Source organism: Zingiber officinale, chromosome 3A, assembly GCF_018446385.1.
Source record: "Zingiber officinale cultivar Zhangliang chromosome 3A, Zo_v1.1, whole genome shotgun sequence".
In the NCBI taxonomy this organism is placed as follows: Eukaryota; Viridiplantae; Streptophyta; class Magnoliopsida; order Zingiberales; family Zingiberaceae; genus Zingiber; species Zingiber officinale.
Window position 1 is genome coordinate 106,152,959 of NC_055990.1, and position 72,089 is coordinate 106,225,047.

Genomic DNA, 72,089 nt, shown 5'->3' on the forward strand with positions numbered 1-72,089 from the left:
AAGTTTTGATGTTGTCAAAGGTTCAAGTTAAGTCTTGTTGTGATTTAACAAGTTGACTAAGTGTGCAGGCTGTTTACTCAATCGGGAAAGGCCTAGTTAGAGGCTAGGCAGGAAAAATCTTAGCAGATCGTGGAACCCAGGAGCAAGTCTAAGTGGGTCGAGGGGACCTGACGCTTGGCAGTGTGATCGAGAGGTCTGGAGGACCGAAGATCAAGGAAGAAGTCTTGGCAAGCCGATCAAAGCTAAGTAAAAAGTTCAAACTAGATCTGGAGGATCTAAGTTTGGCAGGTAGGTTGAGGTAAATAACTAGAGGAGCGACAGTGAGGTCGGGTTTCCGTAGGGAACAATCTTAGATCGCTGATCCAACTGAAAAAACCGAGAAGGTTTCCAAGTTGAGATCAAGACAGTTCTACTGTCCTACATTACTCATGCATTATTATATTGTTGTGCTAACATCTGTTTTGCAAGTTTATTGTCTAACACTATTTTGCAGGTTTGGCTGGATCAGTCGACCGAACCGGATAATCGGTCGACCGAACAAGAAGAGATCAAAGCAGTGTTCAGATCAGACCAGAACAGGCCGAGTCCGATCAAGCCATGATCGATCGACCGAACCAGTGGATCGGTCGACCAAACCATTATGACTCAGCACAGACAACAACGATCAGGAGCAGAAGGAAACTACACTGATCGATCGATCGAACCAGATGATCGATCGACCGATTTAATCAACATTAAATGCACAGTAAATGCGAATCTCGGTGAACAGGGAAGGAGCCTGTTCAGTCGACCAAAAAATGGGATCGGTCGATCGAACCATTTATGATTGATTAATGCCAGAGATCGAGCCAGCGTCAGAATCCAACCAGGAAGAAAGGGAGTTGGTTCGGTCGACCGAACAGAGGGATCGGTCGACCGAACAGAGGGATCGGTCGACCGAACCTCAAAGGTACTTATAAAAAGGGGCTCGAGGTCTGAGGCAAAAATATAGTTTTCTGATCATCTCAAAGTTAATTTCTGCAAGCTGACTATACTGCACGTCTTCTACATCTCTTCAAGCTACTTCATCCGAAAGAACCGACCGAGCTTCAACCTTTACTTACTACTATCAGTACATTTTGTTTGTATTGCATTTTCATATAAGATAGTAGGGTTGTTACTATCTTATATCTTTGTATCTGTACGATCTGCTTCTTTCCGAGGATCTTGGAAAGAAAGATTATAGTGATTTGCCCATCGATGCGATCAAGGATCGCGGGCCTTCGAGTAGGAGTCAACCGAGGCTCCGAATGAAGTAAATAAACTTGTCTCTCTCTTTACTTTCCGCTGTATAATTCTGTTTTCCAAAAAGAAAAAGAAAAAGTTTTTAAAGAGCGCGATATTCAGCCCCCCTCTATCGCACTTAATCGATCTATCAGGGTTAATATGGGTGGCCGCGGGTGGAGGTATGGTAGGTGATGGTACCGGAAATGGAGCAACCGGTACCGCTAGTGTGGGTGTTGGGTACACTGAAGGCACTAGGGGCGTGGGTGTCACTGGTACCAGGTTCACGAAGGTCCAGGTGGCGGTGGTGCCTGGTACGCCGTAGGCTTAACCGGAGCAGGTGTCGGGTATGTCGGTGGTACCCCTAGTGGTATCGTAAATACGGTAGGGGTGGGTACAGCGGGTGCAACCGAGGTAGGTACCTCTAAAGGAGCCATCGGGGTCTGAGAGCCCGATGCACCCGCAGTATCCTGAGTCTGTCCCTGACCGACAGGCACAACCCAGTAGGCATCTCTGGCAAGTCCAGAGATTCCAAAGTCCTCTTACGTGGTCGTCCAGCACTACGTCTCGCAATTACTCGTGTAGATCTCCTCATATCTGATAAGTTATAACTCAGATATTACTACAAGTATAAAAATTATAAAATTACCTTTATACTTATTTGCTGTCTGGAGATGTTCCATCGTTGTCTTGTCCCCCTCATAACCTTGGAATCCCGTATGAGAAAATCGACGGAAATCCGTACAAATCCAAAATGGAATTCCGAAACATGAACATAACGGTAATCCGTACAAATTTGAAAGTACCCAGTTTGACTCGCAAACCGGGCTCTGATACAAAAAAAAAATGGTATTAGATTAACACGGAAAACCAAAATATGAAAACCAAGTATCCGAAACTTGTCTCTAATACCAAATAAATTGTCACACCCCAAGTAGTCCCTGCCAGAAAAAATTTCGGCAACATCTCCCCTGTACGGGTGATAATCTGAAACTTCCTACAACCATCTAGATACCTCGGCCAACACGGTTGGAACTAATAGTAAAACTAAACTAATAAGCAAACACCCACGCAATTTAATAGTAAAACTAAACTAATGCAACGATAAGGAAACCATCTCAAAAATCCTACTCAACAACACTCATAAAGCTCAAAACTTATATCCTACTCAACTACACCCAAAAAACACAAATCACAATGACGCAAATAAAATCAACTCACCTCTTCTGCCGTCCAAGCAGGCATGTAGCAGAACATATCCAAATAAAACTCAACGGTAATTAAGGACCATACAAGATCCAAGTGCCAAAAATCCAGAACACGTCTAAAACACAGTTTAGATAGCAAAATAAGAAAAAATAAAAGACCAAATAAATATCTTCGCGATCTGCAGGGGGACTAGAGATTGAAACTCTTCGGACAGCCTCAACCTGAAAATAGTAATAACAATGGGGTGAGTCAACTCCTTAGCGGGTAACTACTGACATGCATAGTAAGAAAATAACCAATAGCAATAATTATGCATACAGTCTCTTGATATAGGAATGATAAATGCAAACTGAAATATATAGGAGAAAAACTGTACTAACCAGGACCTGGTGTATGGATAATAGACCGAGAGGTATAGAAATCTTGTATGCATGTCAAACATATGCATCCACCAAATATGCAGCATATAAGTGCAGCAAACACAAGCAATAAATGCATCAATGCGTATGATGTCAATGGCATGTCTTGGTCACCCCACTCTGTAAGTCAGCCGTCTCACACACGATAGTGAGACCGAGTGGGTAGGGTTGTGACAATCGTGCATTCTGCCATCACTGCTCCTGAGTGACCGAGTGGACGGGATGTTGTCGGAGTACACCTATCCTCCTATCCTAAATCATAAGTGGGGGAGCGCAATGCTCTCATCTCCCTGAGACAATGCAGAGGAGGGATCTCTGTCGCCTACCACGCTGCGTCACACTACCCATGAGCGGACCAACGGAGCCAAGCAGAGCAAAACTATCTGCTGGCTACCAGCTGCATCACCAGACCAGCGGAGCCTAACAGAACAGAACTGTCTGTTGGCTACCACGCTGAGTCACCAGACCAGCGGAGCCTAATAGCAGAACTGCCACATACCCTGCCTAACATACCACTAACCTATGAGTGGTGGTGTGTGTAGATCTATGTAACTGGCAATGCGCTCAACAATAACGGAGCCGACTATCACACAACATGCAATCATACGAGATAGTGCATGACACTAAGCATGGAAATATCCTGATCCTGTCCATCTCTATATAATGTGTATCATAGGGCAAATGGACCAAATCAATGGTCTAGGTACACAGGTCAGATAAGGTATAAAAAACCTAGGTCCTAAACATAATAAGGCATGGTTATGTCACTACCTCTATAAGCATATAAAATCAGGTGGGTACTAACATGGAATGCATAACAAGTAAGTAAAAACAAGCATGTACCAGGTATCTGGTAGTGACAAACTGATGCAGATAAGAAACATAATTATTATTACTTGTTAAAAACTACTATGCATATCAAAAGATATATCTAAAAAGATAAGTCAAAGTACCCGGCTCCAATAGAAAGGTCCAATCTAGTCCAAATCTAATGTCGAGATACTTGTCTCACGTCAAAGTCCTATGTCACCAATATATATACATTTTTATTTAGCTACAACTCAAATGAATAGCTAAATAAAATCCTTAAGCCTAAATTAGGATAAAACCCTAATCAATCTAATCATATAGTAATCCAATATATCCCTAATTCAATACATATACCTAGGTTAACATTAGTTACTAACCTAACTATCAATCATCGACAACAAGATCAAAACCCTATACCTTACCTCAATTCACAGCCGCTGCGGAAACAAGGTGTTGTTGGATGAAGGGTTGTTTGCTGCTGGAATTCAAGAACACCTACAGCAAATCCTCTTCACGATCATGATTCCAGCACCACAGAAACGTAACCTCTCTGTTGGATTCCAGTATACTGTTAGGATCAAGATTGGAATCAACTGGATCAAGTAGAGATCAAGCAGTGGAGATCACAGATCAAATAAACAACCTAACTCACCTTGTTGTCACCTTCCCGGAACACCACCACTGAGAAGAGGAGACGAAGCCCGAAGCTAGGGCATAGGTGACGACGACGCTGGGTCAGACCTGGTGGTCGCCGTCAGTGCTAGGGCACAACGGATGGGACTCAGTCGCTCCAGTGAGGGTCGACGCAGTCCTTGCAGCGGCGATGACAAATTCAAGGTAGGGCATAGAGGAGGCGGCCGTTTGCCGGTGCTAGGGTAGAGGGACCAAGGTGGAGGTCGGCAACGGCTTGTCTAGGGGAAGGGCGACTCCATCGGGTGGAGGAGGACGAAGGGATTGGGAGGGCGGCAGGAGTTGGCACCGATCTAAGTTGAGGAAGATGAAGAGGAATGGGGAAAGTGACGCTACGGCTTTGGCTTTCCTCTGGCTGGGGGTTATGAACGCGGGGGAGGTGAGCAACCATCGTGTGCAGTTAGGGCAAGGATCGGTGCGAGTTCGGCGTGAGGAGGCATCGGGGGACGGCTCGGACACGTGGGGGAAAGGGGAGAAGGAAACGGCGAAAAAGGAATAAAAGAAAAAGAAAAGAAAAAGGAAAGGAAAAGGAAAAAATCCAACTTTTCCTCGTTAAAACAGGGTAGCCTAAACAGGCTTGCCCGGGCCCAATATTTGATCCCCATAAACTCATCATACGAGCTCCAAAAAATTCTCGAAAAATTTTCAAAAATTTTGAAAAATTCCCTTATGGTGATTCGCCTATTTTCGATATTTTACACGTATCGTGTGTGAATCCTTGGATTAGTCACCTCTTCTTGAGGTGGATACCAAGTAAATCCTTGTATTAGCGTTGTATTTTTTGTTTCTTGTACATTCCGCTGCATATTATCACCATGAAGCAAGACAACGAACGCACGACAATCTATTCACCCCCCCCCCCACTCTAGCACATTTCGACCCTAACAAGTGGTATTAGAGCGAGGTCGCTTTTCACCGGAATCATCGCTGGAAGGGGCAACAAAGCTAGAGGGTGAAAAAGTTGAAGCAAATTCAAAAGTCGAAGACTTCATCAAAAGGCTCAACTTCAAGATGGAATTCCGAGATGGACTCAGATTCAACACGAGGGTGCCTCCACCATTCACTATGATGAGCTTCGATTCTTGGAAATCAATAATCGAAAATTTCTTCATGATAGAGATAGAGTAATGGTTTGCTCTAATGGAAGGCTTCGAAGCTCCAAGAAATTCAAAAGGCAAGATCCTTAAGAAGAGCAAATGGAGTCAAGAGTAAATTCCAAAGAGTGAAGCAAATGACAAAGCGACCAAGCTATTGGTAAATTTATTATCAAGCAATATTTTGGCTCAAATTGGAGAATTCGAGGATGCTAAGGAGCTTTGGAGCAAATTGGCGAAGATTCATGAGATCCCCTCCACTGTACAAAATCAAGAAGGATCCAAAGAGGGTGACTCAGTGGATCAATAACAAGAGAAAAAGGACTCTGAAGTTGAGAGATGCTCAACTTCCGAAGAAGAAGTCCAAGAAGCCTCATCTTCAAGGGAATGCAACCAAAAGAGCAAGGAAGGAGCATATTCCTTGTTCCATGTACAAGATAAAGATGAAGAAGCTTCCACCTCTAGGATTGAGGGGGAGAGACCTTTATTGATACTGGATCAAGAAGAAGGAGAAACTTCTACATCCGGGTCAAGTGGAGAAGAAGATGATGCATCCTCCAAAAATCAAGAGACATCAAATGGAGGATCAAGTGTCATCCCTACACATGAAGGTATAATTATGTTAATTAAAAATAAAAATCATATTATTTTCTTTGAGTGTAGGGAACATGGGCATTATAATAGTAAGTGCCCAAAATTAGCCAAGAAGAAAGGTCAAGTGGCACCAAAGGGCAAGGAGAAGCACAAAGAGATCATCCTCACAACAAAGAAGAGCAAGGAACACATTGTGTGTTTCTTGTGTCATCATAAAGGGCATTACCGAAGTCAATGTCCTAAGGGGAAGAAAGTGGTCAAGGCTAAAGGAGGAAGCACAACTCAAGGGGGAGCTTCCAAGGTAAAACCGAAGGTATCATTTATTGAGCCTACCCCTTTAAATAATGGTAAAAAAAGGCTAAAGGAGGAAGCACAACTCAAGGGGGAGCTTCCAAGGTAAAACCGAAGGTATCATTTATTGAGCCTACCCCTTTAAATAATGGTAAAAAAATATGTTGGCTCTAATTTATTTCATTTTAATGCTATTTACCATAAAAATAGAAAGCATGATAGCATTAAGGAAAAACATGTAGCTGTTCATGCTAAAACTACTACACCTAGGATTAGGAAGGTATATAAAAATCTAGGCAAGAAAACTAAGGATCATAGTTATAAGCCTAGAAATAAAAATACTCAAGGATTTAATGAAAGACCAAAATCTAGGGATTTATGGTAAGAAAATCAATTCTTGAGGTCAAGGCTTGATAAAATGGAAAAGACCCTAAAAAGGATGGAAAATATCCTAAAAGGGAAAAAAGAGCATAAAATAGGTCTAGGAGCACAGAAGACATCCAATGGCCATAGAGGTTTGGGATACAAACCTAAAATCCAAAAAGATGTATATTCTTACCATAGGGTTCCATATAGCTATGCAACCAACCCTAGGTCTAGCGGTCAAGTCAAGGATACAAGGGAAGTTATCCCTAGGAGTATCTTTGCAATAACAAATGTGACTAAGACTTCTAAGAGGTCTAAGAAAGTCACTAAGAATGTCACAAGGGAAGCAATCCCTAGAGTTGACCTTGAAAATGTGACAAGGCTTCTAAGAAGCCTAACATGGTCATTAGGAAGGTATATAGGGAAGTTATCCCTAGTGAGTACCTAGAGCATTCAAGGAGCACCAATAGGTTTTGGGTTCCTAGGAGCATTTTCTCTACCTCTTATATGGGTTAGAGAGTGTCAACTCTAATTGGAAGGGTAGTTAACCCTACTTTGATGAAGTTGACACTCAGAGAGCATTTTCAAGGTTATTATTAACCTTTGAAAATGAAGTGGATTTTTGTTTATTCTTTGGAAGAGTAAAATGTGCCAAAACTTGTGGATTTGAATTTTATTTTAAATTGGCACAAATTGGGAAAACATAAGAAATACCAAGTTGAAGTTTTGGTATTTTCTTAGGGATTTAAAAGCAAATCTAAGCCTTAATTTAAAGTTATTACTCTTTGAAAGAGTAAAGTGTGTCAAACATTGAGGAATATACTTAATTTTAATAGACAAAAATTTAATCATGGGTTAAAGAAATGCCAATTTAGATTTTGATATTTTCATGAGTAAATAAGGGGTAATCTAGATTATTTTTAGGTTTAGCTAAGGATTTAAGGACACTTAGATAGATAATCTAGGTACTTTATTTAAGCTAAACTACCATGCTTTGTTTGCTCATCACATGACATGACATCATTTTTGCATTCATGTTTTATTATGAAAAACACAAAAATACTATGTCATGACATACATACATCATGTAGTTCTAGCGAATTTTCTTTTGAAAATTATTTATTTTGATGTATGTCATAGCACATCGTGCATTATTTTTAATTCCTTGCAATTAAGGATAAATGACAGTTATTAACAAGTAACATCCTTGATGGATGTTCAAAATTCTTAAAATGCCTAGATAGAAATGCATGATTCCTAGTTTAGGGCAAAACCAAACTTTACATCTCACAAAGACTTATAAGGTGACTTATATGTGTTTTAGTGCACATTAGATACAAGTGAGATGTTAGGACGATGAACGAAACTCAAGATGTTGATTTAGTGCATCTAGTTGAGTTTTAGGTTCATCAAAATACATAGTTATGTGTTTTCCAATCATTGGGAAAGCTAATGTACAAGTCATGTGCATTGAGCCCAAAGAATATGGTTAGATATTGGTTTTGAAAATCATTTTCAAATACACTTTGGAAAACTTTGGTGAAAACTATCTTTTGATAGTAATCATCATTAAAAAGTTAGACACGAACTTGAAGAAAACACTAAAGTTTTTACAAGTTTTTAAGTTTGTGTCAATCTTTGAAAATAAGAAGTATTTTCATAGAAAACTATTTTTCCTTGATAGTGTATACCCTAAGTAATATCTACATGAATTTTCACGATTATTAGAATTCTGTAAAATTTTTTGGGAGTTTCTGAAATTCATTAAAATGAAATTTCAGAATTTCAGTGCTTCAATCGATCACCCGATTGATTGAAGTCCCTCAATCGATCGGGCAATCAATTGAGAGGGGTTTTCTCGTGAGCAAAAACTCACTGGATCGATTCACCAATCGATCCACACTGCTTCAATCGATCCATTGATGGATTGAAGTGCTGATTTTGGCTGGGACAACCTATTTTCAGTATTTTAGACCATGTTGAGTCTAGGTAACCATTCCTAACCCCTCAAAACACTTTTGTTTACATTTAGGTGGAGTTTTCATGATGAAAATTAGGATGGATTGATTAAGGAAGACTAAGTAGAAGTTTATGTTGAGGTTTGATTTCATTTTTGAATTTTTAAACCTCAACACTTCTAAATTTTGAGTTTCTTAAAGATTTGAGGATTCCAAGTCATTGTTAGTGCAATGACAAAAGTTTGAAGCATGTCTTTAAGGGGAGTTACTCTTTAAGGACATGGAATTTATTTTTCGACACCATTGAAGGTGGTTAAACCTTCATTTAGAAAAATAATGCTTAAGGTTGAGCATTGAAAAATAATGGAGAGTAGATATCTTCATTGTGGGGTTATGGATGCTCTAGGATAAGCATCATAACGTGGAATAATGCTCCAGGGTGAGCATGTAATATAGTGAAGGGTATGGAACCTTCATTGTTAGATTGGTTAACGCTCAAGGGTAAGCGTTGAAGATAATCAAGGATATGAGACCTTCATTATGGTGTTGTGAACAACGAGTGAAGTTGTGAACAATGGTGAGTAACTCTTGAGGAGGAGAGTTCTTTTTAATGTGTGTCAATAGGGGGAGAATGTAGGGTTTAAGCTAGGCCTTCATTACCTAAAGAGGGAGTTTACCATCTAGGAAAGGGGGAGAATGAAGGGAATCCTCATTCATGCCTTGACATGAAACGAAGTTTGAGACTATGAGATTAGCCTAACTGAAAGGTATTATCAAACATCAAAAAGGGGAAAATTGTTGGTGCAATATTCCCTAGGTCAAGGTTAACCTGGTTGACTAAGCTTGAGATGGCTCAAGCTTGAGTCTTGATGTTTAGGTTTCGATGTTTAACAATATATGGAGATTGTAGGTGCAATTATTCATTTGGGGAGATTATTAGTACAATTCTCCTCTGGTCAAGGTTGGCCAGCTAGATGTGAAGAAGAGTCAAGTAGGTTAAGACTGACTGGGTACTTGATTGAAAAGTCCTGGTGAGTGAAACCAGGCAGAAGGAAAATCCTGGTGAGTGTAGCCAGGTGAAAGACCTAGTGAGTGAAGCTAGGTAGAGGAGAAGTCCTGGTGAGTGAAGTCAGACAGTTGGAAAATCCTAGTGAGTGAAGCTAGGTGAAAGACCTAGTGAGTGAAGCTAGGCAGAGGAGAAGTCCTGGTGAGTGAAGCTAGACAGTTGGAAAATCCTAGTGAGTGAAGCCAGGTGAAAGACCTAGTGAGTGAAGCTAGGCAGTATGAAAACCCTAGTGAGTGAAGCTAGGTGAAAGTCTTGGTGAGTGAAGCCAGGCAAATGGGAAACCCTAGTGAGTGAAGCTAGGTGTAAGTCCTGGTGAGTGAAGTCAGGCAGATGGAAAGTCCTAGTGAGTGAAGCTAGGCAGAAGGGAAGACCTGGTGAGTGAAGCCAGACACGTGAAAATTCAGGTGGGTCAAGGTTGATCGGACACCTGGTATTGAGAAGTCCAAGTAAGCCAAAGGGTTGACTGGATACTTGGCACGAGGAGAAAAAGTCCAAGTGGGTCAAAGGGATTGACCGGACACTTGGTGAGGAAGTCCTAGCAGGTCGAGAGTGACCGGATGCTATGCATGATGTCCCAACAAGTCATGGTTGACCGGATGTTGGTTTTAGAGACTTTGTGTTGGGGTTGCAAGGTTGCAAATATAGTCCCATATTGAAAACACATGGGAAAGATCATTGGGTTTATAAGAGAAAAGATATCTCCATTGGCATGAGGCCTTTTGGGAAGAGCCCAAGAGCAAAGCCATGAGGGTCTAGGCCCAAAGTGGACAGTATCATGCTATTGTGGAGATATCTAAATTCTTTTCGATCCTATAATTAGTATCAAAGCCTGGACTGCCAGAAGGTTTAACCGCCGACTGTGCACAAGAGCTATGGTATGATTGAGCCATATGGGTACAATATTGACCTCGAACAAAGAAAGTGGGGGCTCCTATGTTCGGATCAAGAGGACCAGACACCAGGCAGGAAGTCCTAGTTGTGACTAGGCAATAAAGTCCTAGTAGGTCGGATGGACCGAGGGGCAGGAAGACCTGGTGGGTCGAGGATCGGACGTGGGAAGCCTATGGTCCTTTGTTTGAGGGGGGGTTTGTTGGGGTTGCAAGGTTGCAAACATAGTCCCATATTGAAAACACATGGAAAAAGATCATGAGTTTATAAGAGAAAAGATATCTCCATTGGCATGAGGCCTTTTGGGGAGAGCCCAAGAGCAAAGCCATGAGGGTCTAAGCCCAAAGTGGACAGTATCATGCTATTGTGGAGATATCTAAATTCTTTTCGATCCTACACTTTGGACGTGATTTGGCAAGTCACATGTGAGTCTAATCGATCAACCGATCAATTGACTCATGCCCAATCGATCGGTTGATCGATTGAGTGAGTCCCGCGACAAAGGCTTCTCCCAATCGATCTGCTGATCAATTGGGGAAGAATCGACGTCGCATAGAATGCCTCCCAATCGATCAACCGATCGATTGGGAGCCTCCAATCAATAGGTTGATCAATTAAAGCACAGGAAATCACGCGAGAATCCTGAATCGATCGGGCAATCAATTCAGGCGATTTCCAGAGAGCACAGAGGCACTCTGGATCGATCGACCAATCGATCCAAAGCCTCCCCAATCGATTAGGAGCAATGCAATCAATTGGGATCCGACAGTTGGCGTTAGATAAAGCCGTTGTGAGCATCTTCTTCAGCACTTCTTTCAAATTTCTCTCCCGATTCATCTCAGATCTTCACAGCAACTTCTCCGAGCTCTCACCGCTAGTTCTTGAAGGTTCTTGGAGGTAAGTACTTATGCACGCCCAAGTCAAGAGGTGATCTACGACAAGAAGAAGAAGCTATGGTTTGGGTTTCAAGTGTAAATCTTGTAAGATTTCAATTATATTTACTTCCCTTTCTTTCTTCTTGTACTGAGAGTGTTGTAGGGCTTCTCCGCCTTTGGTAGTTACCGTAAAGAAGTATTTTCATAGTGGAGAGTGTGTGTCGTGTGTGGATCCTTGGATTAGTCACCTGTTCTTGAGGTGGATACTAAGTAAATCCTTGTGTTAGCGTTGTTTTTTTGTTTCTTGTACATTCCACTGTATATCATCACCAAGAAGTAAGACAACGAGCGCACAACGAGCTATTCACACCCCCCTCTAGCACATTTCGACCCTAACACTATCCACACTACAATGGCTCGAAGAGGCGTCGTGAGCTTACCTAGGGTGGTGTTGGAGCAATCCCAATGGTCCGCGGGACCATATGTTTTGGTGTTTGGGCAAAGGGTTTAAGTTAGGTTCACCCTTGTATTTGATATGTGTATTTGAGTTGTGCAGGTTTGCAGGATACACATGTGACACAGGTTGATGGCTTCAGGTCCGGTGAAGGATGGAGCATCCGAGGGACCGTGGACAAGGCAGCGAGGACAAGGGCCGAGGGAAGCGACTTCGAGGCATAAGCGAAGGATGACATTGGGGACGAGCCGCGGGCTTGGATGCATCCGAGGGACGAGAGCCAAAGGAAGTAGGCTTGAAGGCAAGAGGTCAAAGCTGCAAATGAAGTGTCAAATGAGTCGTAAGGGTGAGGGTACGAGTGCATGAGAGATTGTACTCGGAGTAAAATCCTAGTTTTAGGGGTTTACTGTAGCAGTACTGCAGCGTTACTGTAGTAGTACTGTAGCAGCACTGTAGCAGTCGACTGCATGTTTTAGCAGTCGACTGGTGCAGTCGACTGGGGCAGTCGACTGGCAGCGAACAAAATGTCTCTGTTCGTTCGGTTTGTGTGGAATCGAGCCGTTGGGATGTAACGGTCGAATTTCCACAAAGGGCAGTCGACTGCATGTTTTAGCAGTCGACTGGTAGGCGGGGTTTTCCAACCCGTGGCCTATATAACCAAGCCTTGGGAGCTTGGTTGAGGTTGACGAAATAGAGGTGGTTAATCTCTATTAGTAGTCTACTTGTGCCCTAGCGTCAAAAGAGTTCTTGTGAGGGTTGTGGTGAAGTTTCTCCACTCACAAGGAGCTACGTGAGCTAGCCGGAGTTTGCCGGGGAGTAATCCACCGAAGGATCGGGATCATCCACCTTACGAACAGCCGTGGAGTAGGAGCCCTAATCTCCGAACCACGTTAAACGATCGTGTAGCTTGGTTTGCATTTCTTTCTTGCCTTTATCTTTAAGCTTGTTTGTTTTGTTTGTATTTCCGCTGTGCAAACTAACGTTGTAGAAAGAAGCGAGTATTTGGGGGTGCCATTTATCCAACCCCCCTTCAAACCGACCGACCGATCCCCCAACAAGTGATATCAGAGCGAGGACGCTCTCCGTTGGACTAACCTCCAAGGAAGCACAAGATGACCGGCTTGATAGAACCACCAAAGCTTGAAGGTATAGGCTTATGGGACATCACATATTGGATGATGAAGATGGAGGTGTTCTTCAACACGGATTGGGACACCATGATGGTGGTAAAGGAGTCATTCAAAGTCCCAAAGGACAAGAAAGAAAAGAAGCTCCGAACACGACATTGGACGGAGGAGCAAACCTCACAATCGGAGGCAAACTCAAAGGTAATAGCGATTTTAATTGATTTATTGCCTCCTAATGCGATAAGGGGTGTAGGTAAATATGAGAATGCCCATGAATTGTGGAGCAAAGTGAAGAAATTACCATGGGAGGAATTTTTGCCTACACAAGAAGAAGAAGAAAAATCCGAAGAAAGTGATGAAGTGGTCCAAGAGGAGAAGAAGGACCAATCGGATGTGGAGCCAAAGGAGATGGGCTTAGTAGCTCAAGAAGAGGAGGTGGAGCAAACGGAAGTTGAGTCACCCTCAACATCCGAGGAGGAGAAGGAAGATGAGGCATCATCATATCCTCAAGAATTGAAGAAGATTCCAAGACAAGTGAAGAAGAAAAAGTCTTAGAAGTCAACCTAGCAAGCACCTCCACCGAAGTGAAGTCAAAGAACAACATAATTTGTTTCGGTTGCAATGAAAAAGGACACTACAAGAGTAGATGTCCATTGGGTAAGAAGAAGGTAAATCCTAAACCCGTTCAAGTTAATTTAAACACTAACAAGGATTGTAGGAATAAAGAAACCCAAGGAAAAAGGATGTATATCATATGCTTCACGTGTGGGGAGAAAGGACATTACCACACAAAATGCCCCAAGAAGAGGGAGATCAAGAAGCTTGCGCAATTAAAGAAATGGGAGAAAGAGAAAAAGAAGAAAAGCTCAAGTCAAGGGGGAGTTTCAAGGGTAAGGGAGGTATACCCTAATTTGAAGTGTAATTCAAATTCAAATTCTTATGTTCCCATGCATATTAGGAAAAATAATGATTATCATCATGTAGCAATGAAAATTTTTGGATTTAGATATCATGATAGAAGTAGGGTAATTGTCGATCAAACCCCTAGGAAATCTATGCATGAAAAAACTAGAAACAATAGACCTAGGGAGACCCAAGGCATTAATCCCAAGAAGGGGAGACATATGCCTAGAAAAGTGGGTAGGTCTAGGAATGTCCATGGTGGACATGTTGATTCTAGGGTTAGGAACCTAGAAAGGGAAAATCAAGCTTTGAAGGCAAAGCTTGATAAGTTGGAGAAAACCCTAGAAAGATTCAATGTTGGATCTAAGGGTTTAGGTATGGTGTTGGGTAGCCAAAGACCCAACAATGATAGATCGGGTTTGGGATACCGATCTAGTGTCTCCAAGGCTAAGGGAAAGTCTTATGCTAGGGTTGCATATGACTATAGTAAGGAGAAGCCAATAAATGGCAAGGGAAATCCATTTAAAGGTAAGGAGAAACTAACCAAGGTTAAAAAGGTTAAATTTGTAGGCCAAGTGTCACCGGGGGTGCACCAATGTGGCCTAGCCATTGTAGATGAGTCACCTAGGGAGGTGACTAAGGTTAAGAGCTCTAGGGGGAGCTCAAAGAGTTAATTTGGGACCCATGGCCAATGGATCTCAAAGGGGTTTTATTTGGGAGTCTAGACAAGCCATGGAATGTGCCAAGTGGTTTGGAGACGTACTTGAGTCTCAAACCTAGGGTTTTGGTACAATTGGTTTATGTTTCATGCAAGAAATATGACAATTGGGGTCATATAGCATGAAAATTGGTTTTGGATGTATATATGCCATATAAACCAATGCTAGGGATGCATTGTGGGTTAGTATGAGCAAATACATCAAGAGGAAGCCAAAACTAGGACCTTAGGTCAAGGTTCAATTGAACTTTTTAGTTAGTTTTGTGTTTTGTGTCAATCTTGGGATTGGTGATAGATATATTTTTATATATATTTTTCCCAAGTAGATATTGATATAATAGACCTCTCTATAAAATTTGGAGATTTTTGGATGTCTGTGGAATTTCTGGCGCATTTCTGAAGTTGGCCAGAAAAGGTTGATTTTTTCATGAATAGTGTACCAGTCGACTGGTAACACTGTTCACGAGCACAGAATGTCTCTGTAAACTCGTTTTCATGGGGGCAGTCGACTGGTACTTCTTGCAGTCGACTGATACCAGTCTGGAAGTGTTTTCAGCACTAGATTTTGACCGGGTCAGCTCATATAGATGTATGAGATCCATGGGGGATACATACATGAGTTTAGGGTCATTTGGATGACAAGTTTTCAATAATTGAGATATTGTTGGAGAACTTTTTGGATGTTAGGCAAAGGGGGAGAAGTAAGGTTTAGTTGGGAAAACCTGAAAGTACCTTTGTATAGGGGGAGACTTGGGATAGGTTCTTAAAAAACCCGTTGTAAAAATCCTAGCTCATGGGTAGCATAGGAGTAGGGGGAGCCTTGGGATAGGTTCAAATGCATGATGCATTGTTTCGGCGGTTGCCAAGTGTGTAGCCTTGGCAACGTAAGTCCATTCGGCGTTGTAAGTCCAAGTGTGTAGCCTTGGTATCGTAAGTCCATTTGGCAGTGTAAGTCCAAATGTGTAGCTTTGGCAACGTAAGTCCATTCGGCGATGTAAGTCCAAGTGTATAGCCTTTGCAACATAAGTCCATTTGTTTTAGCATGTTTATTTGCTATATGTTTTCCCTAACTTAAACGTATTGTCAAACACCAAAAAGGGGGAGATTGTTGGAGCAATCCCAATGGTCCGCGGGACCATGTGTTTTGGTGTTTGGGCAAAGGGTTTAAGTTAGGTTCACCCTTGTATTTGATATGTGTATTTGAGTTGTGCAGGTTTGCAGGATACACATGTGACTCAGGTTGATGGCTTCAGGTCCCGTGAAGGATGGAGCATCCGAGGGACCGTGGACAAGGCAGCGAGGACAAGGGCCGAGGGAAGCGACTTCGAGGCATACGTGAAGGATGGCATTGGGGATGAGCCGCGGGCTTGAATGCATCCGAGGGACGAGAGCCAAAGGAAGTAGGCTTGAAGGCAAGAGGTCAAAGCTGCAAATGAAGTGTCAAATGAGTCGTAAGGGTGAGGGTACGAATGCATGAGAGATTGTACTCGGAGTAAAATCCTAGTTTTAGGGGTTTACTGCAGCATTACTGTAGCAGTACTACAGCGTTACTATAGCAGTAATGTAGCACCACTGTAGCAGTCGACTGCATGTTTTAGCAGTCGACTGGTGCAGTCGACTGGGGCAGTCGACTTGCAGCGAACAGAATGTCTCTGTTCGCTCGGTTAGTGTGGAATTGAGCCGTTGAGATGTACCGGTCGAATTTCCACAGAGGGCAGTCGACTGCATGTTTTAGCAGTCGACTGGTAGGCGGGGTTTTCCAACCCGTGGCCTATATAACCAAGCCTTGGGAGCTTGGTTGAGTTTGACGAAATAGAGGTGGTTAATCTCTATTAGTAGTCTACTTGTGCCCTAGCGTCAAAAGAGTTCTTGTGAGGGTTGTGGTGAGGTTTCCCCACCCACAAGGAGCTACGTGAGCTAGCCGGAGTTTGCCGGGGAGTAATCCACCGAAGGATCGGGATCGTCCACCTTACGGACAGCCGTGGAGTAGGAGCCCTAATCTCCGAACCACGTTAAACGATCGTGTAGCTTGGTTTGCATTTCTTTCTTGCCTTTATCTTTAAGCTTGTTTGTTTTGTTTGTATTTCCGCTGCGCAAACTAACATTGTAGAAAGAAGCGAGTATTTGGGGGTGCCGTCTATCCAACCCCCCTTCAAGCCGGCCGACCGATCCCCCAACAGGTGGTTCGAGTCACTGGACGGGTCCAGGTACTTGGAGTCCGTGCGCTTGGACTTTGACTAGGCATATGGACAAGTCAACTTCGCATTGACTTGTCCGACTTCTCTAGTCATTTGAGTGATTCTCTGGCCATCCAGAGTTGAGCTCACCCAAACTCAATTCTAGCCTTCTCTCCTTGAGCAGTCTTCCGCTTTAACTTTTCATCCCTCGAAAGGGTCGCACACGTCCTTCTCGTCCCTCGGATGCACTGAGTCCGTCGACTAGCTTCCCCTGCCATCCTTCTTGTCTGCTACGTCTTCTGCTCGACTTCTTATGTTCCTAAGTCACTACACACTTAGACACAGGGCATCAAACACAACAAGACTTAACTTGACTTGGTTGACCACATCAAAACCAACCCAGAGTACTTACAATCTTTCCTTTTTGATGTGTATCAACCCAAGTTAACTTAGGGTTAACGAAAACATAAAGTATCATTGCAATCAAGTACAAGTAAAATATTACAATTAAGTACAAGTTAAATTTGCAATTATCTTCCCCTTAACTTAGAGTTGAGCTCACCCGAACTCAATTTTAGCCTTCTCTCCTTGAGCAGTCTTCCGCTTTAACTTTTCATCCCTCGAAAGGGTCGCGTACGCCCTTCTCGTCCCTCGGATGCACTAAATCCGTCGACTAGCATCCCGTGCCATCCTTCTTGTCTGCTACATCTTTCGCTCGACTTCTTATGTTCCTAAGTCACTACACACTTAGACACAAGGCATCAAACACAACAGGACTTAACTTGACTTGGTTGACCACGTCAAAACCAACCCAGAGTACTTACAATATTTCCTTTTTTGATGTGTATCAACCCAATTTAACTTAGGGTTAACCAAAACATAAAGTATCATTGCAATCAAGTATAAGTAAAATATTACAATTAAGTACAAGTTAAATTTGCAATTATCTTCCCCTTAATCCCCTAAATTTTTTCCCCCTTTGATCATAACAAAAAAATAGAAGTAAAAAAAATCTAAAAAATTTACAAGAATTAGTTTTCAAATATTCGAATTTCTAATATTTAGAAACAAGATTTGTCCAAAATAATAAGAAAAATATTTTTGATTTTTGAAAAATTTGAAAATTGTTTATCAACTTTAACTAGAAACATTTGGATTAGGATACAAATTTTTACAAAAAAAAACATGAATTTATTTTAACATAAATAATTCATTATATATATAAATATGTATTTTTCTAGAATAAATATTAAAATAGATTTGATCTTAAAAAAAATCTTGTTAATTTTTCTGAGTATGTAAGATTGAATGTATATCCGTAGAAAAATCAAAATTTTTAAAATTCCATTTTCAAAAATTTTTAATATTAAAAATTATTTTTTTGGTGGAAATTCATTGACAAATTTTAAAAAATTTTATTCTAACAAAATATATATTGTCTTATCATTATAAAAATTTTAAATAGAAAACTCTAACAACAAGTTTGCACAAAAAAAAAATATTTTTCTAAGTAAAGAAATTCTAACCTAGCAAATCAATTAAATTAGAGAAAATTTAATCTAAACATGATTTTGGAACCTAATATAGGTTCCTATCTACTGAATTAATAAAATTTTTTTAGGAATATGTTTTCATGACACTTTTACAATTTGATCTTTGTAATATCTAAAATGCCAATTAAACTTCTAAAAATTTATAAAATTTTGAACATTTGAACATGAATGATTCTTTTCCAATTTTTCTATTTGATCTTTTAACTTTGCATTTTCAACCTTCAATTTATCGAAATCTTCTAATAAACATGATTTTACTAAGGTAACTCTTAATTCTAAATTCTCCTTTTTTAATTGTGCATTTTTTGTTTCTAGTTTACATGAACTTCTAGAAAGCAATTTGATAAATTTACATAATTTATCAGGAGGTAGAGAATGTATCTCACTTATCGAGTTGATCTCATTATTCAACGTTGCCCCTTTATCATTGCTTTCTTCTGAAATGTCTCCCACTTCATTGATGCTCATCTCTGAGGTACGATCGTCATCTTTCCGGTGATCTGCTATTAGTGCTAGTCCAGCATATGCTTCTAGCTTGGACTCGAATGACAACTCATCTCATGTTGCTTTAAGGTTCTTGTGTTTGGTTTTATTTGACCCTTTATCCTTCTCTTTTGTCTTGTTCTTTAGTTTTGGGCAGTTGTCTTTTACGTGATCTTATTCATTGCAATTATAGCATCTGATTTTCCTTTTGCCTCGAAGAAGTTTTGTTGCCTGTTTCTTACCAAAGTTATTAGACTTAAAATTTTTTAAAAACTTCCTTACTATAAAAGTTGCTTGTCTTCTTCGAGTGATGTGTCAGAATCTGGTTCGTGTTTCTTGTTAGGTTTTAGTGATAGGTTTTTAGCTATCTTTTCTTCTTTATTTCTTAAACTTGCATATCTCAACTCATGAAATTCAAAAGTTGAAAATAGATTCTCTAACATACTTACCTTGAGGTTCTTGGAGATGTAGAAAAAGTCTACTATGGATGTCTACTTGGGTGTTTTTTAAAAAGCATTTAATGCATACCTTAGCAAGTCTCGGTTTGTTACCATTTCTTCGAGACTCGTGAGTTTGGTGATCAACTCCTTGATTCTTGCGTATAGATGAGCTACCAATTTTTCCTTTTCCATCAGAGGTTGCTGAATTGATTCTAGAGCAGGTCTTGTCTTGCGAGTTTGACGTCTAAGATCCCTTCGTGCAACTCTATAAACTTCTACCAGAGTTCTTTTGCTTATTCGTAGGCATCGATTCTGTTGACTTCTTGAGGCGGTAGCACACTTAGTAGATGAAATTCTACTCTGTTGTTGGCTACGAAGTCGTTTTGCTCCTTCTTGGTTCAAAGATATTCTTCTTTTTTCTTCTCCTTGTTGATCTTTGGGTACTATAAAATCATATTTGATTATTAAAAAATTTTGAAATCGATTTTGAAAAATACTTCCATCCAACCTTTCCAGAGTGCGAACTCCCCCCTCGAACTTTGGCGTGTAGATATACTTGGTCTGGCCATCGTCTCCTTGCTTTAGAAGGCGGTTAGTCCTTTTAGAGTGCCTGAGATTTGATACCAATTGTTAGTCTTGGTACAGTTGGCAAGGGAGTGAATTTCCCTAAAATTCAGATTCAAACTTTCTTTTGCTTCTTGAAGTATGCAAAAACAACACAGATAGTTGAACAATAATTAATTAACATAAAAGAAAAGAAGAGGCAAGATTTACTTGGTTTGCAATTAGAGAGGTTGACAATCCAAGGCTGTAAAAACTCCACTCGATAGATCTCCTTTTGACGAAGACGGAGTAGCCTCTTATAATGTTAACAGCGCAGAACTAAAAAGATAGAATTACAAATGAAAGCACAAAGTTCGTAAAATTAGTATTTTGTTAAACTTCTAGGACCAGAGATCTATTTATAATTCACTGATTGAAAATACCCGTTTTGATGATGTGACACTTTCGGGCGCTTGGACCCGATTCAAGTGCCCTCAGCGGTGCGAGTTTATCAGCTTCACAACAACTTGAAGATAAAACTTTATCCCTGCTCGAGTGCCTAGGTTGGTCCAAACTCCTGGAGTGTTGCTACTTCTGGAGTGTTGCTACTCCTGGAGTGTTGCTAACATGCACCAAAGACCTATCCACGCTGCAACGACTCGGAGAGGCAGCCTGCGTTGACCTAGGGTGGTCTAAGCGTCCGGACGGGTCCAGGAGCTTGTACAGGTCATCTTCGTGTTGACTTGTTCGGCTTCTGTTCTGGTTGCTTGGTGATTCTCTGACCATCCAGAGTTGGGCTCACTCGAACCCAACTCCTCCGACCTTCTCTCCTCGAGCAGTCTTCTGCTTCGGCTTCTCGTTCCTCGGAAGTGCCACACGCGTCCTTCTCGTCCACTGGTATACTCTTCCGTAGTTTCTCATCCCTTGGATGCATGGAGTCTGTCGACTCGCTTCTCGTGTCATCCTTCTAGTCCGCTGTGTCTTCCGCTCAACTTCTTGTGTTTCTAAGTCCCTACACATTTAGACACAAGGCGTCAAACATAACATGATCTAACTTGAATTGGTTGACCATATTAAAATTAATCGGGGATACTTATAGGATACAAATAAAAATTAATAGGTGATTTGATAATTTTAGAACTAGACTATTCAATAATTTTAAAATTTTATTTATGTGTTTCGGTAAAAAACAAAAAACAAAAGAAGAGGTTGAATTTCGTATTTTTGAACGTATTTTTTTTTATTAAAGGAAACATTTCAGGGTCAGATTTGTAAGTCGTTAAAATTGGAATTCCGTTTAAAAGACGAGCCGCCACCCGTTTGAGTTCCTCCTAGGGTTTCGGCGACCTCTTCTTCCCTATTTCGGATACCTGATCGCCAAATCGGGCTTCTTCCACTGCTAGATTTCCCCAATTCTGATCTCCCATCATCGGAAACGGCGTTCAATTGGTGAATCTGTTGTCGAATCCCTTTTTCTCTCACTTTACGGGTTTTTTTTCGACTCTGGTGGTCGAAAGTTGCAATCTTGATCTCTGTCTCTTTGCGATTTGGCTCGCATGCACGATGGATTACGGCGGTGGAGCTGCGTATCCTGAAAGCAACGCCATCGCCATCATTCCAGACCCATCCGGCCCTCCCAGCCGCGATTCCTGGCCGCCGCCGGCGAGCGACCAGCTCGTGTGGGCGACGGACGAGGACTACCGTGCTTGGGGTGGCGACCTGTTGGGTGACAACAGCTTCAACTCTGCCTACGATGGCCGCCAGTCCCGGTCTCGAGCTGGCAGCGAACAGCCTCCTGGCAAGCGGCCTCGGATAGGAGATTCGCAGGGTGGCAATAGGAATGCCAGCTCCAAAACCATTGGGAAGATGTTCTTCAAGACCAAGCTTTGCTGTAAGTTCCGGGCAGGGACCTGCCCCTACATCACAAACTGTAATTTTGCTCATGGGATCGAGGAGCTCCGGAAGCCACCTCCCAACTGGCAGGAAATTGTGGCAGCTCATGAGGAGGGTTCGGAGCCGCCATTCCCGATAGAGGAACGCCACAATTCCACCATTGGTTCGTCGATCGCAACAGGGGAGTCAGAGAGATCGTATAAGGGAAGACGATGCAAGAAGTTCTACACAGAAGAGGGGTGCCCTTATGGGGATAGTTGCTCATTCATGCATGATGAGCAATCTAAGTCTCGCGAGAGCGTTGCTATTAGCCTGTCACCAGCAATTGGAGGTGGCGGCGGATGCGGGGGTGGAGCGGCTGTGGTGGCTCTAAAGCCGTCGAATTGGAAGACGAGAATCTGCAACAAGTGGGAGATGACAGGATACTGCCCATTTGGCACTAAGTGCCATTTTGCTCATGGCGCTGAAGGTATGCCAATTCATCTTGTTTCTTCTAACTTCACTAGTAGATACAAAAGAAACCATGTTTATTCGAGAAGGAAAGTGATTCTTTGATTTCGGTGGAAGTAAAACAAAGTAAGCTGGCTTAAACTTGCCTCCTTACTTCCTTTCTCTCGTTCGATTTCAAGTTAGCTTCGAAAGTTTGTCAATTCAGTCTTTGTTATGTTCCTTTCTCATTACCTGCTTAAACATTAAGCCATAGTAGAAATGTAGAGAAAATATTGAATGCACAGTATTCTTTGATTGTTACTGACCCTGTCTGAAAATCGTGGAGACGGAAAGCTGGGGATGTGGCTGCTGCGTTGATCAGATGTAGACCACGTAACACTCTGCAACAGATGAAACGTCAGTGTTGAGCCAAGGAAGGGGTCCCGACGTTGGCCCTCCGATGCTCAAGTCAGTCACCAAAAAGAAGAAAAAGGTGGAGCAACATCGTGAATTGTGAATAACGTGTACCTCCGCCGGTGTACAGATCTCCCTTTATATAATGCCCTGGTGGGCGACGTGCGCACTTTTCAAGGCATGAGTACGTTCTCCCATTGATCACGGACACGTTCTCCAATTGGTCTTAGACACGTGGTCATGGCATGTTCTCACATTGGTCGCGGACACATTCTCCAATTAGTCTTGGACACGTTGTCATGGACACGTTCTCCAATCGATCTTGGACACGTGGTCATGGACACATTCTCCAATCGGTCCTGAACACGTGATCATGTAGGGATGTCAAAAATGAAATCAACCCGACGACCCAACCCGAGTCGACCCGAAAAAAATCATGTTTGGATTGGACATTTTCGAGTTTGGGTCGGGTTTGGGTTGGAGAGTCAAAAATTTTCTGGTTGGGTTGGGTCGGGTTTGGATTGACCCAGGTTGACTCGAGTTGACCTAAATATAGAGTTTAGTAAGTTTCTTTTGGTTAAATCGAATTTTATTTTAAAAATTAAGATGTTTTTATGTATATTAATATCATATTTGTATGATAATGATGGAGTATTGAGATAAAAGTGAAGAATTATACGAAAATAGCCAAAAAAAAGTTGTTTTGAATCGGATTTTCGGGTTATCCGGTTCGGGTTCGGGTTTGGATTAGTTGGGTTTGGGTTTAGGGTTTTGGGTTGAACTCGGGTTCGGGTCGGGTTCAGGTTGGGTTAAAAAAAAGAAACTCAATTCGACCCAACCCGACCTACCCGAATTGACACCCTTATGGTTATGGACACGTTCTCTAATTGGTCGTGGGCACGCCCTTCGATTTGTCGTCATATGATCCACTTGTTGACCATGCCCCTTGTCGACAACACTATCTCCCAAAAGGACATTGAGATATACGATGATGATCTTGCTACTCGGCCGAGCGGGATAGCCGCTTGGCTGGGGACTCCTCCACTTGGTCGGCCTCGACTGGTCTTCTTTGCGGTGAATGGGTATAGGAGACTGTCGCCTTCTGATCGGACAAGCGCTTCGGTCTCCTAATGTTCTACCGCTTTGTACTGAGCGTATGACAATCTTACCATACTATTCTGAGCTAGACGGGCGGTCAACTCGGCCAAGCCTGTTGCCGATCGGACATTGTCTGCCCAACTGGCCCTTGTAGTTGACCTCTGCTCGGCCATCGTAGACGAGCCCTTTGACACTGGGCATTGACCACCTTGACAGTTGATCCGTACTGAGCGAGCCCCCTTTTATCACCGCATCACAAGCCTTCCCCTCAGGTCTAGTCGAAGGAAGTTGCAAGTCCGACTTACTAGACAAATAGTGTCTTTGGTAGCCTCCACGTCCGATCGGACCATCTGTGCTTTCGAGGTTTTGATCGGCTTACCTATCTTCGCCGTTCGACTTTATTTCGCTGCCCTGGGTTGGTAGTTGTTGTCATAATGGCTGACACCCTCCAAATTTCTAGGAAATCATTCAAATCCTTGATAATTATGGCCGAGCATGCGACCATACTTTTTAATTAAGCCTCATTAATGCCTTCCAGTAGTCGATTGCCACGTGTCCGACTTTCTGTCGCCGTACGTTTGACGTGACAGGCGGATATCTGTTGGTGATGTGACAGACACCTTTTCGAATTCTACGGTCAGATTTCATCCTAATTTTGTGCAACCCTTGATCGGACGGTTGTGGACGATCGACCACGAGGTTTATAAACCTCCCTTTGCTAGCCGTCGTCTTCACCGTGCATTGCGCCTTCCTCTTCGAGTGGTTTCGACGATGTTTCTTCTCCTCTTCTTCTCCGACGACCTTTCTCAGTAAGGTTCTTCTCTCTTTCCTTTGTTAAATCCATGTGTTGTTTCTTCCTAATTTCTTTTTTCGATGGCTACTTCTTCACATCTCCTTGTGCCCGTCCTTGGGCTTTGGTTTGATGAGGATGACATAGAAAAGATAAAGTCCACATACCATTTTCCCTATGCTTATCAAGTTGCTATTCCCTCCGCTTACGACCGGCCACATGAACCTCCCGCAGGCTTACTTCCATTTTTTAAGGACCAGTTTAGCTTAGACATTCAATTTCCAGTTTATCTCTTCTTTTCTGTCGACTGTAAATACTTCCACATTTTCCTACATCAGTTAATGTCGAACTCCTTTAGGTTGCTGTGCGGGGTAGTGGTTCTCTTCCGCCTGTACGACCTTCCCTTGATGCCTCGGGTCTTTCATTACTTCTATTACCCTAAATTGTCCGAGTCGAGGACCTTCTTGTTCCAAGGCTAAGTGAGCTCGGTCTTTTTTGATAAAATGCCGACCTCCAATAAGCATTGAAGGAAATACTACTTCTTCGTTTGTTTTCCCGAGCGGCCTGACTTCCCGACTGGTTGGCAAATGGAAGTGATGAATCCTCTGTCGCTCGGGCGGTATCGAAGCCGATAAGACTATCTCCAAGCGGCGTCCAGTTTGACCGGTCAGAAGTATCACATTCATCGGTTGCTGTTGGAGGGCGTCCTGTATATGTTTGGCTTGAGCTTCATTCGAACGTGGCTTCCATCCAGCCTAGGTATGCTCTTTTTTCTCTTCATCTTTGAATTTAACTAATTTTGCTTTCTTTTTTGCAGCCCGCATCATGTTGAAGGCACGTCTGGCCGACAAGAACAGGCTTGCGGACGTCGAGATCAACGTCGCAGGGGTGGCCGAACTGGAGAGTCACGACCTACGACCACGAAGATCTGCTCGACAAAGTTGAAGGAGTACACGTGTCGGCCAGCGAGGGTGGAGGAAGTCAGACTGCGATTGGTACAACCGACCTTCCTCCCGAACGATCTTCGATGCTGTCGATCGCGGTGGCTTCAGAGTCAGCCACATTCGGCGAGCCTCTGACACGACGCAAGAGGCGTCGTGGGGAAGTTTCCTCCTGGTCAGCCACTTCCACCCTGCAAACCCCCGCCCGCACCGGTTCTCGTCCATCATCCGAGAGGAGTGAGACATCGACGCCTACACTTCCTGAGCAGGACGTTGCAGTGTTCCATACTTCCCTATCCTTTGACCGGACGCCCTCGCTCTCCGGGCTATCGTCAGGGACTATCTGTGCGCCGTCGATTGCCTTTATGCTATCGCAATCCTCACCGATTGCACAAGTATCCATCATTCGACCGTCCCCAACGCCTAAGTCCACGGGCAGACGATTTCAGAGCCTTCTGGTCCGAACGGCTAGAGACAAATAACGACCATCATCCACTTGCCTACTGACGAATGACACAGTCCGGGCGACATCACGTCCCGCACCCTCGAGCACCAGATTCAGATTCAAGGGTCGTTAGTCTAAGTGTGGGTCGACGCTAGGGCCCGCGCTACGGTCATCTCACCTGAGGAGCTTGCGAACAGCCATACCCAGTATAGCTTACTCCTTTCTCGATCATTAGTGTAACTAGTCTAAGAGACATCCAAATGCTCATTCCAGAATAAGTCGAACGACTATATCATAGCGACGTGTCTCTGCTTTGGCCACTGTTCGACCTTTTAACTTAATTGAGGGCTTTATGTAAGCCACTCGGTCTCATTCATCGTCGACTCGGTTTTAGAGTCGTCGCTCGACTATTATTTATCGTAGACTCGAGTTTATAGCCGTCGCTCGGCTGTTGAAGGCGTAAACGAGGGTTTATAGTCTTCGCTCGACTATTGAAATAGACTAGAGTTTAAAGTCGCCGCTCGACTGTTTAAGAAGACAGGGGTTTAAAGTTGCCTCTTGACTGTTGACGTAGACAGAGGTTTAAAGTCGCCGCTCAACTTTTAACTTGGCTAAACGACACAAGTGTTTAGAACACTTAGGATTTTTATTCATTGTCTTCTTGCATCCATAAGACATATACTTACACAAGTACATTCGGATTTAACCACACACTTCTCACCCAACCTTATATGGTTGGAGATGGTTCGTGCTCCAAGGCCGCTCGAGCTTTCTCTCATCCTGGTCCTGTAGGTAATAGGGTCCCGAGCGGAGCTTCTGAGTGACTTTAAAAGATCCTCCCCATGGAGCCTCCAATTTGGTGACGTCGTCGACTGCCTTCACTCTTTTCCAAACCAGGTCGCCGACTTGAAATGACCTTAGGATCACCCTCTGATTGTAGTTTTGCTTCATGTGTTGTTTGTATGCCATCAGTCCGACGGCGGCCTTATCCCACACTTCGTCCACCAGGTTGAGCTCCATGAGCCTCCGCTCAGTGTTTCCATCGTCGTAGAGTTGCACTTGATTGGATTCTACTCCGGCTTCCACTGGAACTATTGTCATACACCAGGTGGAAGGGTGTGATGTTAGTCGCCTCTCTTGGTGTGGTACGATGAGCCCACAAGACGCTTGAGAGCTCATTGACCTAGCTGCCTCCAGCATGGTCTTAGTATGGTCGAGCCGAGCCCGTAAACCTCCAAGGATTTCCCGGTTGGTGACTTCCGCTTGGTCGTTGCTCTGAGGATAGGCTACTGAGGTGAAAGCCTATGCAATGTCATATCCCTCGCATCGGTCCTTAAGTCTCCATCCGGCGAACTGTCTCCCGTTATCTGAGATAAGCCGACGAGAGATGTCGAACCAACATAGGATATTCTGCCATATGAACTTGATGCCCATGTGTTTGGTTATCTTGGTTAGCGACTCGACCTCCACCTACTTTGAGAAATAATCTACTGCGACAAGTAGAAATCTGCGTTGCACGGTTGCCATTGGAAATGGTCCAACGATATCCATGCCCCACTGGTCGAATGGACAAGACACCTTGGATGCCTTCATCTCCTCAGTTTGTCGGTGTTGGATGTTGTGATATTTTTTACACGATAAGTAGGTGACCACTGTCCGAGCGGTATCATCTTGAAGTGTGGGCCAAAAATATTCTGCCAACAAGATCTTTCAGGCCAGCGATCTGCCGCTCGGATGATTTCCGCAGGAGCTCTGATGCACTTCTTGAAGGATGTACTCGACGTCCTCCGATCTGACACACTTGAGCAACAACCTTGAGAAAGGTTTTTTATATAGCTGGTCTCCGATCAGAGTGAATCGTCCGACCCTCTTTTTCAACAAGCGAGCTTCTTCCTAATCGGTTGGAGTGCTACCCGATCGAATGAACTCTATCAATGGGCTCCTCCAGTCACTCAGGAAGTTTATTCCATCCATCCTGTCGATGCACACCACCAGTGAGACTTGCTTGATCGGCTGCTCTATCACGATCGGTGACAATGAACTGGCTAACTTAGCCAACTCATCCGCGATTTGGTTGTTCGATCGGGCGATCTTTTGTATAACAACTTCTTGGAAGTTTACCTTCAACTTCTCAAAAGCTTCTGCATATAGCCTGAGTCGGAAGCTGTTTATTTCAAACACCCCCAATAGCTGTTGAGTGGCTAATTAAGAATTCGAGAGGATGATGACTTTTGTAGCTCTGACGTGCCGAGCCGCCTGCAAGCCGACTATTAAGGCCTCGTACTCGGCTTCATTGTTTGTAGCCCGATAGTCTAGTCGCATGGACAGTTGCATCCTGTCCTCCCGAGGCGAAATCAAGAGAATGTCAATCCCGCTACCTTGCCGAGTGGATGATCCGTCTACATATATTTTCCAAGTCACATCTGGCTCGGCGTTCTAGACCTCAGTGACAAAATCTGCTAAGGTCTGGGCCTTGATCGCCGTCTTGGGCTGATATTGTATGTCGAACTCACTCAGCTCGGTTGTTCATTTGATCAGCCGTTCGGATACCTTTGGGTTAAGAAGGACTTTTTCCAAGGTACTGTTGGTCATCACGACGATCATATGTGATAGGAAGTACGGATGGAGTCTCCAGGCGACGAGTATTAGCGCGTAAGTCAATTTTTCGAGACAGGTGTAGCAAAACTCTTCATCTTTTAATATATGACTCGGAAAATATACAGGCTGTTGCTTAGAGCCATTTTGGTGCACCAACGCCGAGCCAACCACATACTCGGTGGATGACAGGTAAATCATTAGCGGCTCGCCAGCGATGGGCTTGGCCAATACAGGCAAGGAGGTAAGGTACTCCTTGAGATCTTCTAGTGTCTTGGCGCATTCCACGTCCGACTGGAACTTAGTCGCTTGACGCAGTATCTTGAAGAACGGGTCTCTGGTCGGATGACTTGGAGATGAACCTTGATAGCGCGGTGATCCGTCCGGTCAGCCGTCGGGCCTCCTTCAAGTTACGGGGCGGGGACATGTCCTGTAGCACCTTCACATTGCTCGATTTCATCTTGATCCCTCGTTCGGTGATGATGTATCCAAGGAAACGACCGCTCTTCGCTCCGAACAGACACTTGTTTGGGTTCAGCTTTATTCTATATGCTCTCAGAGCTTGGCAAGTTTCTTCGATGTCTGCACAAGGTCAGCGGCTCAAAGGGATTTTATTAATGTCATCGACATATACCTCCATATTACGGTCGATCTGCCGGCGAAACACCTTGTTCATCAGTCTTTAGTAGGTGGCGCCGACATTCTTTAATCCAAACGGCATGACATTGTAGCAATAAATTCCATCTGCAGTGATGAAGCTGACCTTCTTTTGATCCTCTCGAGCGAGCGATACTTGGTGGTAACCTTGATATGCGTCGAGCATGCAGATCAACTCACAACCCGCCGTGTAGTCCACTATCTGGTCTATCTTGGGTAGGGGATAGAAGTCCTTCGAGCAAGCCTTGTTCAGATCACGAAAGTCGATGCAAACTCGCCATTAGTTGCCCAGCTTGGAGACCAGCACGACGTTGGCGAGCCAGCTGGTAAACTGAACCTCGCGGATGTGGCTGGCTTCAAGCAGTTTTTCTATCTCCGCTCGGATGATCTGGTTATGCTCTGCATTGAAGTCCCTATTCTTTTGTTTCATAGGCCAAGCGTCTGGTCGGACGTGAAGCTCGTGTTGAGCTATTCTTGGCGAGATGCTCGGGAGCTCGTGGGTCAACCAAGTGAACACGTCGCGGTTTCGCCTAAGGAAAGTGACTAGCTCTGCCTTCTTCTCCTCTGTCAGGTCGGCAACGATGAAAGTGGTGGCCTTCGATCGGCTAGGATGAATCTGGACTTCCTCCTTTTCCTCATAGACCAGCGCGGGAGGTTCTTCCCTGATGGCGTTCACTTCCAAGCGCAGGGCCTTCCGCGCGGCTCTTGCTTCGAACTTGACTATCTCAACGTAGCATCGCCAAGCGGCCAGCTGATCACCTTTAACTTTGCCCACCTTGTTGTCCACCGGAAACTTGATATTCTGGCAGAAAGTGGACACCACCGCTCAGAACTCGTGAAGGGTCGGTCGACCCAATATGACATTGTAGGCGGACGATGCATCCACTACAATGAAGTTTGTGGTCCTTGTCCTCTTAAGCGGCGCCTCTCCAAGTAATATGACCAGCCGTGCCTAGTCGATCGATAATTCTTCATTGCCGGTGAACTCGTAGAGCGGGGTTGTAATTTGCTGCAACTCGCTTCATTCAATTTGTAGCTAGCCAAACGCCTTCTTGAATATAATATTCACCGAGCTTCTTGTATCAACAAAGGTTTGGTGAATAGTATAATTAGCTATTACCGCTCGGATGATCAGGGCGTCGTCCTGATGTATCTCAACTCCCTCCAGGTCTCGGGGGCCGAAACTGATCTTAGGCCCCTCGGCCTTCTCCTTGCTGCATCCGACAGTATGTATTTCTAGGTGCCAGGCATGCGACTTCCTCGCTCGGTTAGAATCACCGTCGGTCGGCCCTTCGGCGATCATTCCAATCTCTCCCCGAGCGACGTTGTTTCGGTTCTCCTCCTCCCGGACCGAGGTCCTAGTTTGCTCAGCAGGAACTCGAGCGGGACTTGTGTTATTTTTCCTTTGAGGCTGATGATGACGTCGCTTAGGCGCCGCTCAATCGTCATCTTGCCACTCCGCTGATCGGCACCTCTTATGCCGATCGGGTGATGGTGACTAGCGTCGATATCCTCGAGGAGCCGGTCGGCTCATAATTAGCATCAGATTGTAGCAATCGCGGGTGATGTGCGTTGCCGACTGATGGAACGAGCAAAACATTGACGTCCATACCTTTCCCTTCGCCGCCTTTGGCTGACTGGCTGATACATGTTGCATGGCCTGTGTTCGAGGCTCCTGGTGTTGCTGCGCTCCTCCCGATCGGGGCCCCTTGGGTGGTTGATGACTGCTTGGTGGTCGCCGCTTAGGCGCTTCTGCGGACTCGCTCGACGCCTCCTTTCTTCTTGTTGCTTGGGCCTCTTTCACGTTTATGTACTCTGTGGCTCTCCTGAGCAGGTGGTTGAAGTTCTTCGGTGGCCTTCGGATGAGTGAGCGGAAGAACTCTCATTCGGTGAGCCCCTGGGCGAAGGCGTTCATCAATATTTCCGAGGAGACCGATGGAATATCCATGGCTACCTGGTTGAAGCGCTTAATGTAGGCTCTCAGTACCTCCTTGGGCCCTTGTTTTAAGGAAAATAGGTTAATGCTTGTTTTCTGGTAGTGGCGGTTATTGGCAAAGTGATGTAAGGATGCCGCTCGAAAGTCTTTGAAGCTATGAATCGAGCCGATCGACATTCGTCTGAACTAGCACTGCGCTGACCCAGAAAGTCTAGTGAGGAAGACCCGACACTTCACCCCGTTGGTGTACTGATAAAGTGTGGTCGCATTATCAAATTGCCAGGTTGTCGTCTGGATCGGTCGTTCTATTATACTCACCGATCGTCAACGGAGTGTAGTACTTTGGCAGAGGGTCGTCCAAGATTCCCTGAGAAAACTGTTGATTGATCCACTCAAGTGAATCATCATTCCTTGGTGCTTTCCCTTTACGTGCGTTCCGAAGTGATGCGTCATTCGGAGAGGATCCTCGTTCCTTATTCACTAAGCCTACCTCCTCTGCTGGAGTGTGGAATAGTGCTCGATGGAAGGGGATCAGCGTGTGGGGTGCGTCTCCGTATGCGTCGGTCGGCTTCTTGCTCTGTCCCCGAACGAATACATGATTCGCTTGGTCTCCATATCTGGCTGGATGACCCGCTGCTGAGGCCGCGAGCTCTTGTACATGGCGATCGACCAGCGCCTGTTGTTGTTGTTGCTCCACTATTTTTACCGCTCGAGCTTGTATCAGCATATCCAACTCCTTTGTTAAAGTAATCGTGGCGAGTCGTCCAGCGTCCTCCTTCAATATGATCCTGTCCGAAAATCATGGAGACGGAAAACTAAGGATGTGGCTGTTGCGTTGATTGGATGTAGACCACGTTCCGCTCTGCAACACAAGAAATGTCAGTGCTGAGCCAGGGAAGGGGTTCCCGGCGTTGGTTCTCCGACGCTCAAGTCAGTCACCGGAAAGAGGAAAAAGGTGGAACAACAGTAGATACAGGCGTGCATCGTGAATAACGCGTACCTCTACCGGTGTACAGACTCCTCTTTATATAATGCTTTGGTGGGTAATGTGCGCGCTTTTCGAGGCATGAGCACGATTTTCTATTGGTCGCGGATACATTCTCCAATTGGTCCTGGATACGTCGTCATGGACACGTTCTCCAATCAGTCCTGGACACGTGGTCATGGACATGTTCTCCAATTGGTTGTGGGCACATCCTCCGATTTGTCGTCGTACGATCCGCCTGTTGACTATGTCCCATGTCGGCAGCACTATCTCCTAAAAGGACATTGAGAGATACGACGATGATCCTGTTACTCGACCGAGCGGGGTAGCCACTCGGTTGGGGACTCCTTCACTCGGTCGGCCTCGGCTGGTCTTCTTTGCGACGATTGGGTATAGGAGATTGCCTAGCCTCCTGATCGGACAAGTGCTCCAGTCTCCTAGTATTTTGTCGCTCCGTACTGAGTGTCTAGCGATCTTACCATACTATTCTGAGTTAGACGAGCGGTCAGCTCGGCCAAGTCTGTTACCGATTAGACATTGTCTACCCCCTTTGTAGTCGACCTTCGCTCGACCACCGTGGGCGAGTCTTTTAACACCCAGGCGTTGACCATCTTGACTTTAACTCCCACCTTGGCAGTTGACCCGTACCGGGCAGGCCCTCCTTTTATCACCGCATCAGTTACTAATGCGATTTGCAAAAGGATGGAGGGATTGAGAGGTCTTATATAGAATATAAATAAGATGGTTAAATTTCTTTGTGATTATAAAGTTTCTCTAAGACTTAAAAGAAAGTTTTACAAAATAGCAGTTAGACTAGCTATGTTATATGGAGCAGGATAAGAAATGAAAATATTAGAGAGAAAGTCGGGGTCGGGAGACATGTTTAAGATGGTACGGTATGTACTTAGACTATCAATAAATACTTCAATTAGGAAATATGAAATTATGACAAATATTTAAATCAAAAGAGAAAGAGGAAGAGGAAGATAAAAAAAATTTGATTATCAATAATAAAGTTTAATAAAATTTATTTAAATATAAATGATCATATAGTAAGAGATAGAGCCTAATAATATAGAAGAATCTATATAGTGGACTTCACCTAGTGAGATAAGACTTGTTTTTTTTATATTTATTGTATCAATGAGTTTATATAAGCTCTTGATGTGGAAAATTTGCTGTGGGTAAATATGCATTAGATATTTGTGATTGTGTACTGTAGTTTAAAACACTCGAATTAGAAGAACCCATGTGCATCAGTATTTTTGGAGTTTAGTTTCAGAATACCAAATTTTGAATATGTGAGGTGCCATTTGATGGTGTAGCATCATTAAGTGTTAGATCTGTTCATGTTTCTTTGCCGTCTTTCTTCTTCTTTTTGATCCTTTTTGTTCATGCGCAACTCTGTAAATGCAGAATTGCATCGATATGGTGGGGGGATTGTGGATCCCGAAGGTAGAGATGTCTTACCTGCTCCAGACACACAGCAAGCCGGGTCGTTAGCTAAGGCTACGGCGGATGCTTCCCTAGGTTCGAATGTTTTGGTTCCCCTCGCAGACACACATCACATTGGCGTGCCTTCACAGAGATTCTCTAGTGTTGTACAGAGACAGGGACAGAGGTCTATGGAGAAATGGAAAGGCCCGAACAAGATTAGTAAGATTTACGGAGATTGGATCGATGACTTCGAATAGAACCGCGATCATAATTACAGGTCAACTATTTTTTTCCCCTAATTTACTTGTGATGCCGAATAACTTGGCATGGTTTTATGTTTGCAATAATCTACTCTTGAGCTTTCATTTACTGAAACTCCTTCGCTCTAATAAAAATACTAGAGCAATGTTTTTAACAGCAGTGCTCATCTTCGTCTGTTATCGAGCAGGTTCTGTAAGTCTCTTGTTTTCATGGATGATGTGTTGCGAGTGTTTGATCTTGTTATGATTAAGCGTCTGATGCTGCTTCATTAGCCTTTAAATTTTCATTCTAAGACATGATGGATATTGTTCAAAGAGAACAGATGAGAGATTGAATTGTCTTCAATTTCTGAATTAACCGATCAAAACATCCGATTCAATGACACCAAGTCCAACCACCACGAAATTGGCTCAGTAGAACATACTGCAAGAAAAATGCTTGTCTAATAGCAGAAATAAGCATGCAGAAAATAAAGCAGCTCTGAGGAGCATAAATCTGAACTTCCATTCGATCATGTCTTTTCGATGAGATTAGGGCGACTTGTCAACGAGATCAACTGAGGCTCGATCTGGTCATTTCATATGCCAAGAAACAGACTGCATTTGCAGGAACACTTCGAGCCATGGCTGGTCCGAAGCCTCTGTATAGACCCTTGATTCCTTCTGAAGCTAGAATTTTCCTGAAGGCATCAATGGAGCTAGAGTACTTTGGTTTCTTGTAGTCATCGACCTGGATAACGCTCTTGACAACATCAGTCGGGTAGACAAATAGCCAGAAGGATGCGCCACTGAGGCCCCCAGCAAGCATCAAAGAACCCTTGCTGAGTCCTGAAGTGTCTAGGCCTCCTGCAAGGTGCTGCTTGAGGCCTTCATAGACACCAAATACAACAGCGTTCCCAGGAAGTTCGCGTGCCATGGTTGGAACCATGCCCTTGAATAAGCCTTTAAAGCCGGCTTCATGGACAACATGCCTTGCCACATCCATCGGCCCTGCATACTTCACTACCGAAGCAGCAGATGAGACTGCTAAAGCACTCTGTGCTTGCAACCTGTTCAAAGTGTCCAAAAGAAGACAGAGTTACTCCAGGTTCGATAGTCTTAATAGTTTCTCTTCACATGCATATCTATTCCTTTTCTTTCGAGGAAGGACTAAATCAAAGACCTAAAATCATCGTAAAATGAGCTCCATATATAAGCATCATCGAGAAATTAGGTTAGGTTTACAGGTATTCGGAGAGAAGATGAACAAAATAGGAGATTATTTGATTACTTCGATGTAAAATAGAACAAATATGATTACTTGGGAGAAAAAAAAAGAGGAAGCTCCGGTAAGGTCAGCTTTTCATCCAAAACAGCTTGATTCGAGCACAAGAAAGAACTTGCAAGCAAGAACTAAAACAGGTATGCACAACGGCTTACCATATAGGCTATCAATTATTAGGGTTGTAAACAAGTCAAGCCGAGCCGAGCCGAGCTTTGAGGTGTTCAAGCTTGTTTGATAAGGTAACTAAGCCGGGCCAAGCTTAAAATGACCCAAGCTTTTGAAATGAGTGTTCAAGCTTGGCTTGGTCTATTTTTTATGAGCTTGAGCTTGTTTGAAACTTGACTTGAGCTTGATTCGTTTAGATGTTATCAAGCTCTCAATTCAAGCTTGGCTTGAGCTTGGTTCGAGCTTGGTTCATTTAAATGTTATCAAACTCTCAATTCAAACTTGTTTGATTGTTAGAAACTTTTAGTTGTTTGATTGGTTATTGAGCTTGATAATTTAAATTTATTTATTTAGTTTATTTTATTGTTTATTTAACATACTGAAAAGAGTTTTATTAATGAATATGGTTTGTGAACATTGTTCACAAACGTTGTTTACGAACGTTAACGAGCTGAACACATATATGTTCAAGCTTGTTTGTTTAGCTTAACGAGTTGTTCAAATTTATTTGTTTAATTAATCTTATGTATATTAAATAAGGGTAGCCTGGTGCACGAAGCTCCCGCCATGCGGGATTTCCGGGAAGGATCCATTGTACGTAGTCTTACCCTGCTTTTTGCAAGAGACTGTTTCCAGGATTCGAACCCGTGATCTTTTGGTCATATGGCAACAACTTTACCATTACGTCAAGGCTCCCCTTCAATTAATCTTATGTATATTGAACGAACATAAACAGACTCTTACCAAGCCGAATACCAAGCTTGTTCACGAACGCTTGGTTCATTTACAACCCTATCAATTATTGCACAAGAAATTCTGGTGAGCTACAAACCATCTCATAACTTTATCTAACACAATAAATAAGATTCGATCAAGACACAAGAAGAACCCGTAAAAATTAATGTGGTGAAGTCCTAAGGAGCAAACAATACAGGAAAAGTAGTAGCATAACGATAAGAGCAAGGATCACAAACCTGCACTTGATCAATTCTGTAGGACAAGCTAGGAAAGAAACTGCAATGCCAGCCCCGAAACCACAAACACCTTGCTGACTCACTGTTAGGGGAGCTCCTGGCTCCGATCTCAATAGCGCCTCCATTTGGCCCCTTGCACTGAACAAAACAGCGTTGAACGCTGCAACAGTTGCAAGCGGAACACCCATCCCTTTGTACAAGCCCCTTGGTCCTTCAGAAGCAACTGTTTGCTTCACCGCATCCATGGCACCGGAGTATTTTGGGGGTCGGCCTGGAAGTGGAGCTGGCTGGCTTTGGAGCTTGACTTTGATAGTGTCGAAAGGATGTCCTACTATCAACTGTGCTATTCCTCCGATAGTTCCTGCAGCGAGATCCCTAGCTACATCCCCCATCTGTCATGAAATTTTCAGAAACTTCAATAATCAAATACAAGCATTCATATAGGTAAGCAAATAAGAGCATCATCAACACCAATACACCAAACTCCGATAATGCTAATAATAGTAAAATTGATCCTGTTTGCATTAGGTTCATAATTTTGTGTGAATAAACTATCACACATATCGCAATGTGAGCCGGGCAGCCTAATCATGTGTTTTTGATGATATACTATTGGAAAGGAAATGAAAAACAAATTAGCCAAAAAAATTGCATTCATAACCTATAAGATGTGAGCTCGAAAGTAAGGGAGGCCTTGATGAAACAGCCATAAACAAGAAGCTAGATCTTCCAACATTTGACAACCTAAGCAATTTTCTATATGCACGTCTAACTTGCAAAACTTCACCACATCCAACCATTTTATTGTAACATTAATACAATTGACTGTTTCCAAACAGTAAATAACAATTGAAGAAAGAAAACCAAGCATTATCTTATCATTTGATGGGACTTCTTCCTATACCTATGAATTACATTGGACGTGGAAATGAAACATTGGAAGAATCCTTTTGGTCTTCCAATATCAATAGGTTAATTGTTTCGCTCCTGTATCTTTCAGAAGGAAAAAAGTTTTCTGAAGTTTCTTTTTTTATCCTATACAGATGAGATCTGATCTACAAGGACCATGATTGGGAATTATTTGATTATCTTTCTTCTTTCTTCGAGGGAAAAGCGAACATAATCAACTTGAATTCAGGACAGCTATTTGAAATCTTAGGAAAAAAGTTGATTTCAATTCCACTGAGATTAGGTACTTCTACATTACCAAACAATGGCATATTAACAAGAAAGAACATTGAGTATTTCATTTGCATGTGATTTTGAAGTTATTTTACATGTGCATGCCCGAATGCCACATCATATAAAATTCTTCAAAAGTGAGTACGATATTCTGAGTTCAATTTTTTAATGATTGATGCTTTGAATCCGTAATGTTTATAATCAGTTTGTATAGTCAATTATATTACAGTAGTTCAGTGACACACTGCACAATCACCCAAAAGATTGCAATTCCAGCATTTATCCTGAAGGATCATTCATAGCAAGGGGAAATGAGAATTCTGGTTCGACCAATCTTCTCGACACCACATGGATGGTTCGCCCAAACATATGCACAATGAAACAGTGTTATCCAAAACTGCCTGTGGTGGCCAGTTCAATATATATATGATAGACTTGACATATCAAGAACTGCAAGGTGCTCATGATAGATTGGGATAACTAATGATACTGTTAGTACCCGACCTACTTTAGGTCTCAGGATACACCTACGTGGCCACATCCTACATGGCCCCATCCTGAGCTAGCCCAATTATCATGTTGAGTCATCATTATCTGAGCTACACTTAGCTGAGCTGCCGAGTTGAGCCAAACTACCGAGTTGGTCCGACCTACCAGCCTGCTTGCCTGCTTGCCTGCTGAGCGAGTCCAATCGGCCAACCTACTGAGCAAATCAGACTTGCCGACCTATCGAGTCGCCAAGTCGTTAGATCGAACCGTTTGAGCCATCCGAGCTCGTTTAACCAGACTTAGCAGACTACAGAGAGACATGGGTCATGATGTGCTTCTCACTTTCCCATGATGTGTTATCCACTTCCCCATTATCTCCAAGGTATCTTGCTCTCTTGCACCTATGAATATGAGGTATATGCTATGTGAAAAAGGGCTGACTCTCATGAATTCCCTCTCTTATTTTTTTTCCTTTTTCCATTATAGTATTTGGGGCATCATGATGATTTAAATATCAGAGAGGCCTCATCGGGAACTCCCTGTGAGCACTCTGACTTCGCAGAGTCAACCACGTTCGAAGAAGAAAGCCTCTTCAGAAATCTCAAAAGCTTCGTCAGTGATTTCAAATGAGGCGGTAGATTTTTGCCACATCAACTACTTTATTGACATTATTGGGGGAAAACCTACCATAACCAATTTTTACAGGTTATCTAGCCATTGCCAGGGAAGATTGGACAGAGAGCTATACAAAGTCTTTTTTTTTTTTTTACAAGTATAAGAACCAAATACAAATTTAGTTAGGATTTATAGTGAAAAATATCTCGGTGAAGAATTGTGTTGTGACACCAACTTTCCCTTCTTTTCTCTCAACCCTTTCGAATTCATTTGTCTATGCCCAAAATCTTGTTCCAAGAATACTTGTGTTTACTTTATACTAATAAAAAAGGATTGCTCTTTTTGATGAGTTATTTGATCCTTTGACCAGACACACAAAATAAAGAGATCCTTTTTGAGTATCTCATGGGATAGCCAGGCACTTCTTGTTACTTGCTGTTTCATGCTTAGCCAAATCGGCATTTCAACAAACAACAAGCGCTCAAACTCCTACCAAACGAAGAACAAAGATCAAGCATTTTCTCCAACAACCAACGATTTGCATTGACACCAAAGAACAACCCGTGTAAACTCACCCCACTTGTCACTTTGCCTTCTCAGTCACCGTGATTTACCTCCATGTTGGTCGGCGGACAGGCGGGGGCGCGTATTCGCCTTTTTGCCACCAAAGAACAAAGAAACCATGATTCGAAAAGCGCAAAAGGATTCTACGATCACCCAGAAAAAGAAAGCGTCGAATCTAAGAAAGCAATGGAACGAGCACAAAGATCGGGGAATGGAGAAACGAGAGCGAAAGGCGAGACAACTTTACCTTGGCGGAAGAACTTCCCGATCCTTTTTCTTCCCCCAAAATCAAAGTTCACGAAGGAAGGCGGCTGCTCGCTAAATCTCATTGATACTCCGCGAAGGAAAAGAAAAGGAAAGCATTGAATAATAAAGCCTTTGAGGACTCCACCTCAGCGCACGAACGGACGAGGACGCAGAAAAATAGGGCACGAGGGAAAGGTATCCGCCGCCATGGCCGTGCGATGGGAGACGACGAATCCAGTCGCGAAGAGCGCAGAGGCGTGGGCTGCGCAGGTAGTCCCGTGCCGTACTGTTATTTGTTTAATTGTGTGTTAGGCCTTGAACTTTCTCAAAACAGTAGGAATTTTAGAAACCAAACCTGATCGAACCAAGAAAAATACTTGAGTATAATTTAGTTACATTAAAAATATGACATAATAATACGACACATAAATAACTAGTAATAAAGAATTTATTGAAAAGTTAAAAATAAGGTCGTTTAGATAATCTAAAAATATCTAAACGAAAGTAAAGGGAGAAAATCTTTAAAAAAAAAATTATGAGGTAATGATGTTACAAAACTTTTAATAGATGGAGAATAAGAAGTTTGTTCAAGATTTCTCAATGTACGAGGACCAATTCTATATATAGTAAATATTTATTATTAGCTCATAAATAATAATGGATGTGGATAATGAATTCTATGCATATAAGATCTGTATCCAATAACTTGATATATAATAACGTTAAGTTAGATCACTTAACAACTCACATGTGAGCTCATCTCAAGAGATATTAAATCTAATAATCTCTCACTTAGGTTATATGTGATTATAGTCAATATGTGAATATAATTTTAGTTGATATTATACATAATGGGTACAAAATACCCCTATAAATAATTTGGTCCATTAACTTTATTAATATATGATTAAAGAAGTCATAGTTACTGTATATGATCGTAGTAAACCCCAATAATTATAATACCAATGTCATTAACTATATATATATCAAGATGTGGATGTATAGATGGAAATTGCATGAAGAATGATCAGCATATGTCAATTTCTAAACTGTTCCTAAAGTGACGTCAAAAGATATCAGATCATATTTGCAAATATTTTATATTAAACTGCAAGAGCAAATCATGATCCAAACTTTATGATTCCAAAAAGGAATCTATATCACATTTACAAATACCAAATGTAAACAACAACAATAAATCATGATATTATATTTCAGAATGTCAAATAAACAAAGTCCCATGAATGATTTGAACTTTAAGTGCATACAATAATCAAAACAAAAATGTTTATCTTTATTAATAAATATAGAGCAATAAAATAAATATAGACTCTCATTAGATGAGTTCTTCTATAAGAAGGACTTTCATATCCACAACATGCACATAAAACATCTTAGGTACCAAGCCTTTGATGAGTGGATTGGTCAACATAGAATCTATGCTGATGTGCTCTTTCATGGCCTGACGACTCTGAACTCTTTCTTTAACCTCTAAAAACTTGATGTTAATGAGCTTGAACTTCGATGAAGTATGGTTATTCTTGGCATAAAGTTCTACAGTTTTATTATCACAATAGATCCTCAGTGATTTGTCAATGTCATCAACGATCTGCAATATTGTGATAAAGTTCTGCAGCCAAATTCTGTGATTTGATGATTCGTAGGATGCTTCCAACTCTACCTCCATAGTAGAAGTTGTTAGAATGTATACTAAAAGTCTAGCTTTTTGTATAAACCTTTATTTTGAAATAAGAATTACATTGGTCAAATGTCTACATTTATATGTTAAATATAGTTGTTCATTTAATTTATATTGAAGAGAACATGGTGTGTAGTGTCACACAGAAGATCATGTTATCAGTTCCTTATAAATTATAAATAGTTGTGCACAACCAAGATGGAATGGGACAAACCATTGGAATGATTGTAGTATAATTTGGTATTAGTTTATCTTGACTATAAAATTATACTAGTACACTCTGAGTGTATTGAGCAGGACCATTTGAGGTTGTTCTTTTTATACTGACTGTAAAAAAGAACAGGACCTCTGTTATTATGGAAGTGCGTACTTTTAATCATGATATAATAACAAACATGTATACTTAATATTTATTTCTTTAATTTATCAAAGGGTGAGATTTAGTTCGTTAAATCAATAGGCCCGATAAGTTGGGAAATGATATTATTTATATGGTGTGTTGTTGATTATAGAATGAAACTGTGTCCTAGTGATCTAGGTTGGTGATGTCCCCTTGAGGAGTTCATAAGGATTGTCATGTAAACCCTACAGGTGGACTTAGTCCGACATGACAATAAAGTTGAGTGGTACTACTCTTGGAGCTAGATATTAATTAAGTGAGTGTCAGTAACTCGTTTAATTAATGGACATTAGATATCTTAAATACAAGGAGTTTAACGCATTCATGATAAGAAGGAGCCCATATTGTAATTTGGGAATGGTGCGGTAGCTCAATGATAACTCTTTAGTGGTATGAGTTATTATTGATGAACTTGAGTTGGGTGTTCGGAGTGAACACGAGAAGCTCAAGCTCATTGGGAGACCAAAGTCAATTCCTCCTCTAGGTTCCTATTGTAGTCTCTCATATAAAGTCTTATATCCACCCGAAGCCTAGCTTCTTAAAGCCTAAGATAGGGTCAGCCAAGCCTTGCTTGGTGTCCAAGCAAGGGGTCGACCAAGCTAAACTTTGAGCCCAAGCTAGGGTCGGCCAAGCCTTGCTTGGTGCCCAAGCAAGGGGCCGGCCACACATGAAAAAGGAAGTTTTATTTTTTTGTAAAATCTTTCCTTTTATAGAGATCCATTAAAAGGATTTAAAAGGATGATTTTAATTATAAAACTTTTCTTTTTTAGATTGGTCACAAAAGGAAATAAAAGGAGTTTTTATCTTATTAAATCTTTTCTTTTATAGAGATCCATTAGAACTTAGAAGAATTTAAAAGGATGATTTTAATTATAAAACTTTCCTTTTTTAGATTGGTCACAAAAGGAAATAAAAGGAGTTTTTATTTTGTTAAATCTTTCCTTTTATAGAGATCCATAAAAGGGATTTAAAAGAGAGATTTTAATTATTGAAATATTTTCCTTTATAGACATCTACAAAAGGATTTAAAAGAGATATTTTAATTTTATAAAATATTACTTTTATAGTTATTCACAAAAGGGATTTTAAAAGAGAGATTTTAATTTTTGTTTAAAATCTTTCTTTGTTTGATGAAGAAGGTTATTGCCGGCCATAATAAAGGAATTAAAGGAAGTTTTAATTTTGTTTTAAAATTTTTCTTTTTTGCATTCACCAAGGATTATAAAAGAAGAGAAGGTGGTGCCTTATGGTTGAACACATCTTCTATTCCTCTTCCCTTCCTTGGTGGTCGGCCCCTTCATCATCTTCTTCCTTTCTTCTTTTTCCTTGTAGATGGTGGCATCAAGCTTGGAGCTCTTTTGGTGGCCGGATACTTGGAGGTGAAAAATAAGAGAAAGGAAGCTCTCTAGTTGTGACATCTCTTGGTGGCCGAAAGTTTGTAGGGAAGAAGAAGGTTTGGGTGGATTTCATCTTGGTAGATTGTCACCCACACGATGTCCAAGAGAATGAGAGGAATACAATAGAAGATCAAGAGGCCTATAAGCTACAAAAAGGTATAACTAGTTATTTGTTTCTGCATCATAACTAGTTCATCTTCTTTGTATAGATCTTGAAAACCAAACACAAGAGACTATCGATTTTAGGCTATCATTTTTGTTATCAATTTTGTGTTTTGATTTTATGTTTCGATATTGTTCTTTTATTGAGGTCTCTGTAGTTAAACCTAGTTTACTGTTTGAAGTTAAATATCTGATTTCTTTGAAAGACTTTGTCTAGGAAGTGGTGGATGATCCCATACCCAAGAAGGCCTAGTGCCTCGCCATGTTTAACCTGGAAGTCGATTTTTGAAATAGATATTTAATTAACTTCTGTAATATGGTTTAACTTATGAAGAACACATCGGTTAAACTTGGAGTAAAAATGTTAAGTATCATTTCCAATCCAAGTTTAACTTCTGAAGGACAATTTGGATTAATAATGTTAAGCATCATTTGCAATTCAAATTTAACTTCAGTAGAGCATATGAGTAGCTAGGATAGTTCTATGCTTGTACAAATTTTTGTACAGGGAAACTAGAACGGTATTCTGAGTAGCAACCAATAATTGGTATCAGAACTAGGTTTTACCTCTGTGTGTTTGGTTTTTAGTTTAATTATGCACATGTCATACATATTTTAGGCATGAAAATAGTAGGATGTGCAAATAGATTAACTCTGTGGTTGTAGGCTCCAACTATTATGGTATATTGTGATTATGTGTGATTGGACCCTCGGACATATCGAAGGCATTTTATGTGTGTGCATGATTGTATTTATTAAATACAGCAGGAGCTGTATTAGTTTTTGGATTTTACATTTTGTTCGATCTAGACTTTATGTACATTCCTTTGTGGAATATAGGATCGATATATATAAATTTTTTTTTTATCGTAGATCGTATCCTTGCGAGACGTGGTGCTCTTTGAGGACCAGAGGTGCAGCAAAAAAAAGAAGCTCGATGGATGCGACGACATGAGTCCTAGGGCTAGCGGCTAATTTTGACGACTACTAGGGCTGGCGGCACATGGGGGGCAGTGATGGAAGAGACCATAATAGTTGGAAAACTATTTTTCCATATTTATTGCTTTTATTTGCTGTAATGTGTGTGTGTGTGCATGTTAAAATCTTCATCTTAAATAACTAAGTGGGAGAGGAATTTTTAAATAAATTCCATAGTCTCCATTACTGGTTTGTAAGTGTTGCAAACAAACTTGCGTGTTGGCTTTGAGTGCCTATAAGATTTCGAGGAATTTGTCCAAGTTAAAATTAGATGAACTTTTTTGTGAATTGGAGCTACACAAACAGACTAACGTCAAAATCGAGAAAGGTATTGCTCTTGTTGTAAGAATGTCGAAAGAAAAATCTAGGACTAAGCCGGAACATGATGTCGAGTCTAACCTAGACTTACATGAAGAAGAATACTTGGTGAACTTGGTAAAAAAAATGTTCACCAGGAGAAAGAAGAACTTAACCAATAAGGACCTGCAGAAGATCAACTTCACCTCTAACTCGAATAGCAAGAATGTGACATGCTTTGGATGCAACAAGAAGGGTCACTCCAAGACCGACTGCCTGAATCTCAAGAAGAAGAAAGCCCTTAAGATGACTTGGGATGAATTGTCCTTGGAGGAATCAGACAATGACGAGCCAAGACACACCAACTACATCACATTGATGGCATACGAACCAGAATTGAAAAGTGAATTTTTGAAGGCGCACTCGTTTCCAAAGGTTCCGATGAGGTATATTCTTGTTTGAGCAAATTTTTTTTAAAATTATTGCATGTTTAAATAAGAAATTAACTAATTCTGAAAATAACATAAATGAACTAACAAAAGAAAATAGAACACTTAATGATCAACTAAAATCAAATTCAACAACTAAGCTGATTCAACCTGAAATCCCAACTCAAATTGCAAAACTTGAGGAGGACAATTTCAAATTGAAAAGTGAAATAGTCGAACTAAAAGAATTACTGAAGAAATTCACAACTAGATCCGAGTACCCCAACATGATACTTGGGTCACAAAGAGCTGTGTACAATAAGTTCAGACTCGGATACAAGTCCAGCTCGACTAACAAAACCTTATATCCTTAGTTAACTAAAGTAAAAAATCAAATTAAGGCTTGGGGTTCATAAAGCGTGTTTGACCACACAAGTAGGACTCAACCAATACTACGTACCAAAAAATAAAATACACTATCTAAAATCAAATAAACCAATTAACTCAAACTCAATTACTCCCTTTAAGATAAATCCAATAAAACCATATAAAACAAGTAGAACTAAGCCTAGAGCAAGTAAAAACAAAATTAATCCAAACTCAAACTATAATCAAGTCTATTATAACTATAAAACAAAACGACAGAAACACAAAACTTAAGCTCAATAATTCAGGGGGAGACTCCAAAATGGTTGGCACCTTCAAAAATAATAACTTACCCGGATGGGTAATTAGGACTAGTCTAAAAAGGGACAAAATTTTAACTTGACCTATGATACTGTTGAAGTTTTGGATGATAGTAAGTTAATGAAACTCTGTCTATGCATGTCTAGGAATATATAGCTTCGACCTAGTGCATTTAGCTCAGTGGAACTAATTGAAGCTACCCCTTACGGATCCTAACTAGTTAGACCAAAGTTTTGTACTAAGTTTAGTGGATAGGACTATTTGGAAAACTTCAAAGGCATGATTACTCTAATGATGTACAGGTGACTTAGCATAGCCCAGAAGTTTATCCAAAAAAATATTTATTTGTTGAACCCAAAGCTAAACTTCAATCTAACATAAAGTTAAACCAAACCCTGAAATTGAACTTAATTCATCTCATAAAATCATAGGATTCCATGATTAAAAATATAGATCGGCTGAGATGACTAAGGCAAAATATTAAATTAAATTAAGTTAAGTTAAATTAAATTAAATACCAATATTAATTAAACATGCATTAATTAATATATCATATATAAATTATTTTTAAAAAAATTCTTAAAAATTCTTTTAATAATCTTTTAAAAATCATTTTAAAATTATTTTTAAAAATTAGTTTAAAAATATTTTAAAAGATTATTTTAAAAATTCTTTTAAAAATCTTTTAAATCATTTAAAATTTACTTTAAAAAATATTTTTTTTTAAAAAAAACACGCAGACATCTACTGAAGGCGCCTCCATGTCCATTGGAGGTGCCCTCGGAAGGGCGGGAAATCCTGCCCTAATCAATGGAAGGCACCATTATCTGGTTGAAGGAGCATTCAACCTAGTTGAAGGCGCCCTCCATAACGTATAGAAGGCGCCTTCAACCTGGTTAAAGGTGCATTTGGTCTGCGATTTGGACACAACAAGGCACCTTCCAATCGCTTTCTCCGGCATTCTTTCATCTCTAAACCTCAAAAATGCCTCATAGGTATACCTTAACTCAATTTATCTTATCAATATTTAGTTTATATGTATTTTCTTTGTCAATTTGTGTTAATATGCTTGTATAAAATTAGGAAAAAATGACATGTTGCCCATAACCCCAGTAATACCCCATCTACTGATGCTAGGTTTCCCTCTGAGCAGTTTAGATTATATTTTTTGAAACATACATATGTTGTATCGAAATTTAGATATCTATGTAGGACTTTTTCACCCAATACTATGCTCTTATTATAGAGATTATAGATTACTACCAGTTGGATAAATTAGTTTACTGTAGTCATTCAGTAAGCCTAGATTTATGTGCCTAGTTTTATAACAACCTAGTTAAGATAGATGTCCTGTCCTATTCCACCAGTGTTGGTGGAAAGGACTTTCACTTTTTTCCCACCTTAGCTTAGGGCTTAGGAGATCTGCATGTCCATTTTTGTGTTACCCTAGTAGGGATCTGCCATTTAGCGAACCCTACTCTCATATTACATTAGATATTATCTATATGTATTTTTGGGGGAGGAGAGACTACATACAGTGACTGACTTTAGATCACTCTCTCTTAGGGTCCAGAACTATATCATATATAGAGTCTTAACCAGATGCATTTTACTGATCACATCTCGCGACGTTGCAATGATGCGACCTTCCCACTCTTTCTTTTTGTATGCCCTTTACTAGCATCTAGACATTGATATTGCGTTACATATGTTTCATAATGTTATCCATGCATCCAGTCTCATCACTAGGTTGTGGATTCACATGTCATATTATCACATTTTGACATATATATATTCTTAGCCATAGGGGAGACATGACTCAGGGTACGACCACTCCCCTTAGCGCATATGACGAGATTGGTAAGCATTAGTTTACATTAGTACATATAGACGTCACTGCTCAGAGGGGACTAGCCTGGAGAATGGGACCACAGCTAGATATACCAAGTGAGGACGAGGATGAGTTGCTCGGGGAGGAGATGCCAGCATTCACAGTCGAGGAGCTCTTCGGATATCCTCTGACTCTGACACAACCCTCAACCTCAACCCAACCTTCGACCTCGCTATCTGTCGAGGACCAGTTGGCTCGACTCAAGGAGTCCTCCGCACAGCTACGACAATCAATCTCGGATGGATTTATCGTTATTCGGGGAGAGATGACTACCAGCTTCTCTGCTCTTCGGGAGGAGATTACTACTAGTTTTCAACAGATCCTGCGGACTATGCGAGTACCTATGCAGCCTCCACATCCAGCTGATGATCATCTATGACTTTATTTGCTATACAGTGCATGTTTTGGATTCTATAAATATTTAAACATATGCTATTTGCCACTTTTTACCTCAGTTGGTTGAACAACTAGGAATGTATTCTATAGAATAGGACTATTGTCTTCAAAAATAGTTTTCAAATGATTTGAAAATTCTAAGGAAAAACCCTTACCTATATTTTTCCATTCCCATTTCCTTAGTTTTTTCAAAATAAATTTTAGCCTTAGTCTAGATCAAATCCATAGAAAGCATGTTCCTATAGATTTAGGACTTGAGCATATCAAAAACATAATAGATCTACCTTGATTGGGTATTTCCAAACTTAGAATGACGTGAGATGCATAGGCCCTTTGCCTGAACTTAAGATACTTATATCAGTGCATCAACACAAGTCTGGGCATAAAATACCAAATAGAATAATGATCAGGTTAAGTAATCCACTTTTAGTCAAACACTAACTGGATACAATCACTTAACCTGACTAACTAAGTGAATACTGCTATCCTCTGATAGTTAGTTAATAGCTAACGGTTAGATACTTAAGGACAATTTCTGGTTGATTAGATTCTTTTTAAATAATATTAGGTTTGGGGGAGAATATTTAAAAATGACTTTCAAAATATTTGTTTAGTATTTACATATCCTTTGAAAAGATGTTTTTTTGAAAAAAAAACTCTTTTTCAAAATGCTTACTTTGAAAATCATTCTTAACACATTTTGAAAAATCACATATTTTTGAAAAATTCTGATACTTATCAAATCATATGTTTCAAAAAATTATTTTGAAAACTATTTCAATTTTTGTAAATTACTTTTAAACCAACTCTAAAAGATGCTTTTGAACAAGTTTCATTCTTGCAAAACATAGTCTTTTAAAAAGTTTCATTCTTGAAAAAAGTTTCATCCTTGAAAATTTTTAAAAAGTTTCATTCTTCCAAAACTTACTTTAAAATTTCCTTAAAACTTATTTTTATTTTAAAGCATCTTCCAAATATTTTCTAAGTTCAAAATTCTTATCTAAAGTAGTTTGAAAAGTTGATAGATCTTGAAAATTATTTTAAAAGTTTCTTAACAGTTATTTAAACTTTATAGTTAGCTGTGTAAAGGTTAGCTTTCAAAAAATAGTATAAATCTTCAAAAGATTTCCTTTAAAAGTTTTTTGCTATGTTTACAAGTGTTTTGCAAACTTCGTTTTTCAATTAGTTTGAACAAGTTTTCTTTAAACTCCCCCAATAATTCTGTAATTTTTTTATTGTTGCCAAAATTTCACTATTTTCCTGAATTACTTTACTTAGCATTGTTTTACTTATTTACTCATTATTTTTTATGAATGTCAAAGGGGGAGGGTTAGAGATTAAGTTAGCAAACAAAAGAAACGAAAATAATTGTTGATGAAAAGCAGAATAACTTAACCCTAAAAATGATGAAAAATTATTTTTGTGCTTACTTTGCATATTTTTTTCCTAACTTAACCCAGGTTATCATTGCATAAAAAAGGGGAGATTATTGGTACAGTTTGCACTAACGATCTAACTTAGGTTTTGATTAATGGCAAATAAGTTAAGTTAGATATAATTATGATCTAACCACTTTGCCAAGTGTGCAGGAGTTAACCATATAGGTCGATGGATTGACCAGATATTTAGTGAGAAGTCTAGAAAGGTTGACAAACCGACCAGATATCTGGCGGGAAGTCCAGCTAGGTTAACGGGCAAACCAGATAGTTGGTATGAAATCTAGCTAAGTCAACGGGCTGACCGGATAGCTGGTGCAAAGTCTAGCTAGGTCAATGGGTTGACCGAATAGTTGGTGCAAAGTCTAGATAGGTCAACGAGCTAACCGGATATTTGACAAGAAGTCCAGTTGGGTCTACGGACCGGACAACTATCAAACTGGTAAGTAAAGATAAGTCACTGGAGGGGAGTGACTAAGTGAGGGCGCATCCTGGTTAGGTGGACAGTAGGCGTCGGTTCAGGTTAGGTCAATTTCAGATCCCTAATCTGTACCTTGACTAGTTCCTAATCTTGGGAGGACAGAAACTAATTACTACTGCTCATTATTATTGTACTAACACTTGTCTTGCAAGTCATTATTTGTTTTATTGGACTAACGTTGTTTTACAGGACAAATGAGCAAATTTTCCTTCAGATGAATAGTATCTGGAGGCGACTTCAAACAGCTGAAGGCGCCTTCGTACTGTTCATGGAAAGCGCCTTCCAAGGCTATGGAAGACGCTTTCCACAGGATGAAATTTGGACATCGTCACAAATAAGAGCCAAACTATTTGGGATAAACTTTATCCCATTTGAGGCGCCTTCCAAGGCTATGGAAGGCACCCTCAATGCCCTATATAAGGCAATCTAAAGGAATCTTCAAAGAATAACACATATACGAGGTACTACGCATCCATTTGAAGTTCCGATTGCTCTGGGCTCCTGCTACGACTTTGCTACGAAGTTACTACACCTGACGACTGCTCCGAGGATTTCTGATCACGGTCAGCAGACCAACATCGACACACGAACAAGCTACCTCATTCCCTACAGTGTCGGTAACATTTTTTGTGCTTAAATTCTGCAAACAAGAAGTGAAGTCTGTTGCACTTCTCTGATCTTCTTTGTACTCGATTCTCTCTTCCGGAGCTATCAGAAGAGGTTTTTAGTATATTACCTATCGATAGGTTCGCGAGACTTAGGTCTTAGAGTAGGAGTTGCCGAATGCTCTGAACCAAGTAAAACCGCCTGTGTTTTCTTATGTTATTTTTTTTTAATTTCCGCTGCATACACTTTGATTTCAAAATGAGAAAATGAGTTTTCAAAAATCACTTGATTCACCCCCCTTCCTTCTCACGTGTATATTGATCCAACATGTGGTATCAGAGCCAGGTTTTGTTCTGAATTGGTGTAACCACCAATCAAGCCAGTGGGATTTGGCTTCTCCTCGAATTTCAATTTTTTGTATTCAATTTGAATTAGTAAAACTTTACTTAATTAGATAATATTTTCTCGTTCGGTTTTAATTCGAAGGTGGTGCAACACCACTCGAGCTCTTCGATATTTTATTATTTCTCAAACTTTGCTAATCCAAGACCAAGTCTTGGTACCCTCTTTAGTCTTCTCTTTTCAGTACTCAAATGACCCAACTTGAAGGATATAGCACTGCTCGTCCTTCCCTATTCAAAGGAGATAACATCCCCTACTAGAAGAGGTGAATAGAGGTGTATCTAAAGACTGACTCTGACTAATGGTTCAACATCACCAAAGGATACAAGGGGCCCATCAACAACTCCGTAATTCCAATAGACATAGAAAATTGGAATATGGAAATGAAGAAGAAGTCCCAGATTCAAGGCCCTCAACACAATCCAGTGCGGGCTAACAAAGGAGGAGCTAAACCACATCGGTCCACACGAGAACGCAAAGGAGCTATAGGACAAGCTCATAGAACTACACGAGGGAACCAACGATGCAAAGGCAACGAAGAGGGATTTGTTTTTAAATAAATTATTCAATGTTAAAATGCAAGAAGGTGAGACTGCCAGTCAACTACATGCAAGGATAAAAGATATCCTCAACGGACTTCACACAATTGGCCACCAAATAGAGAACTGACATCTAATAAGGTATGCTCTAAACATATTTTCTCGAAATGCACTGTGGGCATCCATCATGGATGCCTATAAGATTTCAAGGAATCTGTCTAAGTTAAAATTAGATAAACTTTTTTGTGAATTGGAGCTACACAAACAGACTAACGGCAAAACTGAGAAAGGTATTGGTCTTGTTGCAAGAACGTCGAAAGAAAAATCTAGGACTAAGTCGGAACCTGAAGTAGAGTCTAACCCAGACTAAGATGAAGAATATCAGGTAATCTTGGTAAGAAAAATGTTCACTAAGAGAAAGAAGAACTTCACCAACAAAGACCTACAGAAGATCAACTCCACCTCTAACTCGAACAACAAGAATGTGACATGCTTTGGATGCAATAAGAAGGAACACTACAAGATTGACTGCCCGAATCTCAAGAAAAAGAAAGCCCTTAAGCCGACTTGGGACGAATCATCCTTGGAGGAATCGGACAACGACTAGCCAAGGCACACCAACTACTTCGCATTGATGGCATACGAACCAGAATCAGAAAGTGAATCGGAAGACGGGTCTAAACCCGAGTGGAGCCACGAGTCCACACTCGTTTTCGAAGGTTCCGATGAGGTATATTCTGATTTAAGCAAAAAGTTTTTTAAAATTATTGCATATTTAAATAAGAAATTAACTAATTTTGAAATTAAAATAAATGAACTAACAAAAGAAAATAGAACACTTAATGATCAATTAAAATTAAATTCAACGACTGAGCTTATTCAACGTGAAATCCCAATTCAAGTTGCAAAACTTGAGGAGGACAATTTCAAACTGAAAAGCGAAATAGTCAAACTAAAAGAATTACTGGAGAAATTCACAACTAGATCCAAGAACCTCGACATGATACTTGAGTCACAAAGAGCTGTGTACAAGAAGTCCGGACTCAGATACAAGTCCAGTTCAACTAACAAAACATTTATATCCTTAGTTAACCATAGTAAAAAAAATCAAATTAAGGCTTGAGTTCTAAAAGCATGTTTGACCATGCAAGTATGACTCAACCAATACTACGTACCTAAAAATAAAATACATTATCTAAAACCCAATAAACCAATTAACTCAAACTCAATTACTCCCTCTAAGAAAAATCTAATAAATCCACATAAAACAAATAGAACTAATCCTAGATCAAGTAAAAATAAAATTAATCCAAACTCAAACTATAATTAAGTCTATTATAACTATAAAATAAAGTGACTCAAACTCAAAACTTAAGCTCAATAATTCATGGGGAGACTCCAAAATAGTTGGCACCTCCAAAAATAATAGCTTTCCTGGATGGGTAATTAGGACTAGTCCAAAAAGGGACAAAAATTTAACTTGACCCATGGTACTGGTGAAGTTTTGGATGATAGTAAGTTAGGGAAACTCTGTCTATGCATGTTTAGGAAGATATGACTTCGACTTGGTACATTTGGCTCAGTGGAACTAACTGAAACTACCCCTTACGGATCCTAACTAGTTAGACCAAAGTTTTATATTAAGTTTAGTGGATAGGACTATAGGATCGATGACATGCTAGAGGGGGGGGGGGGTGAATAGCACTCATGGCTAATTTGTTCATTTCGTAAAACACACAAAATACGCAGCGGAATAAAGAAGCAAAACAAGAGTTATGCTAACACAATTTTCTTTTCCTTGGTTTGGAGTATGTGACGACTCCTACTCCAAGGCCTGCGATCATTGATCACTTACGTTGGGTAATCACTAAAGATCTAGAAATAAGTACAGATATTAAGTATAATTGTCACGCCCCAGAGGAGTCCCTGCCTGAGAAAATTTCGGCAACATCTCCCCTGTACGGTGGACAATCTGAAACTTTTCTACATCCTCATATACCTCAGCCACAGGCGGCTGGAATAATAAAAACAATAAAATACAACCACACATACATCCACGCAGTTTATATATAAGTACACAGATCAGTAATATCATGACTCGAAAACAACTCTACTCCACTACACTCGTAAAACTCAAATCCGACAATAAAACCAACTTACCTCTTCTGCCATCTAAGCAGACATGTAGTAAAAGCAAATCCAAAACCAAATCTATCGACATCACAAAATCCATACAATGTCCAAGTATCATCAAACAAGAACAGAATCTAAAACAAATTTAGCATAGTCTATGTAAGAAAAACCAAAAATCCAATAATATCCTCGAGGTCTGCAGGGGACTAGCGACTGGAACTCTCTCCTGACAGCATCAACCTGAAAATATCAACAATGGAGGCGGGGTGAGTCCAACACTCAGCAGGTACAACTGATATACAAAGTAAGGAAATAACACCTAGCACTAATCATGCGTACAGTCTCCTGATGTAATTAAAAGTAAATGCAAACTGAAGTAAACAGGAGAATACTGTACTAACCAGGACCTGAGTATAAAGACAAGCAGTCCGAGAGATATGGAAATCCTGTATGCATGTCAAACATAGGTATCCAAACAATATGCAGCATATAAATGCAGCAAACACAAACACAAGCAATAAATGCATCATGCATATGATGCCAATGATGCGTCCTGGTCTCCCCTGACGCCAGTCGATCATCTCACACAATAGAGAGGCTGAGTGGGTAGGGCTGTGACAACCGTGCACTCTGTCGTCACTACTCCTAATGAGTGACCGAGTGAACGGGATGCTGTCGGAGTACACCTATCCTCCTACCCCAAATCATAAATGGAGGAGCGCAATGCTCTCATCTCCCGGTTCACGATGATGGGGAGGAATCCCTGCCGGATAACACGTTGTGTCACACTACCCATGAGCGGACCAACGATGCCTAACAGAGTCCCTGCTGCAACACACTCTGCCTGAATCGACTACTAACCCATGAGTGGTGGTGTGTGCAGATCCATGTAACTGGCGATGTGCTCACAATAATGGAGCGGACTATCGCATAGGATGCAATCATGCAAATGGTGCATGGCACTAACAACAAAATATCCTGACCTAATCCATAGATATATAAAAGTGTATCATAGGTCAACGAATCAACTCAAATCAAAGGTACACAAAAGGTATAAAAACCTAGGTCCTGAACATGGTGAAGCATGGTATATCACTACCCCTATAAGCATGTATCAACAGGTAAGGAATATATGAGATGCAAAACAAACAATCAATCAATCATGTAACAATTATCGGGTAGTGATTAACCGAAATAAATAATAACATAATTAATGCAACTTGTTATATTCACTACTAAGTATATCAAATGACATAAGTCAAAAGGACCCGCCTCCAAAAGAAATGGTCCAATCCGTCCAAATCCGGATGTCGAGAAACCCGTCTCACGTCAAGGTCCTGTGATACCAACAGAGATATATTTTATTTAGCTAAAATTCCAATGAATTGCTAAATAGAATCCTTAAAACTATCTAGGCAAAACCCTAAATCATAAATCATCAACATACCTAATTCAACACATATACCTAACTCACATCTATCATCATAATAGTCCAACCAACACAGAAACTACCACAAGGATCTGTTACCCTACACCTTACCTAGATTCCCAGCAGAAATGTTGCTGCCGAAGAAAAGTAGCCGCTGCAAGACAGCTGCCGGACCAAAGACAATCCACAGAACAACCCTTTCCTGTTAGAATCTTTCATTGAACAGATCGAGTTGAGATCCATAATTGGGAACCTCAAGTCAAACAACAACCCATCTTACAACCAAAACTTACCTCAGGTGTGTGAATCTGTTGACATGGGTGTGGTGGTCGGAAACAAGCAGATACTCCACTTCTAAAAATGTGCCGACAACCTAAGATAGCGCCTTCTTGCCGGAGGACAGTGAGGGGATCAGATAAGAGCGTTTCCTTGTCGAAATCTCCACTGTTCCGAGGAGAAATCAAGGCTCGGGCTAGGGCACGAAGGGCGGCAGTGACAATGTCGGCTAGGCAAAGAAACTTGGTCGGCTGCCGGTGCTCGGAAGAGGAGAAGGGCCGGCGCTAGGGCACAGGTGACGGCGGTCGGCGCTGGAGTTTGTCTAGGGTAGAGGAAGGGTGGCCGACACTCTCTGTTCGACGGCGGCAGACGGTGGAGAAGCTAGGGCGCAGCCTCAATAGGAGGAAACTCGGCGGCGCCTGGCGCTGGGAAGGAGGCGAAAGAACCGACGCTGTCGCGGGGTAAGGGGAGAAGAGTTGGCGACTCGGCAGAAGAAATGAAGAGGAGAAGCAAGGAACAGTCGGGGTCGGGGAGGTTAGGGCACGGCACGGCTCACGGGCTCGCGTGAGGAGAATAAGAAATATAATAAACGAAATAGAAAATAAAAAGGAAAAGAAAAAAAATAACTTTTCCTCACTTAAATGGGTAAGCCTAAACAGGTTTTTCCGAACCCCGTTTTTGTCCCCGTTAACTCGTCCGTACGAGCTCCGAAAAGTTCCCGAAAAATATCCAAAAATTTCGGAAAATTCCATTATTAATATTCGCCTATTTTCAGTATTTTACAATAATTACAATACAATAAAGTTACCAACAACAATAGAAATATAAGTATTTCGTCGATTATCGAAATAGCATCAGAGAGAGTAGTAGTTGTTCGTTCTTGATCTTGGAATTGTTGTTGAAGCAACTGGTCGAGCCCTCCTTAAATAGCCAAGATATGCCTGATCCAGATCCACTGATCACGGGATCAGTTTGAATCATCTCTGATCGGTTGATCGACCCCCTAGTTCAGTCGACCAATCCTGCTTGAATCGATTCGTCTTCCCATCCAGATTCAACTTTGGATGAGTCCTCATTCAGTCGACCGATCCCTCTATCCTCGCTGGCTCATCTGGTTTGATCCGATCAATCCATCCTAATCTCGGTCACTGTATATCCATTGTTCAATCGACCGAACCCCAGGTTCGATCGACCAATTCTTAGATCGAACCCGTTCATCTGGCTGGAAATCTATTTGTTTGCTTTAGAGGTTCGGTCAACCGATAAAGGCCAAAACTAACCCTGCACAATTGTTAGTTTCCTGCAAAACAAAGTTAGACAATATAGCAAATAATATATAAATCATTAACTTGGCAACCTTCGGACAATCCAGTTCTGACTTTGGATTTCCTCTGAAAATCCTAGGTTGAACCAATGCCTACTGTTCCCTCACCGGGGAACGCGTCCTCACCTACTCCTCTTAGGAAAAGTTACCTATTGCCAGACTGGTCCTCCAGATCGACTGAACTTTCTGCCTAGGGTTACCACCCCATATGACATAGGGTTACCACCCCCTAAGGTTTTCTATAACTTAGGGTTACCACCCCCCAAAGATTTAGGGTTACCTGCCCCTAGGGTTTTCCATAACCTAGGGTTACCACCCCTAGGGGTTTCCGCCTGTTTAACCACGGCTAGGACTTTCCATCACCTAGGGTTACCACCCCTTATGACCTAGGGTTACCTCCCCATAGGATTTTCCACCTTCCTAGAATCCACTAGGACTTTTGTCTAAGACAATTTAGGACTTCCTTCAAGCTCAAGCAACCTTGTTAGATCATAAGATAACTTGACTTTGGACCCTTTGACATAATCAAAATTCACGTTCGATCGTCTGGTGCTTCCTATACCAACAAGGACTATTTGTAAAACCTCGAAGGCATGATTACTATAATGATGATCCGGCAGTAAGGACAGGGGACCCCTTTGAGGGGAGTCAATGACACGTAGAGGTCAAAAGTCAAAAGGGTCAACCTGAAGGCCAGCCGATCGGAGAAGGGTTGGGTCGACCGGCCGAACGGGTCCGGGCGGAATCAAAGACAACTTGACGGGGAGTCGGGTTTCCGACGCTCATGGTGAACAGGGTCGCCGGGCCGAGCGGGTAGTCCACTCGGTCGAGGCGTAAAGAAGCAATGCTGTGAAGGAACAGTCTCAGCCGAGCAAGCGATGGAGTGATATCTTCCCGGTCGGGTCGATGCCTGCCGAGCGGATGGACGCTCGGCTCGGGGAAAAAAGAGACAAGGATAAGGGGACATTGGGGAACATCTTCTGACAACAGGCATGTTCGACGACCAAGCCATATACAGAATCCTACGACAGAGGGTTCTGCTGTCCCATCAGAGAGGTGCTTGGACTATAGAAGTATGGTGTCAGGCATGCTCCTCTGGTAAGCCCATACTACGGTATGGTAAAGGAAACATGTACGCCTCGACAGGTGTGCACAAGCCTCCCTAGAGCTCTATATAAGAGCCCACAAACTTCACCGGAGGTTCGCGATCTCTCATCTTCGGAGCCACTTCATCATTTTCCTCTTGCCTGACTTGAGCGTCGGAGGGTCGTCGCCGGGAACCCCTTCCCGGCCCAACTTCCTTGCAGGTTCGCCGGAGATCCATACGGTCGGTCAGAGATCCACGTCACCAGTTCGGAGAGCGCCACGTGCCCAGCGTCCATCGACTCAACGTTCGGACAGGATCAAATTGGCGCCGTCTGTGGGAACGCACCTACATCTGAGCGGAAGAGATGGACGAAGCTGGATGACTGCACACCGTGATGCTCTCCCAAGAGGAGCTCGACACTCTAATTGAGGCAAGAGCAGCTAAGCTCGTGGAGCAACAGAAACAGAAGGCGCAAGCTGAGCGAATGGAGTAACAAGCGACGTCAGCGTCAGGAGGCTGAGCGGCAGCAGAGTTCCGACCGGAGAACATCTCAGCGCGCGAAACACCTCCAGCCTTATCGGGCGGGGTGAAAGGTGCGCCAATGTAATGTATGCTGTATACTTTCCGTTCGGCTGTATACTTGAAATGTAGGAGTAAAAAATCAAAAAATTAGTGCAAGTATAGGGCATCGCCAGTCGAATCGGAAGACCGTCGAGCTCCGACGTTAAATATCGAGAGTCGCGCCGGCGACTATAAACCCTCCGGTCAGAAGAACCGTCGAGCTCCGACGTTAAATATCGAGAGTCGCACCGGCGACTATAAACCCTCCGGCCGGAAGACCGTCGAGCTTCGACGTTAAATATCGAGAGTCGAACCGGCGACTATAAACCCTCCGGCCGGAAGACCGTCGAGCTCCGACGTTAAATATCGAGAGTCGAACCGGCGACTATAAACCCTCCGGCCGGAAGACCGTCGAGCTCCGACGTTAAATATCGAGAGTCGCACCGGCGACTATAAACCCTCTGGCCGGAAGACCGTCGAGCTCCGACGTTAAATATCGAGAGTCGCACCGGCGACTATAAACCCTTTGGTCGGAAGAACCGTCGAGCTCCGACGTTAAATATCGAGAGTCGCACCGGCGACTATAAACCCTCCGGCCGAAAGATCGTCGAGCTCCGACGTTAAAAATCGAGAGTCGCGCCGGCGACTATAAACCCTCCGGCCGGAAGACCGTCGAGCTCCGACGTTAAATATTGAGAGTCGCACCAGCGACTATAAACTCTCTGGTCGGAAGAACCGTCGAGCTCCGACGTTAAATATCGAGTCGTATCGACGACTATACACCCTCCGGTTGGAAGAACCGTCGAGCTCTGACGTTAAATATCGAGAGTCGCACCGGCGACTATACACCCTCCGGTCGGAAGAACCGTCGAGCTCCGACGTTAAATATCGAGAGTCACACCGGTGACTGTAAACCCTCCGGCCGGAAGACCGTTGAGCTCCGACATTAAATATCGAGAGTCGCGCCGGCGACTATAAACCCTTCGGCCGGAAGTCCGTCGAGCTCCGATGTTAAATATCGAGAGTCACACCGGCGACTATAAACCCTCCGGCCGGAACGAAAGACGTTTGAAGATAAGCGACAAGGGAAAGTAGTGACAAGTCGAATGCCACCTATGCCCGCTCGGGAGGCCTAGTTGGCCAAGTTGTGTGTCATAGGCCCCGACCAATCACCCACAAGCATGCAAAGTAAAAATGAAGTTGCACAAAGATAAATTTTTTATTGAAATTAGAGAAATCAAGGCCAAGCAGCTGAATTACAAAAAAGGAAGTTTTTGGTCGAGCGGCCGAATTACATAAAGACTTTATTCCAGAAAATCATAAAGGTCCTTAGGGATGGTGCTAAGGAGCGCCGCATAGTCTTGAGCCGGGATGCTGGCGGAGTCCGGGAGCTGACCATTGGACTTCAGATAGTCCGTCGTGGCGGTGATGGCAAGCTCAAAGGCATTATACATCCGCTCGCACACTTTTTCTGAAAATTCGGTCGAGCGGATGTGCTTCAGCCTCAAGGCTGCGACTTGGCTGGGTTCCGCCTCTTGATATTCCTTGAAGGCAGCTTGGGAAGCTTCGAGAGACTCCTGCAAAGTCTTCAGTTCATCCTTATGCTTGATGGCTTCACCCGAGCGGCTCGCCTTCTCACCATCCAGCTGCTCCATCAGCTCTTTGACTCGTTGCTCCAGGCCCTGAGCCTCGACGTTCTTCTTCTCCAGATCGGCGATAGCCGTTTTTTTTCGATCGGTGGACATGCTTATTTTTCGGTCCAGTGATTTGACCTGTCGATCGAGTTTGGACAGAGTATGGGCCTGGTCGGCCGTCTTCTTTTGCTCAGCCGCCAACAAATCTTGGGTCTTCTTGAGCTCTTTCTGCAGCTCGGCGTATGAAGGATCCTGGGAGGGCGCACAGCCCGAACTCCTTAACCTTTTCAACTCTGCGTCCACCATGGCCAGGCGGTTGGAGACGGCGATCTCTTCTACCCACCTCTGACATAAACAAGATCATTAATAGCCGATCGGAGAAAGTGCGTAGAAGACTTCAAAGAAAACATACTTACCCTAGTGGTCTGCTGCATATGGCTATTGGCCAGATTGCTGAGTGGAATCATTGCGACACGTGCCCGAGCGTCGGCCCACATTTCGGCTAGGGGCCCCTTCATGGTGATCATGTGCTCGGGCGCGGTTGGTCGATCGGACTCGAGTATCAGCTCTTCGGTGGGGAGATGCAGGGAGACCCTGATGGTACGATGCCGACCGGGAGTCGTCTGGGCGGAAGCTGGGGAAGGATCGGAGGCCGGTGCAGAAAACTGGGACAAAATGGCCGAGCGTTAGACTCGGCAGGGAGAGGGCGGAAGAGCGCTGACAGGTATGGCCTCGAGGGGATCCGCGGACACGCCCAGTTGGGATGGGGTCCGATCGGACGAGATCGCCTCAACCGCTGGGGCTTTGCCGCGAGAATCGGCGGTGGTCCGCTCGGACGGCTGGATCACGGAAGTGGCCGATCGAAGTGGTGTCTCCGCTCGGCGCCTCTTTTGTCGAAGAGGGCACTCTTCCTCCTGAGCGGAGCCTTCCTCCCGGACGGAAGACCCTCGGCTAGAAGTTATGCCAACCGCCGGCTCCGGGAGAGAAGCCTGAGCGGCCGACTCCCCCGCATTCGTTTCGCTCTCTCCTTCGTTAGAGCCGACCGGGGTGATGCCCAGTTGCTCCATCTCTTTGGCAGCTGCGGCCTCGAGCGTCGCCGCTTTCCTTTTCAAAATCCCGGCCATCACGGACTCCATGACAATGTCCGCTGCAAAGGAAAAAGGAGAAAATCAGTTAGCAATCAAAGCGAATGCACAAGTAAAATTCTTACAGAAGCCTCTCGGGAGAGGGGTCCGGATCGGACTCAGGCCAAATATGTACATCACCCCTTCAGGTAAGAACTTATTGATGTCAAACTTCAGACCGGCTAGCATGTTACCAGCGTGAAGATAGTTCGGTCGGGTCTTGAACCTCTTTAGCTCAGGGGAGATTGGCGGTCCGACCTGACACTGGGTTCGGAAGGAGGCCCGTTCGGGAAGACGCAGATAGAAGTAATACTCTTTCCAATGTTTATTGGAAGAGGGCAGTTTATTAAAGAAGACTAAACCGGACCGAGCCTGGAACATGTAAGTACCCAGCTCGGACTGTTTAGAATAATAAAAATAATAGAAGACCTCCGGTCGGAGGGGAATGTTGTGGATTTTGAACAAGACAACGACGCCGCATAGAAGGCGGAAGGTGTTAGGGACTAAGCTTTCGAGCGGAATGCCGAAAAAATTACAATCTTCTACGATAAAGGGATGGATGGGAAAGCTCAGACCGGCTATGAACTGGTCGCGGAAAATACAGAAAGCTCTGCGCGGCGGTTTGTGTGGCCGAGCGGAGGGGGAGGGTAAGATAAGTTCAAAATCAGAGGGGATGTCAAAATTGTCCATCAGAATATCGGCGTCACGCCGATCGAAGTGCGACTCCATGGTGGTATACCACGGGCCGAGGGCTTGGTCTTGAGGCTGAGAGGAACTGGCCATTATCCAAACGGACGAAACCACAAAAGGCGAGGAGAGGCAAATGATAGAAAGAAGAAGACGGCGAACAATACAGCAACCAGAGAGCGAGAACTCAGCAAAAACACGAAGATAACAGAGAAGGGGTAAGGACCTTACAAAGAAGCCGAGGATCAAAAGGAGGAGGCTGGAGATCGCCGGAAACGGAAAAGCGGGATCGCCGGAAGTCTGAAACGCCGAAGGAAGCTATGGGGCACGAGGAGGCACAAATGCGGCGAGGAGGGGGAGAAGGAGAAGGCTTTATAGGGTTGAGCCCGAGCGGCCTCCACCGTTGGATGCAGGTCACGGGAATCGAAGCACGCATGAGGTCGTCCATTTTAAACCACCTTGGTCTCGTCGCCCGCGACGCCGCCGCCGTACGATGATGGCAGCAGTGCCACGTGGCATTTGACCACTAGAGGGCATTTAATAAGTGCCTTCACGAGGCGCAGAGCGCATGCCCGGCCTTAATGTCGAAGATTGGCGCAAATTTCGAAGAGATCCGAGGAATGTTGGCGTTGACTGAGGTCATAGCTATCCCCGTGGGGGCCGAGCGGAGGATAGTTTCATAGAGATGCCGCTCGGCGTAACTGGCAGTCCAGTCAATCGGACTAATCGCCTCCTTCGACTAGACTTGAAGGGGAGGCAAGTGATCCGGCAGTAAGGACAGGGGACCCCTTTGAGGGGAGTCAATGACACGTAGAGGTCAAAAAGTCAAAAGGGTCAACCTGAAGGCCAGCCGATCGGAGAAGGGTTGGGTCGACCGGCCGAACGGGTCCGGGCGGAATCAAAGACAACCCGACGGGGAGTCGGGTTTCCGACGCTCATGGTGAACAGGGTCGCCGGGCCGAGCGGGTAGTCCGCTCGGCCGAGGCGTAAAGAAGCAATGCTGTGAAGGAACAGTCTCAGCCGAGCACGCGATGGAGTGAAATCTTCCCGGTCGGACCGATACCTACGTCCGGTCGGGTCGATGCCTGCCGAGCGGATGGACGCTTGGCTTGGGGAAAAAAGAGACAAGGACAAGGGGACATTGGGGAACATCTTCTGACAACAGGCATGTTCGACGACCAAGCCATATACAGAATCCTACGACAGAGGGTTCTGCTGTCCCATTAGAGAGGTGCTCAGACTGTAGCAGTATGGTGTCAGGCATGCTCCTCTGGTAAGCCCATACTACGGTATGGTAAAGGACATGTGTACGCCTCGACAGGTGTGCACAAGCCTCCCTAGAGCTCTATATAAGAGCCCAAAAACTTCACCGGAGGTACGCGATCTCTCATCTTCGGAGCCACTTCATCATTTTCCTCTTGTCTGACTTGAGCGTCGGAGGGTCGTCGCCGGGAACCCCTTCTCGGCCCGACTTCCTTGCAGGTTCGCCGGAGATCCATACGGCCGGTCAGAGATCCACGTCACCAGTTCGAAGAGCGCCACGTGCCCAGCGTCCATCGACTCAGCGTTCGGACAGGATCAAATGATATCCAGGTGACTCAGCATAGCCCATAAGTTTATTCATAGAATGTCTATTTGTTGAACCCAAAGCTAAACTTAAATCTAACATAAAGTTAAACCAAACCCTGAAATTGAACTTAATTCATCTTACAAAATCATAAGATTTCCTGATTGAAAATATAGATCGGTTGAGATGACTAAGGCAAAATATTAAATTAAATTAAATTAAATACCAATATTAATTAAACATACTTTAATTAACGTATCATATATAAATTATTTTTTAAAAAAATTATTTTAAAATTCTTTTAATTTTTTTTAAAAATATTCTTTTAAAATTCTTTTAAAAATCCTTTTGAAATTATTTTAAAAATTATTTAAAAGATTATTTTAAAAATTCTTTTAAAAATCTTTTAAATCATTTAAAATTTCCTTTAAAAAATATTTAAAAATAAAAAAAACTCGTAGACGTATATTGACGGTGCCTCCATGTCCATTGGAGGCACCCTCAGAAGGGTGGGAAAAATCTCGCCCTAATCAATGGAAGGCGCTTTCATCTAGTTGAAGGCGCCCTCCATAACGCATAGAAGGCGCCTTCAACCTGGTTGAAGGTGCCTTCGGTCTGACTTTTTCCAACGAACAAAGTCATGCTTTGTTCATGATTTTTGGACATAGCAAGGTACCTTCCAGCCACTTTCTCCTGTGTTCTTTCATCTCCAAACCTCAAAAATGCCGCCTAGGAATACCTTAACTCAATTTATCTCATCAATACTTAGTTTATATGTATTTTCTTTGTCAATTTGTGTTAATATGCTTGTATAAAATTAGGAAAAGATGACATGTTGCCCCTAGCCCTAGTAATACCCCATCTACTGATGCTAGGTTTCCCTCTGAGAAGCATAGATTAGATTTTTTGAAACACACATATGTTGCATTGAAACCTAGATATCTAAGTAGGACTTTATTCACCTAGTACTGTGCTCCTATTATAGATATTATAGATTACTGCCCGTTGGATAAATTAGTTTACTGTAGTCATTTAGTAAACCTAGATTTATGTGCCCAGTTTTATTACAACCTAGTTAAGATAGATGACCTAACCTTTTCCACTTGAGTTGGTGGAAAGGACTTTCACTTTTCCCCCACCTTATTGTATGATAACTTAGGGCTTAGGAGATTTGCATGCCCATTTTTGTGTTACTGTAGTAGGGTTCTGCCATTTGGCGAACCCTACTCCCATATTATATTAGATACTATCTATATGTATTTTTGGGGGAGGAGAGACTACCTACAGTGATTGATTTTAGGTCACTCTCTCTTAGGGTCTAGGATTATATCCTATATAGTCTTGATCACGTGCATTTTGTCGATCACATCTTGCGACGTTGTGATAATGCGACCTTCCCACTCTTTCTTTTTGTATGCCCTTTGCCAGCATCTAGACATTGATATTGCGTTACATATGTTTCATAATGTTATCCATGCATCCAGTCTCGTCACTAGGTTGCGGGTTCACATGCCATATTATCACATTTTGACATATATATTCTCAGCCATAGGGGTAGACATGACTCAGGGTACGACCACTCACCTTAGCACATATGACGAGATTGGTCAGCATCAGTTTACATTAGTATATATAGGCATCACTGCTCAGGGGGGACTAGCTTGGAGAGTGGGACCACAGCCAGATATACCAGGCGAGGACGAGGGCGAGTTACCCGACGAGGAGATGCCAACATTCACAGTCAAGGAGCTCTTCGGATATCCTCTGACTCCGACCCAACCCTCGACCTTGCTATCTGTCAAGGACCGACTGGCTCAACTCGAGGAGTCCTCCACACAGCTATGGCAGTCAGTCTTGGATGGATTTAGTGCTATTTGGGGAGAGATAACTACCAGCTTCTCTACTCTCCGGGAGGAGATTACCACTGGTTTTTAGCAGATCCTACGGACTGTACGAGCACCTGAGCAACCTCCACCTACAGCTGATGATCATCTCTAACTTTATTTTCTATACAGTGCATGTTTTGGATTCCATAAATATTTGAACATATGCTATTTGCCACTTTTTACCTCAGTTGGTTGAACAACTAGGAATGTGTTCTATAGAATAGGACTATTGTCTTCAAAAATAGTTTTCAAATGATTTGCAAATTCTAAGGAAAAACCCTTACCTATATTTTTCCATTCCCATTTCCTTAGTTTTTTTCAAAATAAATTTTGGCCTTAGTCTAGATCAAATCCATAGAAAGCATGTTCCTATAGATTTAGGACTTGAGCATCTCACAAACACAATAGGCCTACCTTGATTGTGTATTTCCAAACTTAGAATGGCGTGAGATGCATAGGCCCTTTGCCTGGATTTAAGATACTTATATCAGTGCATCAATACAAGTCTAGGCGTAAAATACCAAATAAAATGATGATCAAATTAAGTAATCCACTTTTAGTCAAACACTAACTGGATACAATCACTTAACATGACTAACCAGGTGAACACTGCTACCTCTGATAGTTAGTTAGTTACTAACGGTTAGACACTTAAGGATAATTTCTAGATGATCATATTATTTTTAAATAATATCAGGTTCAGGGGGAGAATATTTAAAATCGACTTTCAAAATATTTGTTTAGTATTACAGATCATTTAAAAAGATTATTTTTTTAAAAAAAAACTCTTTTTCAAAATGCTTACTTTGAAAATCATTCTTAACATATTTTGAAAAATTACATATTTTTGAAAAATTCTGATACTTATAAAATCATATGTTTTGAAAAATTATTTTGAAAATTGTTTCAATTTTTGTAAACTGCGTTTAAACCAACTTTAAAAGATGTTTTTGAATAGTTTTTGAAAAAGTTTCATTCTTGCAAAACCTAGTCTTTTAAAAAGTTTCATTCTTGAAAAAAGTTTCATCCTTGAAAATTTTTGAAAAGTTTCATTCTTGCAAAACTTATTTTAAAATTTCCTTAAAACTTATTTATATTTTAAAGCATCTTCCAAATATTTTCTAAGTTCAAAATTCTTATCCAAAGTAGTTTGAAAAGTTGATAGATCTTGAAAATTATTTTAAAAGTTTCTTAACAGCTATTTAAACTTTAAAGTTAGCTATGTAAAGGTTGGCTTTAAAAAAATAGTATAAATCTTCAAAAGCTTTCCTTTAAAAGGCTTTTTGCTATTTTTACATTTTTTTTGCAAACTTCATTTTTCAATTAGTTTGAACAAGTTTTCTTTAAACTCCCCCAATAATTCTGTAATTTTCTTATTATTGCCAAAATTTCACTACTTTCCCTCATTACTTTACTTAGCATTATTTACTTATTTACTCATGATTTTTGATGAATATCAAAGGGGAAGGGTTAGGGATTAAGTTAGCAAACAAAAGAAACGAAGATGATTATTGATGAAAATCAGAATAACTTAACCCTAAAAATGATGAAAAATCATTTTTGTGCTTACTTTGTATATTTTTTCCTAACTTAACACAAGTTGTTATTGCATAAAAAGGGAGAGATTGTTGATGCAGTTTGCACTAACGATCTAACTCAGGTTTTAATGAATGACAAATAAGTTAAGTTAGGTATAATTATGATCTAGCCACTTTATCAAGTGTGCAGGAGTTAACCAGATAGGTCGACAGGCTGACAGGATATCTGATGAGAAGTCCAGATAGGTCGATGAGCTGATCGGATATCTGCCAGGAAGTCCAGCTAAGTTAACGAGCCGACTAGATAGCTAGTGTGAAGTCTAGCTAGGTCAACAGGTCGACCGGATAGCAGGTGCAGAGTCTAGATAGGTCGACGGGCTGACCGAATATCTGGCAGGAAGTCCAGTTGGATATGTGGACCAAACAACTAGCAAACTAGTAAGTAAAGGTAAGTCACTAGAGGAGACTGATTAAGTGAGGACACATCCCGATTAAGAGGACAATAGGTGTCGGTCCATGTTAGGTCTATTTCGAATCTCTAATCTGAGACCTTGACTAGTTCCTAGTCTTGGGAGGACAGGAATTAATTACTACTGCTCATTATTATTGTGTTAACACTTATCTTGCATGTCATTATTTGGTTTATTGGAGTCATGTTGTTTTGCAGGATAAATGAACAAATTTACCTTCGGATGAACAGTATCTGAAGGCGCCTTCAAGCAACTGAAGACGCCTTCGTACTATTCATGGAAGGCACCTTCCAAGGCTATGGAAGGCACCTTCCGCAGGATGAAATTTGGACATCATCGCAAATAAAAGCTAGACTATTTGGGATAAACTTTATCCCATTGGAGGTGTCTTCCAAGGCTATGGAAGGAGCCCTCAATGCCCTATATAAGGCAGTCTCGAGAAAGCTTCAAAGAATAATACATATACAAGCTACTACACATCCATTTGAAGTTTCGATTACTCCGGACTCCTGCTACAACTTTGCTATGAAGCTGCTATGCCTAATGACTGCTCCAAGGACTTCTGATCATAGCAGGTAGACCAACATCGACTCACAAACAAGCTACCTCATTCTCTAAAGTGTCGATAACATTTTTTGTTCTTAAATTATGTAAACGGGAAGCACAGTCTGTTGCAATTCTCTGATCTTCTTTGTACTCGATTCTCTCTTCCAGAGATATCAAAAGAGGTTTTTAGTGGATTACCCATCGATAGGTCAGCGGGACTTGGTTCTTAGAGTAGGAGTCACCAAAGGCTCCGAACCAAGTAAAACCGCCTGAGTTTTCTTGTGCTGTTTTTTTTAAATTTCTGCTGCGTATACTTTTATTTCAAAATGAGAAAACAAGTTTTCTAAAACCACATGATTCCCCCCCCTCTAACGTGCGTATCGATCCAACAACACATTATCATGCTCACTGCCACCGCGAGCAACTAGCGACGTGGTGCTACCTAATTCATTTTTCCCCCACCACGAGTAGGATACCGATTGTCGTCCCCTCCCCTTCGCAAGCAACGATGGTGCTATATGTCCTACCCGATGCTGAGCAATCGATGCCACCTCCTAGCTACCACGCGCTACCATCATCACAACACCGATCAAGAACATCCCCTCTGCTGTTGTCACAAGTGCCACCACCATCCAGTCATGAACCGCTGCCGACTGCTTGTGGCTGCCCTAACTCAGTGCCACCGTTAGTTCCCGACTGACAATAGGAGAAGAAGATTTGGTAACGATAGATTAATGGTTTAATTCAGTTGATTAATTAGGTTAATCTTGATTAGTTAAATTAATAGTTGGGTTACATTTATCACATGGCTAACTAAGATAATTAGAGTTGATGAAATTGATTAACATTGGATTAGTAAATTGAATAATAATTTATTAACTACTCATGTTTATTAAATGGACAAATATCATTTAAGGCCTAATAAATTTAATTGGATTAATAGCTTTGATTAATTAATTAGTTAATAACAGTAAATCACTTATATGAACATTTTAAATGATTAAATTAAGTTATTAATCAAATTAAGATAATTAAGATAAAATAAAATTTTAATTAATGAAGTTTAATTGATTAGGTATTCATAATTAATTTAGATAAATTAATTATTTTGAAGATTGGGAGTTAGGTAGTAATGGATTGATATAATCAATAGGTTGATTAAATGATTTATAGATCCTTAGATTGCCTTTAAGTCATATACTTGTAGGACTTGAGCTCAAGGCAAACTTTGGACTTGAAGACGATTTGGACACTCTACATTAGAGGTGGGTAGTTCCTACTTTGATCTCTTTATTTTTTTTGATATTAGTGCATGATTATTTATTATCGTTTATTGATTAGACAACAGTTACTGCTTACCTTGACTCTATTCATATTATTTCTTGAGCTTGATACTTATGTTGCTTGACCTTGAGATGATCCATTTGATATCCATGTAGTCTCATTGCTATCCATGCCATTTATTGTTATTTATACTTGTGTCATCATATTTGCGATATTATAGTGTAGCTTGTAGAGCTTACCTTTGGATGTGATTATTTCAGCCGGTTTGGTTATTATTGTTGTATATACATTTACCCCTGGACTGCCACTAGACCAAATAGTGGTAGCATGTATTGTCGTTAGAAATCCATAGCTAGATAGCTACACGTCATGTCTGCCCACTAGACCAGGTAGTGGCAGTGTATATTATCGCCCATAAATAGTGACATTTATTTGCTCTAATTGCCCATTGGACTAGTTGGTGGTAGCATGTATTGTCACCCACAATCAATAGTTAAAGAGCTAGATAACTACCTCATCTTATCTGCTTGCATGGATCAGATGGTGGTGTGTATTGTCGCCCGTAGATAGTAGATACCCTTATTGCCCATGAGACCCATTCATGCTAGCATGTTGTTGCGTGCAGTCAGAACTTGTTATATACTTGTTATATACTAAGTTTATGCAGGTGGTTTTTGGATGTACTGTATGTACTCCCGATTTATTGGATATACCTGGTGGAGCAAGTCAGTAAAGGTTTTCGTTGTTGGTTATGATTTGTTTACTAGATGATTTTATATCAATACTCTTACTTTTATATTAAGTATTATTATCTAAGACTACATCCTTGATCCTCTTATATAGTATCATACACTATCTTCTTATACCCACTAAGTTGTTATACTCACTACCCCTTGTTTTTCCTCTATTTCCTAGTTAGCAGGTAAAAGATGTGTCGTGTCACTCAGAGTTCCTAACTACTGGTCTCACTCGAGTTTAGATTTCTATTTGAGCTATTTTAGTCTTCTGTTTTGCTATCGCTGTATATGTTTTGTTTTCCTCAGCAAATGATGAAGTTTTGTTAAAATGGTATAACTATTATCTTGTATAAATTAGTATGTTCACATGTACATGCTGTTGGTGCAATCGACCTCCAAAGTTTTAATGTCAGACAAATATGTTTAAGTATGTTTAAGTATGGAGCTTGATCTAGGGAAGTCCTAGTTGTAGGCTAGGCAAGGGAAATCTCGGTATATCGTGAAAGCCAGGTGGATAGGTCTGGAGGACCTGATCCTTGGGTAGCTGAATACCGAGGCAAGGAAAATCTCGGTATATCGTGGAAGCTAGGTGGATAGGTTTGGAGGACCTGATCCCTGGGTAGCTGAATACTGAGTCTTGGTGAGTGAAGCCAGGTGGGGAAAACCCTAGGGGTGGTAACCTTAGGTAACGAGAAGTTTTGGAGGAGTGAACTCCAAGCAAGGTTGATTGGATGGTTTCTGTCGACCGGACCAGTGGATCTCGATAAATCTAAGAGTAGGTTTACCATTATATTCTGTATTACTATTATTGCTGCTGCTAATATAGTATTGCAGGAAATGTCTTAGTGCATCAGGTGATCAGACACTGAGCAGGCAAAGTCCAAACATGTATGGAAGACCATGTTTGGCAGGTAGGTTGAGGTAAGCAACTGGAGGAGCGACAGTGAGGTCGGGTTCCTAAAAGGAACAACCTTAGGTCGTTGCTCCACTTATTTCCGAGGATTTCAGAAAGAAGAGTTATAGTACTTTGCCCATTGGTGAGGTCAAGGACTGCGGGCCTTCGAGTAGGAGTCGAGCTAGACTCTGAACGAAGTAAACAAACGTGTCTATTCTTTTACTTTCCGCTGTGCACGACTCTGCTTTCAAAGTTAAAAGAAAAAGTTTTTAAAGCGTGATATTCACCCCCCTCCTCTATCGCTCTTATTCGATCTATCAATTGGTATCAGAGCCTCGTTAGCTCTGAAATTACTTAACCATTTTTCAAAGCACTTTTAAAACTTTTCTTTCATTTATTTTTTTAATTTTCTTTCATTCTCTTTTTTCCTGCACTACTAATCCCAAGGAGAAAGTCTTGGAAATATTTTTCTTTTAATTCTTTGATTGCAAGAATGTCAATGTCATATCAAGAAGGGCGAAGTATCTACGACCCGCCACCGTATGATCAAGCCTACTTCAATTCCTGGAGGCAAATGATGGAATGCTTCATTGGAAGCAACGATTTCGACAACTTGATCGCATTGAGATGATTTTCTCAAAACTTAGAAGCAAACACAAGGGTAATAAATATTTTAATTAGAGTTTTACCTAATAAAGTTTTGTGTCAATTAGAAGATTACAAGAACGCATTCGAGATGTTAACCAAATTGATCGAGCTTCACGAGACTCCGTCGAGGCTAGAAGATCAAGGCGAAAGTGAGTTCGAATCCGAGTCCGAATTTGGAGAGCTATCCTTAGAGCTAGATCTAGAAGAACAAGACCTAATCAACTTCATCGCACTAGTGGCTGAGGAGGAGGCTGATGAATCCGAACTCGAGTCAGAACATGTGTCTAAACCTGAACCTGTGTCCGACCAAATGCACGAGCCTGAATCTAAAATGGCAATGGTCAAGGGGGAGAATCCTAATGAGGATTCAAAAGATAATCTTGTAAATACAAAATTTAAAGAACACATAACATGTTTTAATTGCAGTGAAAAGAGACACTACAAAAATAAATGTCCAATAAATCGATCTACACAACCGGAGGCAAAGGAAGAACCGATGTCTAAAGTCCGGAAAACAAAAGACCACATCGAATGTTTCAAGTGCAAAAAGACGGGACACTACAAATCTCAATGCCCAGAAACAAGATCCAAGGATCTAGTGAGAGCAATTAAGGTAAAACAATTTATGTTACATGAAAAATTGTATGCTTTAGATCCTTCTTGTTTGAATTGTACTATGAAATTAAGAATGCATGAAAATCCTACATTAACATTACTTAACAAAAATAAAACTAAAATTGGTCAAATCAACCCAAACCTTAATCAAGACCTAGATCTAGTTAATCAAAATTCATTTATTCAAGATAATTTAATTTTAAATCAAAATAATAATAATCTAAAATTAGCTAACAATAAATAGAACTTAACTAAAAAATTAGAAAGTAAAAATAAGATACTAAACCATAAATTAAATACAAAATCGAATTTTAGAAAACTAGAAAAACTAAATAATGTTTTATAAAATAAAATTGATAACTTAGAAAACATTATTAATAATTTTGTTAACTCACAAAATATAGATTTAAGTTATAAATCAAAACCAAATCTAAAACAAAATTTCCACAAACATAATTATAATCATGTGCCCTTTAATTATGAAACTAATCAATAAATAATAATATAATAACAATAATAATAAATAATAATATAATAAAACAACTATAA

The 72,089-nt window shown here is 41.6% G+C and overlaps 2 protein-coding genes across 2 annotated transcripts; one reads left to right on the forward strand and one right to left on the reverse strand.

The window, feature by feature from the left end:
- The first annotated feature begins 21,484 nt into the window (after window positions 1–21,484).
- On the forward strand, window positions 21,485–33,829 carry LOC122050559 (zinc finger CCCH domain-containing protein 56-like). Its single transcript, XM_042611454.1, has 2 exons — window positions 21,485–22,283; window positions 33,521–33,829. The coding sequence occupies exons 1-2, from the start codon at window positions 21,485–21,487 to the stop codon at window positions 33,796–33,798; spliced, it is 1,077 nt and encodes a 358-aa protein (XP_042467388.1). The 3' UTR covers window positions 33,799–33,829.
- Window positions 33,830–34,125: 296 nt separating this feature from the next.
- On the reverse strand, window positions 34,126–39,584 carry LOC122052237 (mitochondrial carnitine/acylcarnitine carrier-like protein). The gene is made up of 3 exons (XM_042613676.1): window positions 39,302–39,584; window positions 36,205–36,596; window positions 34,126–34,850 (listed from the first exon to the last, which is right to left on the reverse strand). Exons 2-3 carry the CDS (start codon window positions 36,594–36,596, stop codon window positions 34,355–34,357), a joined length of 888 nt encoding a protein of 295 aa, XP_042469610.1. The 5' UTR covers window positions 39,302–39,584; the 3' UTR covers window positions 34,126–34,354.
- Window positions 39,585–72,089: the final 32,505 nt, after the last annotated feature.

Coding starts and splice junctions, on each gene's coding strand:
- LOC122050559 (XM_042611454.1), top strand. CDS start 21,485: ATGGATTACGGCGGTGGAGCTGCGTATCCTGAAAGCAACGCCATCGCC. Junction 22,284..33,520: donor TTTTGCTCATGGCGCTGAAG/GTATGCCAATTC, acceptor CTGTAAATGCAG/AATTGCATCGATATGGTGGG.
- LOC122052237 (XM_042613676.1), bottom strand. CDS start 36,596: ATGGGGGATGTAGCTAGGGATCTCGCTGCAGGAACTATCGGAGGAATA. Junction 34,851..36,204: donor ACAGAATTGATCAAGTGCAG/GTTTGTGATCCT, acceptor CACTTTGAACAG/GTTGCAAGCACAGAGTGCTT.